The sequence below is a fragment of the Eulemur rufifrons genome, chromosome 2, assembly GCF_041146395.1.
Source record: "Eulemur rufifrons isolate Redbay chromosome 2, OSU_ERuf_1, whole genome shotgun sequence".
Classification (NCBI taxonomy): Eukaryota; Metazoa; Chordata; class Mammalia; order Primates; family Lemuridae; genus Eulemur; species Eulemur rufifrons.
Genome location: NC_090984.1, coordinates 58,673,861 through 58,737,628, shown reverse-complemented (window position 1 = coordinate 58,737,628; position 63,768 = coordinate 58,673,861). Strand labels below are relative to the sequence as shown.

Sequence of the window (63,768 nt, the reverse complement as noted above, 5' to 3'; positions counted from 1 at the left end):
TAAACTATCCAGCTTCCAAGATCTGCTTCACTTTGCACTTGGCAGGATAATTTTGCTCTTTTACCTTCACTGCATTCATGGAGCAACAGGAAAAGATGGAGGAAGGGGGACAAGGTTAGGGAGAACAAAAGGAGTTAGGCATCAGGCCAGGGAGTCTTGCAGAGGGAAGAAGAGAAACTTAGCAGAAGACAAAATGGTGGGCGAGAAGGTGGGAGGGAAGAAAACCTCTCACACCAGCAACCCCTATTCCAGCCTCCTTCTCATTCTATGGCCATAGTCACTGCTGCTGGCCCAACCTCTCCCTAGGCTGCTGTCGTGTGTGTGTGTGTGTGTGTGTGTGTGTGTGTGCTTAAGTTGGGGCGGGTGTTGTGAAAATCCCAACAGTGCCAGGTGGACTTCTGCCTGTCTTCCCCACAGGACAACAGCTGCTGCTTCCTCTGGCCTGTGTTGGGAGGGAGGGAGGGAGGGAGGGGGTTGGGAAGGGAGGCGGGCCGGGCCTGGATTAGTGCCCACCCTTCAGAGCCGAGCCTCTCCCTCTCTCTTCCGGAGTTCCACACAGCCTCTGGATACCAATGGGAAGCCCATGAGAGTTTTGCTCCAAGCAGGAGCAGATCCAAGTTCTGGTATCCTAATTTGGTTGATCCTTGGATAAATAAAGGTAATGGGCTCATTTTTGTTGACTGAGAAAGTGAAACATGCAGCAAGTTGGGGTTAGATGTGGAACTGGCTTCAGGTCTCTGAATTCCCATGACCTTTCCTGGAACAGCTGTGGGTCTGGAGGAGGCCACACTTACAGAAGATTGGGGACCGTGGCTCCCACACCAATGCCTTTAGACAAGCCAGGATGCAGGAGACAGGGACCTGCTCTGGGAGTGAGCCCTTGCCAGCTCCCCTTTTATATACAGAATAAAGTAAAATGTCCTTAGCCTGATAGTCAGGGTCTGCCACAATCAGACAAACCTGTCTTTCTAACTTCATCTCTGACTTTTCTCCCACTGAGTGCCTAGCCAGACTGGTTTTCTCCCATTTGTCAAACGTATCTTGTATAATCCTTTTTATCTCTACTGAACTTCTAACTACCCCATGAGATCCATCCCAAGGCCCCAGGATGACAGCCCCCCCCCCGCCCCCGCCCCGCCGAAAATTTTTCTGACCCTCCCAATTCATAGACATCTTTCTCACCTCTAAATTCCTACAGCATTTACTGTCTTCAAGATGTATAATTTTCTGCCTTGAAGCATTGGTCATTTCTTCATGTATATTTATTGTTTTCCTCCAACTTAGACTGTCAATTCCCAGAAGACTAGGCCCACCTGTTACACTTCTTTTACATCTTTCATAGGACATAGCATAGTGCCTTGCATGTGACCCTAACTGATTCAACTTTTAGAAGGCATTCACTCTGCTCCTGAATGATCCCAGTCCCAAGTAGGATCACCACCAAACCACCGAGATGGTTATCAGATCGAGAAACCGACAATGCAGCTCCCGACTTCAGCCCTGGGGTTGAAGGTTGATATGGCTGAAGCAATCCTTTGGGTTCAAGGACAACCCAGGCACTGTCCATGAAACAGTACACTGTTTGAGCAACTTGAAATGGACAGGGCAAAAAGTAATGCCATTGAGAGCATGGCGAGCCCACTCAGGGTAAAATCTTAGGGTTCTCCTCAATCACATGGAGTCACTCCTGCACCTGCCACCCTGGCCAGTTGTTCTACAAATGCTTACCCTTGGGGAGGGAAGGGAGAGAACGTGTAGATGTTTACATGCAGAGGGTCATCTTTACAGGAAAAATAACTCAAATGTATCATTTCAATGGTGAACTATTAATACTCCTTTTGCTGGTAGAAGAACCAGCACTATTACAATCAAAATCTGTTTAACAAAAATATTTCTAAGCCTTAAATGTTTACCAATTCTTTTTACTACATAAAGTATAAGTAAGTCTGCTCTTTTTAGGAAGTTTGATTATCTCATCATTTAGACCAGGGCTTCTCAACCTCAGCGCTATTTACATCTTGGCCTGGATAATGCTTTGTTATAGGAACTGTCTTATGAAATGTAGGCTGTAGGATGTTTAGGAATATCCCCAGCCTTGGGCCAGTAGCAACTCCCAGTTGTGGCAGACAACCAAAAATGTCTCCAGACATTATCAAATTGCCCCTGGTTGAGAATCACTGAATTAGACATATCACCTTGAACAAGCTATTGTCCCTCTAGAATTTAATGTTTTTCATATCTAGGGTAATTCTTGTATATGTAAAGTTGAGTGCAATGGGGGAATAACCCCACAAATCTCAGGCTTAGAGAGCTCATGAAACCATGATGTGGATGTCATAGTACATGGAGCAATCCTGTGGATCAGCACCTCTAGGACAGGATTTTAGAGAACAGACCATCAGGATTTCAGTTGGGGATGCGAAGGCCTGTCACTCAGTCCCTTCTCACCATGTTTCCTGGCCCTGTACTTATGCCTTGGTTACATATGTTTATACGTGTTCCTTTTCTTTGGAATTATAAATTTAATGTGGACTGGAACAGTCTTATTTACCTGTATATTTTCCATGACATTTGTCCTAGTGCTTTTCTTTCTTTCTTTTTCTCCTGGGCTCAAGCGATACTCCTGCCTCAGTCTCCCAAGTAGCTGAATTATAGATGTGAGCCACTGTGCCTGGCCCCTAGTGCTTTCCAGATACTGACAATAATTTTTTAAAAATTATTTTAAAGTAATCATAAAACCTTCATGGAGATGATTTCTAAGTCAGGAGTTAGAGGGGGCTCTAGATTGGCAGAGCAGGCATGGGGGGTGGATGGGGGTGCTGTCGCAAGACTTACTTAGGGAATAAAAGGCTCTGCAGATGTCAAAAGTGACTCAGTGTAGAACCAAGAAGGCCATATCTGGTGATCCATGTATATGTTATTTAATGATGAAAAAGCACTTGCATGCTTGCTGTCTCATTTTATTCTTATAGCCTAATGAGGTAAGGAAGGTATTATCCCATTTTATAGAAGAGGAAACAGAAGCTCAGTAGGTCAATTAATATTAAGTCCTGAACTCTTTACTGATGTGCTGTTCAGTTTCAGCAATCATGTGTGAAGGGGTGAGTGGTGGTGGGTAGGGGAGTGGAGAGTGATGATGGGTGGGTGGGGAATGAAGGAAGAGGAGGATCAAGAGGCATCAAAAGCCCCTTTCTCTTCTCAGGGAAGCTGCAGCCTTGAAGGACCAGGGAAGAGGCAGCATGATTTAAGGCTGGGACCACAATGTGGCTGGCTTCCTCAAAGCAGAGACTTGAGTCAGCCAGGCTCAGGCACCACCCTGCATGGATGCCCACTCAGTGGTGTCTTGTTGAGCAGGCTGAAGGACGCAAATGAGCCACCTGCCTGTGTGGGCTCTATCCACACTTGTTTGGCTGTGCACACTTCCCTGGGGAGGTCTGCCAAGCAGGAGCTTCGTAAGTGGGACCTCTGGGTTGAGTATTCATATGAGCTAGCTGAGGTCACAGGTGAGGGGTGTCGGTGTGGCAGGAGTGAGGCTGATGACAGGGACTGTGGGGAGTCCACATGGAGGTCTTTGATTCTCAGGTTGGCACTTTGGTGGGAGGCCCCTGTGTACATGGCCTCCTGGGGCTCCCGTGCATAGGATGAGAGTGGTGGACGCTCTGTTCTCCAAGGGTCATTGGGCCTGATGGAGTAGGAGGGAAAGGAGAGGGAGCAGCAGCATTCCAGGTAGAAGAGACAGCAGAGCAAAGGCACAAAGTAGGGGTGGGGGCACAAGATGGGAAGCAGGGCAGGGAGGCAGATGCAGCTGCAGACCTGGGCAGGAGCGAGATCATGGAAGGTCTTATGTCCTCTGAGACATAGTTTGGACTGTAAGAAGCTACTGCAGAGTTTTTGACAAAAGAACGGACTGCATTTTTCCCTCTGGCAGCTGTGTAAAAGATATATTTGAGTTAGGCCTCACTGGAGTTGGAGTTGGAGAGCATGTGATGTTCAGGAGAGAGGAGAGCCCGAGCAGGAGAAGGAATGGAATGGACGGGCTTGGGAAAAGTTTTAGATAGGACTGTCAGGGCTGCATGATGGCTGGACTCATGCTCATACTGAGTACTCACCATGTGCCAGGCATAGCGCTGAAAGCTCTTAATATACCTCTTAATGAATCCTTACACTGCCATGAGGTATAAAATACTATCCTCATGAACAGATGAAGAAATGGAAGTGTAGTGGTTTAGGAAACTTAGACTGGTAGTATGCAGCACGTGAGCTGCAGAGCCAGGGTCCAATTCCTGGTCTGTTTCACTCAAGAGCCTTGATCTTAACCACCACGTAGGAAGACCTCTAATAGGTGGGGTGAGGGAGGAAGAAGGGTACAGGATCACTCTCAGGTTTCTTGCATAGGTCAATGAGGAAGCTGAGATAGATAACAGAGGAAGAGAAGCAAGTCATTGGGAAGATGGATTCAGTTTGGGACTCTAGTTTGTGCTGTCAAAAAGTGCCAGTCTAGAGGGCTGTGAATGAAGAACACCAGTATGTCTCTCTGTGGCCTCACCGCTTCCTCCTCCTGAGCCATATTGTGGGCCTTGGAGCGCTCAACTCTATGAATCCTAACTCCCCTCTCCTGCCCTCCAGGGCAAGGGTGAAGAGGCTCTCCTAAGAGGAAGCCCCAAATCTGGAAAACACTTTGCAGGGAGACAAGGCTGAGAGGCCTGTGGAAGTCAAGGGCTACGGCTGGCAGGCGCCAGGGAGCGAGCTCCGGGGTTCTGATGAAGGCGCAGATGTTGATAAAAAAGAGAGTTAGGAGCCCAGCCCTAATCTGATCAGGCCAGGCTCTGGGGTCCACATCCCCTCAAGTCTATGTTATGCTGTTGAATCCAACCTGCCAAATTGGAGGCTTCAGAGTCCGCATGCATAGATCTCCAGGAACACTTGCACTCTGACAGGGCCTGAGGTCCCAGGTGAGGGGTATCAGTGTGGCAGGAGTGAGGCTGATGACAGGGACTGTGGTGAGTCCACATGCGGGTCTTTGATTCTCAGGTCGGCACTTTGGTGGGAGGCCCCTCTGCACACGGCCTCGTGGGTTCCCGTGCGTGGGATGAGAGTGGTGCATGCTCTGTTCTCTGAGGGTCAGGAATAAGAAGCACTTTGTTCCTCAGAAACACCACAGTCTTTTCCTTCTCACCTTGCCACAGGAGCAGAGCTTATGGGCCAGAGAAAACATCAAAGAAAGCCCAGGAACTGAGAGACTTCTGGCAAGGAGGTTGGAACTAAGTGTACTGATGACACCAGAGAGGAGGAGACCAGATAGCAATGTCTCTTTCCTCCCACCCATCCAACCCCCTCAGCACAGCAGGTCCTCAAACTCAGGAGACACTGCCTCCTCCCAGACTGGTCTTCACCCAGAAACCTTTCTACCTTCTTCTCACCTCGGGGCTGTCCTTGGCCTCAGGCAGGAAGAATCCCTGAGCCCACCCAGCTCAGCTGTCTTCAGCTTCTGTCCTTCTAGAGAGAATTATCAGGCCAGTCTGTTCCTTCTATCCTCTCTGAATTGTTTACCAGAAAAGGTGCCAGGGCCAAGGATAACTGGAAAAAGCCTCTCACCCAAGGACCAGTGGAGCTCTTATTCTGTAAGTATTGTAGCTCACGGACTGGGTGAGGCTGAAACCCTGTGGTTACCGGGGGAGTGGAGGGATGGCTGAAGGTGGCTGGTCAGCTGGTGGCCTTGGGCAAGCATCACATCTTTTTGGGTCATGAAGACTTGGGTGGGGTGATCTCTGAGGTACTGTCCAGCTCTTAGAGGGAAGGGAATGCACATAGGGAAGTTTGGGGAATGCTACAGGTTCTGGAAGGGGCAGACAGCCACTCTAGGCCCACCCCTACCTCCAACCACCCTAACTCTACCAGCAGGGGGAATGGCACCAGCTGTGGCCCAGCTCCTTTTCCTTCAGCTTCTTTTGGGGCGAACTCTGGTCCTGGATATCAAGCTGCCGATCGCCATCAAGAACTTCCGCAATTTACACATAGACTATCCCAAGGTTAAATACCCGGAGAGTTTCCAGGGCTACTGTAATGGTTTTATGGCCTATGTGCGGGGCAGGATGCAAGACTGGCATTGCCCAAAGATCCATTATGTGATACATACCCCTTGGAAAGACATCAGGAAGTTGTGCAAGCATAGTGAGAACTTCTGTGAGAACTACAATGAATACTGCACACTCACTCAGGATAGCTACCCCTTTACCATCTGCTTCCTGGATCTCAAACAGCCACCCACTAGCTGCCGCTACAATAGCACCCAAACCAACCAAAGGCTCTACCTGCTCTGCTCCCGCAAGTATGACGCTGAACCAATAGGTATCACTGGCTTCTACTAGGGAATTTAATTCCCGAGCCCACGTCCCACCTCTACTACCATAGACCAGCCTGTCCCCATTTCCAAAACTCTGATCCCTGCAACAAGACTTCCTTCCTGACTCTGATGCAGGCAGGGTCCCCTCCCAAGAGACTAGGTAGGTGCGCTTTGATCATTATGCAAAGTTGTATGGTCTTCTAGGCTCTTTCCAACTTGTTTACCATCCCCACCCCCATCCTCCCTCTCCCAGAGACAGTAAAACCCACCCAAGAAGCTGACTGTGTCCACTTGGCAATGACTGTCCACCACTGGGCCAGATCCTAAATCCTGGATGGAGGCCCAGGGCCTCAGCTCACACCATGGCAACAGGCACCAGCCCTACGTCTCACCTCCCATCCCCACCACCATTCTTGGCTCCGTCTTCCCCATTTCCCTCATAATGCCCTCCACTCACCGCTCCCCCAATCCCCCCCGCCCCCGCACAATGGGTGTCTCTAGCTGCAGGAAGCTCCCTGAGGCCCTCAGACTCACTTTGGCTCCACTTCCCCACAGACTCCTCAGCTCCCAGTCTGCTCCACTCTGTGAAATCATAGATTCTCCCTTCATGTAACTATCCTTCCCTCCTTCCTCCTACCATGGAACCCAGTGCTGTTTCTGTCCCAACAGCCTTTAGTCACCCTGCCTTCCTTTTTCCAACCTCTTTTCCTGCCATCCTTCTCACCTTGGCTTGCTTGAATTTCAAGGTATCTTCTCCCCTCCATCCCCTAAAAGTTCCTGCTTCCTCTCTCTTCCAGTAGCTCCTCCCAACCCCCCAGGCTCCAGGGTCTGCTCCTGATCAGGCAGGAGATGAGGCAGCCCCGCTCTGGTCATGTAAAGTTTTTTTGGGAGGGCAGGGACCCTCTAGACACTGATAGTCATGTAAAGTTTTGAAACCACAACTGAGTTACACGAGATATAACCATTGGGGGAAACTGGGTGAAGGGCACAAGAGACCTCTCTGTACTATTTTTTGTAACCTCCTGTGAATCTATATTCATTTCAAAATAAAAAGTTAAAAACACACATCTGACTCCACTCTGATTTAACTCCTTTTTCTCCAGTGCACCAGCACTCCTGCTCTTGGAGTCCTGGTAGCCACCCACCTCTGGCCATCTTCCTGGGCTACCTGTGGTGGTCAGGAAGAGCTGCTGTTCCGTGTGTACCATGCTGGAGGTGAGGTGGGTAAAACTCAGTTCGGGGCTGGATGTTGAAAAGGGATTCTCCCTTCCTCCAGCTTTAGAATGAATTGGTAATAGGAGTCAGGCCACCATAGCTGGCTTCCACTTCTCTCCCAACAAAACCTGGATAGCCATATATGGGAAAAGTGGAGGGACAAGGAAGGATCTAATAAGTGGCATATGGGTCAACGTACATCAAATAAGGAGTTGCTACTCCCTTTTGGGAGGTGGGGGATGTGGTGGACACCAGTAATACTTTTGCCTTCACATCTGGTTCCTCTCTTATCTCCAAATATATCCTTCAGTCCTTTTCTTACTGAGGAGAATGTTAACTTATGGCTGGTAGGCATGAGGCTAAGCAGAGTAAGGGTGTGTGGCTGAAGACTCTGACTCCCTAGACTGTCTCTTCTCCCTCTCTCTGCACCACTGGGCCCATCGTGCCTCACCTTCTTTAGACAGAGCTCATTAGTTGCTGCACACACAGATGTTTATTGTTTCCCCAGCTCCTTGGTGTTAAAGATGCAGGGTCAGGGGGCTACTAGGCTAAGACGAGGCTGCTCGTTACTTCTTCTTATCGTAGGTGCCAGCACCCTTGTAGCCACTCACGTAGCCTGAGTTGTCAGTTGTCTCTTCCCGTCCTGCGATGCCCTTGCCCTTGCCACTCTCATCAAAGCGCTCTTTGTGGCTGCCGGTGTACTTGCTGGTGTCCGTCAGACGGTCCACTGCACCCGCTGTTGTTGCTTTCTACAAGCCAGATAATGGGTTTGAGCCCTCTTCCTCCCCCTGCACTGCCACAGCCCTTCCCCAGAGACGGCCCGAGATATTGGGAACAAGTGTGTGGAGCTCTTGCTCTGCCTCTGGCATGAGACTGCTTCTCTTAGGGCTCAGACGCAGCTGTGGGCCGGAGCTCTGGCAAGAGCCATCCACTCACAAGGGAAGGGGAGTCTGGTGTGGGAGTGTGTGCAGGGTGTGCAGAGGGAGGGTGGGTTTTTCAATTTCCAGAAGAGTTATTCTGACGAGGGTGCTGTGAGAGGACCTCACCTCCAGACCCAACATGAGAGTAGAAAGAGCTTTTAGCACAGAGAAGATAATAAAGGAAGCGGGTAGGTAAAAGGCAAGAGGCCTGAGATTAAACTTTAAATAAGAGCAGGAAGAGGAGTGGGGATTAGGTACCAAGTCCTCTACACTAAAGTCCTCCAAAAGCCACCGAGCCCTAGTTGCCTGACTCAGATACTGGAGACTTGGGAATGAGTCTAAATCTACTATTAAAATGGCTATGAGGCCTGGCTCGGTGGCCCACGCCTGTAATCCTAGCACTCTGGGAGGCTGAGGTGGGAGGATCACTTGAGGTCAAGAGTTTGAGACCAGTTTGAGCAAGAGCAAGACCCTGTCTCTATAAAACATAGAAAAATTAGCTGGGTGTGGTGGCACATGCCAGTAGTTCCAGCTATTCGGGAGGCTGAGGCAGGAGGATCACTTGAGCCCAGGAGTTTGAAGTTGCAGTGAGCTATGACGATGCCACTGCACACTAGCCAGGGTGACAGAGTAAGACTCTGCCTCCAGAAAACAAACAAATAAATAAATAAAATGGCTATGGACTTTGGGCAAGTCACTTCCCCTCTGTGGGCCCCAGTTTCCTTATCTCTGAAATGACTAGATGATCTCTAAAGTCTGTTTCCAACACCAGCAGTGCACCACATGCTTTCTGCCCTGTGTCCCTATGGTCACAACTGTTGGCAGGGTTAGGGACCCTGGTGGGCAGGAGGGGAGACTGGAACAGTAGGGATTCAGGGACATAGGCTCCAGGGGTAGAGGTGAAGACTATCACTCACAGTAACACCAGTGGTGGCTGGGTCCTTGCCCTCCATGAGTTTATAGATGTTCTCCAGGGCTTCGTCTTCACTCTTCACCTTGAACCGCTTCTGGCCAAGTTCCTTCATTGCCTCTTTGAACTGCTGAAATGTGATGGTTCGGGCATTCTTGGCCCTGGTCAGTCAGACAGAAATCCAGGAATTTTGGAGCATGAACTCATTGCCTTTCAAGGCCCAACCCTTCCCTTACTTAGGTTCGGCCTCTTTTGACCCATCACTGTGCGTCTCGAAGACAGAGAATAGTATGGTGCCAGGTAGCCTGTAGGTGTTTTGTAGGCCCACGGCAAATGTTCTGCCCGTGAACCACATGAACCCTTCTATGGCCAGCTACCTTGCTTGTTCTCCTCACCTCCACCCCCGTATCTGTGATTTCTCACTTGACTTTGCTGAATACAATGTCCACATCCGTCGAGGTGACCATCTTGCCATCCATGATGCCACAGTCTTTGCATAGCTTGGAGAAGTTCTTGTTGTTCATTTCAGTGCCACTGCTTGATGATTCTCCAAAGGCAGCAAACCGCTGGAATGTCTTCTCTGCTTCAGATGCCATGGTCAGCTAGAGGTGGGGGAAGGCAGTGGGGGGAGGGGGAGGAGGGAAAGGGAGGACCGATGAGCAATGAGGATGAGGGTTAAGATTAAATCAGCAACGGAGATAATGCCCCTCATCCCTGCTGCTCCCTCCCCTCTACCCCTCACCCCCATTCTACCTACCATAACCATAACACGAGTCTCCCCTTCCCAGCACTGGGGACACTGGGGTGGATCCTATATACTGAATAATCCCCCATTTTCCCCACCAGTTTTATGTACCTAAGAGTGCCCAGATGGTGTCTGACCCCTCCCAGCCTTTGTATGTGTGTGCAGATATGTGCAGGAGCCAACTGGCTGGGGAGACTGGATGGCAATGAGGAGACAGAGGGGAGGATAGGCAAGCTTCTATGACTTCAGCAGTGTTTATGTGATATCACTTCTGGCCCCAACTACAGCCCCTGTCTTTGGGGGAGGGGGAGGGTCTTTGCATGGTGAACAGAGCAAGCTGCCAACCTTCCGACCTTTTCAGATGACCTAACTTCCATCATTTCAGTTCAGTTTAGCAATTTTCTGGGTCCTAGTCAAATTGCTTTCTGCTCTGCCATGCAACAAAAGCTGAGGCAAGCCCAGGGAAGGTGTTGTTAGCTCATTTGGGCTGCCATAACAAAATATCATAAACTAGGTGGCTTATAAACAACAGAAAATTATTTCTTACATTTCTAGAGGCTGGAAAGTCTAAGATCAAGGTGCTGGTACATTCAGTGTCTGGTGAGGGCTGCTTTCTGGTCCATAGGTGGTGCCTTCTTTCTGTGTCCTCACCTGGAGGGGGTGAACGAGCCCCCTTGGGCCTATTTATAAGGGCATTAATCCCATACATCAGGGCTCTGCCCTCATGAAACCTAACCAATTCCCAAAAGGCCCCACCTCCTAATACCATCACATTGGGAGTTAGGATTTTAATATATGAATTTTGGGGGGACACAAACATTCAGATCATAGCAGAAGGGATTAATGAAAACAGGTTGGCATCCTTTCTAGTCTCCAGGCTCAGGTGTAGTGACCAGCATGAAGAATCTCACTGGCTTTAACAGACCAACCCCAATAGAAACTTTAAATGACTTCCAATGTTTGGTCCAATAGGGAAAGAGCACGGGCCTTGGGGAGTAAGGGAGGTGGGCAGGTCAGGGTAAACTGGTCCAGAGTGAGGGTGAGTCTCAGACTCTGAAAACCTAAGTTTCCATGCAGGTCAAAGATGTTTCTAAGGGATTTCTCTCTTTGGCATTTTCTCTGGCCAGAAGCCCTATGAACTTCAGGGATCCTAACACAGGCAACTAGATTGGTGACTTTCCTCCCCTTTCCATCTAATAATCAGTCACCAATTCCTACAAATGTTTTTTCCCTTGTCTTACAAATGCATTCCTTTCTTTCCATTTCTATTCCTTCACCCTTATTCAGGCCCTTATCATCTCCTATCTGGATGACTACCTTGGCTTCCAAATGATCTCTTTCCTAAGTCTAATGTTTTGCTCCCATCTACCTGTAGCCATCTCTATTACACCCTCCTCATCAGATTAATTTTCCCAAAACAGTATTTTCTATCTATTACTCTTGCTTAAGAATATCCTACGGCTCAAGAATATACTATGATCCCTCATTGTCAAATCTTTTTGCCTAGCATTCAAGGACCTGCACAAAGTGGCCCCAATCTACCTTACCAAACATCATCTACCTCTCATCAATGTTATCTTTCAACTGGGGCCATAATGGCCTAATTGCTATACACTGAGAGGCTACCTGGTAATGGAAAGAGCATAGTCCCTGGAGTGGAATGGATCTGGGTGGGGATTTGAATCCTAGAAATATCATTTACTAGATGGGTGGCCTTGGGCAAGTCACTAAACATCTTTAAGTTTCAGTTTCCTCATCTGTAAAGTCAGAACAATATCACTTACCTTACAGTAGTGGGGAATAATATTATGATAAGTGCTTTGCACATAGTAGCTACTATTCAATTCTCCAAAGTGACTTATGTATTTTTGCTTCCAAACTGTCCCTGATGTTCTTTCTTTGCCTGGATAGAATGCCCCTCCCTATCACTCAAATATTCCATGGTTTCACTTCTTGTCTGAGTGGTTCACCATAGGAACAAAACCCTTTCCCTTCTCTGAATTATCATAATATAATGGTCTCTGGACTGTGGGTTGCAGCCTCATGGGGTGAGGATTTCGGAAGTATTGCTAAGGACCCTGGAATCTGTATGTATACAGAAGACTGAGTGTAAATTGAATAAATAATATATGCCTTGCATATTATGGTATTACCTCATTTACAGATGTTGTGGTTATCAGAATACATAATAGAAACTTATTCGAAGTTCTTGTTGCATTCACACCTTGTATTTTCTCCATCAGAGAATACTGAAACCGTCATGTGGGAATGGAAATCTCAGATCTCCCACTTGAGAAGGGTGGGAAACTCCTGCTACAGGACTTATTATCTAAGCAATTAATCTTACATATACATATTTTTTCTTAACTTTTTCTGTGCTTATACCTTCTCTAGACTACTTGATCATAAACTTCTAGAGAGTATGTGACCAGACTTCACACTTCTTTGAATTCCATCTGCACAATGGCTTGCACATAGCCGGTTCCTAAAACTGTTGCTTAGTTGAAGGTATAGTTTGAAGCCTCTTCTGGCCCAAGAGAAGGAAATTAGAGAGAAAGATTGTCTTTGTTGGAACACTTACCCAGGTCCAGCTGCGAGCTGCTCTGACGAGGAAGAACCCTATCTTTGGGCAGAACCAGCCTTACTTCTAACTGCAGCAGGCTGGGTGGGACCCCTAGTCTAGGAAGCAAACAGATCTCAGTGGAAATTTCCCACCTCCTGCCCGCCCCATGCCCCTGCGCAGGCCCCTTATCAGGTTCCCCCTGAGTCATCCTGACCCAGAGACGAATTTAGATGCTGGAACCTTCAGGTCCTTCCCTCCCCCACTCCAAGTAAGACTACTTTAGACACATCAGAGAAGCAAAAAGTTCTTAAGGCAAAAGTTCTCACTCTAGGGTCTCTTTCTTCCTAAATTCCACTAGAGCTGGTGAGATCTCTCTCTCCTGTTCGATCCATCTTTAGCTATGACCCTAATTCCAGCAGGCTTTCCCCTGTCCCGGAGAGTGTTAAACTGGCATCCAGAGGGAAGAGGAGACTAGGCAAGGAGCCAGGGTGTCCAGGTTCTGTGCCAGTTTCTGGGGAAAAAGTTATGAAGGGAGTGGGAGAAGGGAACAGAAGAAAACTTGGGTGCTCCAAATCGGGGGATGTAGGGGGAACCCTTACATTTGGGGTTGTTGAAGGCTGGGTTTGAGCCTGACCAGTTCTCCTACTCTGGGTCACCACCTCCCTCTTGGCCTCTCCTTCTTTCCAATAGACCCTGCCAAGTGGGGATGAAAGGGGCATTGATGCTCCTTGGATGGGAGGGGCGAGGCGGGTGGTGAGGGTGGCGGTGGGAGGGTGGTTCCCAGGCAAGAGGGGGGAGGGCAATTTGGGGGTCTTGGGGGGGCAGTCTGTGCTAGTGTTGCAGTTGGCAGCTCAAGTTCCATTGGCCATTGTTCCCAACTGGCCTGGTGCCCAGCCCCCGAAATGGCAACTCAGGAACCAGGCTGAAGGGGGATGGGGTGGGGATGATCCTGGGATTGGGGGAGCAAGAAGGGGGGCAGGTGGGGAGAAATTCAATCTGGTTTCCTTTTGCTTAAGACAACTTCAAATTCCCTTAGCCACATCGACTATCCCGTTCCAAGGAGCCTTCCTCTGAGGGGCACTGGCAGGGTGCATCTGGTGTGTATGTGTGCCTCTGTGTGAAACCTAGTATAGTAAGCCCACTCAGGAACAGGGAAAGACGGGGCAGTCCCTGAGATCATCGCCTGGGCATTGCTATTCAGCCGGTCTGAGCTGGTCTCTCCCTCCGTTTCTGGGCCGGACTGGGAGGGGTTAGCGCCCGAAGCCACAGGGTCTCTTGGGTCCCAGCCCGGGACACAGTGTCCTCCCCAAGCCCCTACTCCACCCGCGCAGGGTTAACTCCGCCTCTGCGCCTGTTTACCCAGGAGTCAGAGCCTCTGGGGGTCCCGGGCCACTCCCCCGCCCCCCTTGAGGCCTTGACCCGGGAGTCCCCGTTGGCCATCCTCTCCCCCCTCCTGTGATCGCCCTCTATTTATAGCGGCCCCCCACATTCCCCGCCCCCCCTCCCGCCTTGTTGTCCAACTTCTCACCAAGCAGCTGGAGAACAGGCGTCGGGACGCAGCTAAGAGAGGTACCAGGACCCTGGGCACCACGGAGTTGGAACTCCTGCGCCCTAGACGTCCCCCCCTACTCGGTGCTGGCACCCCTGCCCCTCCTAGCCGGCGAGACCCCCGCCTCTTTGGCGGCGATGCTCACCCACCTCCTCCTTCCTTAACCTAGCTCTCTGTTTCCGGGCGGGCGGAGTCGAAGTCGTGGGGTGTCTGGACCCTGGGTTCGTCTTTCCCATATCCGTCCCCACCACTGGGTCTGGGGGCGAAAAAAGGAGCCATAGTGAGACAGGCAGATCCAGGTCATGGGTGGGGGCGCTGTCGAGGGCAGCCGAGGGGATCCCTTTTAGGGTTAAGGGATCTCCGTACACCTCACACCGCCCCGTTGCGGGGGTGTGTTGTGGGGAGCGCGAGCGGAGCCTGGAAGCATCCAGCAGTTTGCTCTTCTTGGAGTCTCCCCACCCCACCCCCGCCCCCAGCACAGCCCCTCCCTGAGCGGCAGTCTGGGGCGGGGTAAAAGGGGGGGCGTGTTTACTGGGGGTCTGGGGCGGATCTGCCGCGAGCTGCCGGCCCGTGGGCGGGCTGAGGCGGGCCGGGGGCGGGTCTGTGGGGAGCCGGAGCCTGGGCGGGCCCGAGTCAAAGGCAAGTGAAGGTGGAAGCGGCCGCGGCGGCAGCAGGTAGGGGGAGGGGCAGGCGAGGGGCTGCGGGGCCTGGAAGGCGCCAGCTGGGCGGGTGGGCGGTTTGATCCCAATCCCCTGGAGCGGACAGCTCCGGGGAAGAGGCCCGCAAGGAGGGGGCGCTCGGCTGCTAAGCACAAAGGGTGAAGCTCTGCAAGCGGCAGGGTGTGTTTGGGGTGTGCGCGAGGTTGCGTCCAGAGTCCAGGGCACACCAAGCGGGCGGCGCAAAGGTGTGGGTCCCCATGCGTACAGACAGCGCAGCTACTCGTAGGGACAGGTTCCGGGTGCTGGGCCCGGCTAGTCCCATCCGTCCTACCTATCCTTTCCCAGCTGGCGCTCGCCCTCGCTAGTCGTCGGGGGGAAGATGGGAGGAGATTGCGGGACAGCCTTCCCCTCCCTTTCTCCACTCGCGGGACCTGCAGAGACTGGGTGGAGGAGAGAAGCGAAGGCACGAAGCTTTTTTTTTTTTTTGGTTTGTTTTTAAGTGGAAGGAAACAGTCATGCTCTGCTATCCTCATTTTACTAGACAGCTGTCAAAAATCTTGGGGATCCCCTAGTCCCCGTTTTCTGGTTTGCAGATAGGAAATTGAGTACAAGAGTACTAACTGACTGGGCCAAGGTCACGCTGGTAGTGGCAGAGCCGGGATTAGGATCCAGAGGTTCTGACACAGCCACGCTCTTTCCTCCACATCAGCACTTCCTTCTCTCCTCCCCCATCCTGGACTGATACCTGTTCTGTGTTGACACGCAGGCCCCTCCAGCCTGTATTGATTCTAGTGCGTGCCTAGAGAGGATGTGTTCTCTGGACTGGGGGGTGGGGGGTGGGTAGCGACTGGGGAGGGTTAGTGACCCTAGGAGGGTTAGTGACCCCAGGAGTCTGGGTCTTGGCTGAGGCTCTCTGTCCCTAAAAGACCCAGGGTCTGTCTTCCATGTCATTCACCTCGTTGCTGTGTTTTCTCAGACCCCAGAGTCAGGAGGAGTGAGAATCCTGACCCCTAATCCCACTACATCCAGCCAATAGGAGCCCAGTAAGTGACCCCACCCCCAGGCTGCAGACTCCTTCCTGTGCAGGTCTGTCCAGGTGCTCTGCTCCTCACGCCCCACTAATGTTGAATGTATGCTAATTTATTCATAGTTGGGAGGGAGAGTGAGGGGGAAAGGGAGGCATTGGATCTGTAGGACATAGATGTCCCTATTTGTTGTTTTCCTCCTCCTCGCATTTGTCATGTTGCTTTGGTCACTTTTAGCCCCTTTTTCTTTGAGTTTCTGACCTTGGGGCTTTAGTTGAAGGTCAGAGTGGATTGTGAAGTTTCATTACTCTGTCCCTTGGTACCTTTAGAGTACCCAGTCACTGAGCTATGAATTTCACCCTCTACCTGAGAGTGTGGGGTGGCCCCTAAATATAGCCTGGGAAATCCGAGCTGCACTGCTGCCCCACCCTGGTATTTCAGTCCAGGAGGGGGGGGGGTCCGGAGGTGTGGGTGTTGAGGGGTGGCAGTGAGGATGGCTAGTCTGAAGAGATGAGGTGTCCTGATTCCTCTTCCACAACCTCTCCTCCCGATCTGCCTGGGAATGGAGCTGGGGCAGGAAAGCCCCTCTGCGTGTGCTGGAGTCGTCTTCAACTCCTGGGTCCCTCTGCACCCTGCGCCATCCTGTGCTGAGAGAGGAAGCCTGGTGTTTGAGGTGTGGGGTAGGGATACAATCTCCCAGTGTTGTTGTTTCCTCACCCTGCCAGGCCACCATGGCGGAGCTGCAGGAGGTGCAGATCACAGAGGAGAAGCCACTGTTGCCAGGACAGACACCTGAGACAGCCAAGGTTCTTAGAGACCCTCTGACTCCCATGCCCGAATTCCAGACCTCTAAGCATCACCCTCGCCTCCTGACTTCCCAAGCCCGCGGATCACTTTCTAACCCACACCCCTGCTTTCTCCACCTCTACCCGAATCTCTCTCCCCATATGCTACAGTTGGGAGTCCAGGTCCTTGTCTTGTCACTACACTAACCTTCATCTTCTCCATGTCTCTTTGTGTCAATCTCATTCTGTCTTTGGTCTCTGTCGGTCTCTCTTTACCTACCTCTTTGTGTCTGTCTCTCCATCTGTGACTCTGTACGGTCATGTGTTTCTGTATTGTCTGTGTGTGTCTCTCTCCAGGAGGCTGAGTTAGCTGCCCGAATCCTCCTGGACCAGGGACAGGTAACAGCTTGGGGGCAGTCCCAGGGTGGGCGGAAGGCCTCTCCTCTCCCCAGTAGAGAGAGGGCCCCTACCTGGGTCTTTCTCCTCTCTTCACTTCCTTTCCTTCTATTCTCGTCCTTTCCCATACCCATCTCTTTCCTCTTCCCTTCTCTCTCTAATCTGTCATTATTCTTTTCCACTCTCAAACTCATCTTCCGCTGTCACCTTTTCCTAAATTCTTGCTGATCCTATTTTTAATTCTTTGTTCTCTTCTCCTCTTTGCCCCTCCCCTCCCAACTCCCTGACTTTAGTGTTGCTCCTTCTCTGGCCCCTTTTCCTTTCAGCCTAAATCCTACCTGACGGTAACCTATTTTCCTGCAGACTCACTCTGTGGAGACACCTTATGGCTCTGTCACTTTTACTGTCTATGGCACCCCTAAACCCAAACGTCCAGCGATACTCACCTACCACGATGTGGGACTCAACTGTAAGGACCTTCATTTCCCCTCCCACTCCTTTCGGGGAAGAGGCTGGGGGAAGGGTAAAAACCCAGTGGAGGGGGAGGGGAGGGTGGGCAGAAGGTCTCTGCTGCTATGAAAGAGGGTGGGTTCTGACTTGTGGACATATTTTCCTGTCTGATTCTATTATTGGGGTGATGTGGATTCTCTTTAGATAAATCTTGCTTCCAGCCACTGTTTCAATTCGGGGATATGCAGGAAATCATTCAGAACTTCGTGCGGGTTCATGTGGATGCCCCTGGAATGGAAGAGGGGGCTCCTGTGTTCCCTTTGGGGTAAGAATTAGCTCTTTACCCCTTCACCAGACTGTGAGGGACTGGGCAGGAGTGGGGAGGATTGGACGGGGGAGGAGGAAAGGGAGGGCAGTGGTGATTCCAGGAGAGGATGAGAAGGACATCCTGGGGTGGGAAGTGTGGGGGCAGGTTGGTATGTTCCTTGACACGCCTCTCTTTCCCAGATATCAGTACCCATCTCTGGACCAGCTTGCAGACATGATCCCTTGCATCCTGCAGTACTTAAAGTGAGAGGCCTGGGGACCCCTCCAAACCAGAATTCTCTTTCCAGCACAAGGAGACCCTTAGAACTGCTGGGTCCACCATGGTTCCTGGGCTAGTTCTGGCCTCTGACCTCGATATATCCTTTCTCTTTCATGCTCCCACCTTGATTGTTGAAAAGAAGGGGAGTGGATTTGGAAAATTGACTACAGTCAGCAGAGTAGCCCATAATGGAGGGAGGAAAGGAAAAGGAAGGGTCTAGGCTTGGCCCTGCCACAGGCTGAGGAGGGGCTTCTCTGATCAGAAAGCCAGGGAGGGAAAGAAGGGGTGACATAATCCCTGGGGAACCCGATAGACCTGTCTCATTCCTTCCCACTCCCCCTCATTCACACCCACACCTGGTGAACCTGGAGCCCTGCGAGGAAGGGAGTGTGGGGGAAGGAAGAAAAGCCAGACCAGGTGTCTTTGGCATTCAGAGGACTCCCGGGTGCTGTTCTCAGCTCGGCTTTTCCTAGGCACCAGTGCTCTCAGCAGCTCTGGTTCACCTCGTCGCCTCTGTTTCCCTCACTCTTCCTGTTTTCAGTAAAGTTGTGTCTGTTTTTACATCTTGCTTTAAGTTCCCTTCTTCTGCTCTAGAGGAACCAGGAACTAAAGCAAAACAAGTTGAACTAGCTCCTGGAAATTGAGAGTGGATAAAGAGCTATCTATATAGGAAAACAGTGCCACTGGTTGGTTGGTTGGTAGATGGGTGTTTCTTTTCAAGACACTAACTCTCCAAGAGGAAGTGGGGTATGGGCTTTAGGGATCTACACTGACTACCAGTGCCAACCTTTAGCTCCTTGCACCTTCTTTTTAGCATCTCCCAAAAGAAGGTCCCTTTCTGTCCTTTGTGCCCCTGGCCTGGGGAAGGAGGGTGAGGAGTTTGAAGAGACTGGGCTGTGGCAGGTTTTGGACACCGGAGCCCATGAGACATACATTTATTTCCCTTTTGCAGTTTCTCTACAATAATTGGAGTTGGTGTTGGTGCTGGAGCCTACGTCCTGTCGCGATATGCTGTAAGAAATAAAACCCCCCAGATGAGGGAAAGGAGGGTGCAGACTGATTAGGAGAGTAACGTTCATTAGCGTGTGTTTGTGGGAGGGTGGGGGTCAGGCCCTATGGAGTCCAAGAGTGAGCAGAGCTCAGTGGGGAGGGGATAAGGCCATGCCCTGTTTCTGATTTCTTTCCTTCTGCTGCCCCTCAGCTTAACCACCCAGACACAGTTGAAGGTCTTGTCCTCATCAACATTGATCCCAATGCGAAGGGTTGGATGGATTGGGCAGCCCACAAGGTTTGGAGAGCCCTGTGTGCTGAGACCTAGGGTGGGGGTTCCCCTTGAGTGGGTCCAGTGAGGCTCCTCCGGCATTTAACTAAATGGACTCTGGACTTCAAGGAGAGGGGGTGATGGGGCAGGAAAGTGAAGCTGGGTCACTTTGCCTGGGCCTCTCCTCCCCATAATGCCCTGAACTTTCTCACCCGCTCTTTCCTCATAGCTAACGGGCCTCACCTCTTCCGTTTCGGAGATGATCCTCGGACATCTTTTCAGCCAGGCAAGTGGTTGTGGAAGAAGGAGGGAGTAGAGGGGACCAGCGGGGACTTGAATGCTTGGGGTGAATTCCTTAGCTGGAAAACAGGGGCTGGGGAGGGAAGAAGGCTTGCCTCTTTTCCTCCGGTAATTGTTGGCTTCTCTTTCCAATCCTAATTTTTCTCCCTGTTCTTTCCTTCAGGAAGAGCTGTCTAGAAATTCTGAGTTGATACAAAAGTATAGAAATATCATTACACATGCACCCAACCTGGAGAACATTGAACTGTATTGGAACAGCTACAACAAGTGGGTGGGCTGTGTGTGTGTGTGTGTGTGTGCGTGCATGTGAAAGAAATGTAGCAGTGACCAGGCATCATGGGGAAGCACAGAGGAGGGGAGGGGAGTCTGGGAAGTAATGCAGTGTGCAAAGAAGTCAGGATTGGGGTCCCACCGGGGCAGCTTCCACACAAAGCCAGTGGGAAGAATTGTGAGGAGCTGTTCCCTTTCTCTTGTTTACCTCCCTTGGATTTTTGGATTCCCAGAAGTAAGATGATCTCTTGTCCTATGCCCTCCCTCCCCCTTTGCTGCCCTCTGACCAGGGATATAGGGCACAGGTGACTACAGGGGTGTGCTTGGGATCTGCCTGCCACCTTCTCCTTCAGTTTCCCCTTTTAATCATCGATGTGTATTTGATCATAATTTTGGGGAGGAAAATAGCTTCCTCATGGGGGAGTTAGCATATATCTGGATGGATAGCATTGCCTATCTAAAATTCCTACTCTTTAACCCCTCTCTAGCCGCCGGGACCTGAACTTTGAGCGTGGAGGTGATATCACCCTCAAGTAAGACTTTCAGAGAGAAAGCTTTGCCCCTCCCCCTGGGTGTCCTCTAGGTGCTTATATCCCTTAGAAGAAGGAGAGTCTTTGGCCAGGGAATTTCCCTGTCACCTCCCACACCATCCTCTTTAGCAAACCACTTCCCTCTAGATCTTCCCCCTTTGAATCCTCTTGGTGGGGCCAGCAGGGGGAAACAGAGGCTGTTCCTCTTTGGAGCCATTTTTCCTGCTGTGCTTCTAGGAAGAGGCAGGTGAGGGAGTGCTAGGGGCTCACTGCCTTCTCCCCTACACAATGCCTCTAGGTGTCCTGTGATGCTGGTGGTAGGAGACCAAGCACCGCACGAAGATGCAGTGGTTAGTAGGGAATTTTGGGTGACAGAAGGAGGCTTGGGGTCCTAGGGTGGTGGTCAGAGGGGTACCTTGCCAAGGGGATAACCTGTTTGGCACAGGGAGATCAACTTTGGGGGATAAGAATTTGATTCCTGGTAAGAAGAACCTGGGTAGGGGGCTGACAGGAAAGGGACTGTGTGGGGCCTGGGTCCCTTGGAGGAGAGGGAGTCACAGGGAATGTGCCCTCATTCATTCTGCCTCATGCTTACTGCAGGTGGAATGTAACTCAAAGCTGGACCCCACCCAGACCTCGTTCCTCAAGGTCAGTACCCTGCTTCCTGGCCCCTGTCCAGAGCCATATGTCTTCTTTAGAGTCAGCTGCTGAGCCTCTAGGGCCCTGCACGGGAGCAAGTGAGGTGAATGAAGGAAAAAGCAAAGGGGCTGGAGTGAAATAGCTAGGGAAGAGAGACCCATTTCTCCCTCTGAAGCTCATTTGATTAATTTGTGTATCACTTTTTCTGGGGGCTCTCTCCTGACAGATGGCTGACTCCGGAGGTCAGCCCCAGCTGACTCAGGTGAGTACCCCTGCCGTCTCTGGGATGGGGCAGTGGGAAAGGAGAGTGGCACTGAACTCTGCTCTTTGCTACGCACCCCGCACCCCGTCCCCACGCTGCCACAGCCTTGGGCTCCAGCTCTGCCGCTAACCTCATCTCTCCGTCTCCTTCTCCTCACTGTACTTCCACAGCCAGGCAAGCTGACCGAGGCCTTCAAGTACTTCCTGCAAGGCATGGGCTACAGTGAGTATGGGGACAGAGGCTATCGTGAGGACAAGGGATTGCTGCACAAGAGGAGGGAGGGGCACTGAGGGGGTGGAACCATCCTGGACTCACCGCCACATGCCAGATCAAGCTCGTTGGCTGTGTCTCCATCCAAGCCCACTGAATTGCCAGCCTCCCTTCCCCACCTCTTCTCTCTGACTACGTACGTATCCTTCTGCCTCCACAGTGGCCTCATCCTGCATGACCCGCCTGTCCCGGTCTCGCACAGCCTCTCTGACCAGTGCAGCATCCATCGATGGCAACCGGTCCCGCTCTCGAACCCTGTCCCAGAGCAGCGAGTCTGGGACTCTTTCTTCAGGGCCCCCGGGGCACACCATGGAGGTCTCCTGTTGAATGACCCTTGTTGCCCCAGTGTGGAACCCAGCCCTCACCTCCCCCAGAACTAACCTGGGAGGTGCATAAGGGCATTGGGCCAGAGGAAGCAAGGGAAAATGGGCAGATCATATGGGGAGACGATCTTCATCTTTGCTACCCTAACTTTGACCTTTAACCTGTGATTCTCTCTAGCTCCTGGGAGAGATGTCCTAATATCTCTTAGGGACCTAGACCCCTAAATTATCCTCCTCCCCCATTTTGGTGTTAAGGTGGAGAGGGCATGTGTCCTCTCTCTCTGATTTAGGTGTCTGTAGATGAGGGATAAGAGGTTGGTGCGGTTGTCATGGTGCCTCCATCAGATTCTCCCTACTTATCCCATATTTGCAAGGGGAGGGGATTTGGGGCTGGGGCTCCATTCACCAAAGCTGATATGGCTTCTCAGTAACGCTGCAGGCTGCCGAAAGGTATAGGCCTAAATGAATGTGTGTCAAGGGGAGACTTCTGGTGGGTTAGAGGTCCTCAGGATGTGATAGCAACATCCCGTGTGTAAAAAGGAAGTTGGAATGGGAGGTGGTGGGCAATGAAGGTGTCTGGGGGAAGGATTGGCTCTAGGTGGGCAATAGGAGGGGCCTGGGGCCATTTGGCTGCACTAACTTTGGTAGCTGTAGGTGTGCATCTAGAGTGGGACGGGGAGGGAGCTAAGCTTGGGCTGGGCTGCTTGGGGCTCGGCATAGGGGTGGAAAGGGCCACCCCAGGGCTCTGACCACACTGCATTATGTGTGGAAGGTGCCCTCCTGTCTCCCACAACTTCTGCTGTAACAATAAACTGTAGAGGAATCTGAGCACCATTATTCTTCTTTGGGTATGCCTACATCCTGCCCCTTTTCCTATCCTCTCCCTGCCCAGCTGTCACATTCTCTTCTCAAAGGGACATAAACCATGGTAGAGGGTGTATGTGGCATAGACACTTCACAAAATATGACCACATAGAAACCGGCCCCATTCCAATAGAGTGGTGTTGTCTCTGATACTGATAGTGTTTTCAAGCTTGGGAGAGAGGAGCTGCTTAGATCTTAGAAGCCTTCCTTATCAGTTATGGATCATTGAGAAAGGCCATAGGATTTCGGAGATGCCACGCACATCATGGTCTCTGAGAAAGAATAAAGAAATCTGACTGAAGTGCCCAAGGATGTCTTGCGACCCACTCTCCGGCAGGATCCTCCCTAGGGGTCACCAAGTGTCTGTTCTAGATGGGTCAGCACAACCAGTAGACCAGGGCTCATGAAGTTACTATAGGGGTTGGGTTGCTCATAGTTCATCCCGATCTGAAGACTCTTTCAGGAAGGTCACAGCAAAAAATGATTTCTTCTAGGGAATTCCTCCTCTCCCATGGAATTCAAGGGATCTGGGAGCTAATTAGACAATGTTAGTGGTTCTCTAAGAAGCTATTTAACAAATATGAATAACAATCATCAAGAGGAATTCATATATTTTGCAGCTCTTGAGGCACAAGACATAAAAATGGGAAGGCACTTTGTAGCATTATTGGCAAGAGCACTGTGGATGGAATATCACAAGGTCATTTGCCACACTGCTTTATAGAAACCCCACGAGCAATTATACCCTTTCCTCAATGAAACTGAGCTGAGGACTAATGCAGTTTGATGTCTAGTGCTGACACACTGATTGACGTGGAAGTGGGGCATGGAATACGTTCTTTATTCTCGAGCATTTCATCAGTCTCTCCGATAGGACTGAGTCTATATTTTAAATGCAGTAGGCCAGGGTAAGTAGCAGGGTTAAGGAGTTAGGTCTTGACTGGTGACGGTGTTGGGTGACCACATGCAGGGCAGGCAGCAGAGTGCTGAGATGCCACACTGAAGAAAAGAAATGGAATTGGAATCATTGGGGCCATCTAGCTCCTAGGCAAAACATGAGGAAAAGACAAAAAACTACAACCAGCATCAGCCTTTACTGGCTATAGCTGCTGCTGTGCATCATGGAAGGGAAGGCAGGTGTTTTCTGCACATCTGCCTATATAGAAATACTGTCAGCAGGGCAATCTCCAGGAATGGGAGCAAATTACCTTTACGTGTACGTATGCAAGCGTGTGTGTGTATATCTGTCACGTAGGTAGGTGTGTGAAATGGGTGGTGACTGTATGTGTCTCTCCCGTAGATGTGTCTGTATAAGAAACCTAGCAGGTAGGTAGAGGGAAAGATGCTCTCTGCTGGGAGCCAGTGGGGGTGGAGTGGGGTTTGCTGTCCTTGACCGACCTCCCTCCTTTGTTGGTCCTAATGTTCTAGTCCAGCCCATGGCAACACAGTGCCCCCCTGTGGCCGGCATGGTGCTTAATAACTTTCCCCAGTTCTCGGGTCCCTTCCTAAGATTCCCCAGTCCTACAACCCGGTTGTCCTTTGTGGTTCTATGCAGTGGCTGTATGGGGAGGTCCCGATAGCGTTGCCGGCTGCTCCTGTCCATTCTCAAGACCAGACCTCAGAGGCTCTGAGGAGAGGTGTGGTGATTTTATAGAAGCCGAACCACAAACTCCCTACTTTTTGTCTCTGTTTTAGGCTTAGGACTCCTGTTTCTCTCTTCCCCTCACTCTCAAGGAATGTATTTCCCAGACTTTGGGGACAGAAGCCCAAGATAGTTAAGAGAAGATTCAATGGGAAAGAGAATAAAACTAGAAGAACAGAGTGAAAAGAGCCTTATGGTTTCAGCTTGAAAATTCTGGATCTCATGAAGAGATTTTAAAGGGCAAGTCTCTGAAGGTACACACAAAACAGGGAAACTGCAGCAGGAGGGATAGGTGTTAGACATTAGAGAATACTTCAATGGTTAGGGAAAATGCCGGAGTGGGAGATTTCTAGAGTTTTTAGGATTAACTAGAAAGTGAGAGTCAGTTCTGAGTAGAGGCCAGAGGCGTGGTGAGGGTAAATGGTGCCTAGAGCAATGGGATTTGTTTATACCCTCTCTCCTCACTAACATCAGAATTTCCCCCAAATTGGATAAGTATACACTAAAAGTAGAATGCATTCTGTATTTGATATCCAGCAAATCTTAAGACAGTAACTCAGAACACAATCAAAATTTCAAAACTATCTACAACTGGCATTTTGTAAGCATTCCCACAGACTGAGGGATGGTGCCTGGGGGCCGCATTCCTCTCTGCACCCCTCTCGCTTCACCTTTGCTAGTGGCAACGGACTCCCCCTCAGGGCAGTGGAGGACCACACTCACACATGCCAACCCGCTCAAACTCTGGCAGCTATTCCTTGTATCCTATCAGACCAGAGCCCGGAGCAAGGGACTGTTTCCTGTGGTGAAGGTGGCAAGGCACTCCAAAATTGGCCTTCAGGGACAGGGTTTTGTTCCTGGATGTGTCTTGTTCCTTACTGACCTCCCACCCCGCTCCTGCATGTTCCCTGAATTCTGGTATCTCATCTTTCTTTCTTCACAAATTGTCATCCTGTAACTGCAATATCCAAATCAAACCCTCAGCTTGAAAGTGAAAGAAAGGTGAGGGAATTCCAAAGGGATATTTCGGAGAAAAATTTATTGGTGGCAGAAATGGAAAGCTGGCTATAGGAAGGAGGGTGGTTCGAGGCCTCGTTCTTGTTTTCCTCCTGTTTATGTGTATACAAAATACATGGGGTATTTTGGGGTGGAAAATGAGGAGTGTGGAAGAGGGACAGGGACTGGGGAGACTTGAAAATTGTCCCACAAGACTTCTCTCCTTACTATTCCAGCTAGCTTCCCCTCATCCCTTCTCTCATCCTGCACATCTTCCCTCCTATTTTTATTTTTCAGCTCTCTTCTTTCCAGCTATCATCTGTTACAGCCTATCTCTTAGGGCTGAGTGAACCAAGGCTTACTCCTGGATCTGGTTTCTAGTCGTCATGCCGCAACTATCTCAGCTCTCCCTCCTGTCCTGTGGTTCTTATTGTGGCCTTCTTGTCTCAATCCCCTTCAGAAATCACATTCATCTTCTGCTGCCTTATAGTCTTTTCTGGCTCTTTGCTGGGAATTTATATCTGTTGAAAATGATCAGAGATTATCTCCTTTTCCTGGTCCTGATCTTCTCCCCTGATATTATCTATATGGAGCAATTCTCTAGCTTTATTCCAGCTCTTGATACAATATGGTTCAAACTAAAGATGGTTTTGGTCCTGGTTGGTAAGAATTTTGGGAAAAGGAAAGGAAATGGCCTGGGGAAGGAAAGAAAGCCTTGATGGCTGAATGCAGAGGAGGCTAAAGGGGAATGCAAGGGCTCCTGGGATAGTAAAAGGCAGAAGTGCATGACTTACCCATGCTGCAAATATCCCAGCCTCTGCCTCATTTACCTCAAATGCTGACAGCATCAGTGGCCCAGAACATGGTCAAGAGCCCTGACAGTCTAACATACGTCTCCTTAAGTCTCCTTTCTATAGCCATACAGATTCTGTGTACTAGAAATAGGCTCTCTAGCTTCTCTACAATCGTGTCCCTTCCAAACTTCTGGCAAAATCACTTCAGTTGAAAATAGTAGAGAATGGATGGTATATGGGGCATCTTCTGCTTGCCCCTCTAGATCTGTTTGTTATGCTTTGTGCCCCATGAGGATGATCTCCCTGCGATGCACCAACAGACATTTTTATGTTCTGCCTTCTGTTTGGGTTCCCCCATTATGAGACATTGGCAGTACATCAAATAGTAGGAGAGCGAGTTTTTCCCCTGGTCCTTCCTTATTGGGTCCCTGCAGGTTGGTTGCATCCCTCTACCAAAGGCCACAGCTCTTATTGGATGGCCCTCTCTCGTTTCTGATAGTGCTGATTTCTTTTCAGCCTAGGTAACAGCGTTGTTGTTACTCAGCCCCAGGGTATTCCACCATCATTTATTTCTCTGTTCAAATCCCACCCACATCTTACTAAATACTCCCTTTATTAATCTTGCCTCAATTATCCAATGTACTATCTGCTTTCTTCTGGGATCCTAACATATAGGTTGGGGAGATGGGAGGGGCTGGTCAGGTAAAGGTAAGGAAAGAGAAGAGAATCTATATATTGAGCTTTTCTTAAAGTCATAGAAACATGGGCTTGAAGCCCAGCTAGCTATGTGACCAAATTATTTAACTTTTCTGAATGCCAGTTTCCCTAGACTTACTAGGGGGATAATATCTTACCCGTCAAGGTTGTGAAGGTACAATAATGTATGTGAAGGCAGTAGCACAGTACCTGGCATGTAGCAGGTGCTCAATGTAGAAACTGTATTATTACTACAACTAAACACTGTTCTGAGTATATTACATTACTGTATTTAATACCGAACGGAAAACACAACAGGATGGTGCTTCAAACAAATTATTTCCTGTGTTAGACATGTCTATATATCTATCTATCCATCATTTTGGCCTAAACTTGCCTTCTCACTGATTCCTGGGTGTGTAAACTGGGCTTGTGAGGAGGCTAGTATTTCTTACTTTGTAGGGAGGGGAACAGCATGGACAGGAGACAAAGACAAGAATGAAATGCAGGAGATCTTGTCTGTCTGTGTTAAGGCTACTTGGGCTTCCACACTGAAAATACTAGAAGGGGCAAACTGGTGAGGGTCATAGAGCTCACAGGGCACACTTTCTCTTCCTCCATTTCTCCACTAAGTCTGAGATATTCCTTGATCTCATGGCTTGGGGGCCAGGCAACAGTCATCCTGTTCCTCCTCAATTCCAGATAACCTGCTTTTGTATTTGTCCTTAGCAGTTTTTAAGAGAAGCAACACACTATAAGGGTTACTCAAACTGAAAGACAATTTGTAGGGCAGGCAGAAGGAAAGCTACTAAGTCCTGGCAGAGCCAAATAATCACCCCAGGCATTTATCTGGCACCTTTCTCCCTGTCCAAACACACAGCTTTTTAATCCCTCAGCACAAGGCACCCGGAAGGAGGTAGAGGGCTCAAAGAAGAGCAATAGTATCCCCAAAGCTACACAGGGCTCAGTATGAAAAACAGGAACGTGATGGAAATAGGCTCCATTTAGGTTATCTCAAGAGCCTGTTGGGTATGTTGTGGGTGGCTTACCATAGGTACTGGGAGTAGGGTGGGTGGTTAGTGTAGGAAAATGACCAATCTTCAAGGTTTCTGTTTTTAAACTTCTTTCTCTTTAAATGCTGGGAACTCTGGCTCATTTTCCTAACTTCTGGGGCTAAGGTGGGAGGGGTTTGCTGGAATTTCAGCAAAGCTCCCATGTCTGGGGATGTGGTTGGCAACTGACAGAATGGCTAGAAGCCCTAATTCCAGAAGAAAATACTACATCCAATATTCATTCTTCCCATTCCCCACTCCACTACTTCCTGCACCAGGCAGCTTCTAGGCAACCAGGAGCAATGAAATAGAATATAGCTAAAGAGGAAAGGCAAAATGAACATTTTATTACACACAGTAGTATAAATGGGACAAGAATCAACTTTGGAGTGGTCTCTATACCAATTCTCCAATTAATAGGCACTCAACCAAAACATTCCTTTTCCGCTTCTGGGTGAGAAATGGGATCTCATGTAAGGAACAGCTGGGATCCAGTCCATGGAGATGGTGCCTAGTCAATGACATTTAGTCTCAGTGAAGAAATGTCCAAGGGCCAAAGCCAGTTGGGAGGTCTCTCCTAGGGGTAGGGAGATCATCCTGAATAGGCCCATCAGAAAAGCCAGGAGTCTCTCAGGCCCACAAGGCAATAGTAGCCATAAAGGCAAAACCAGCAGCTACACAGCCCCATTTGGCCAGAGGGGCCGCAGGACCAGCTAGCTCCCGGGGCAGAATTTCTAGGAAGGTGACATACAGGAAGGTGCCAGCTGCCACACCCTCTAACATGGCCTGGGCTAAGCCCTGCCCCCCTTCCGGGTCCCCTCCAACCACAGCCAGCCCAAAGGCTAGGCCCACAGGAGACATGAGAGCTAAGGACAATATGGAGATCACCGCCCATCGTGATCCAGTGCCTATCTGTACCAGCCGCAGTCCTACACCAAACACTACGAGCACCTTATGAGCCAGGACAGCAAGACAGAGCTGCAGGGTGGCTGCTACTGTTGGCTGCAGCCCTACAGCTAGACCTTCAAACACTGAGTGAAAGGAGAGTGACAGCAAGAGGATGAGGGCTCGGAGGGGACTCCGTGAAGGCGAGGGGAGAGGGCCATGGCTGTGGAGTTCCAAGACATGAGTCCCACTCCATTGTTCCTCCTGCACCGTTGATCCTCCAGCAGCCCCAGGGCAGCACTGCAATGCCAGTGACTCCAAAAAGAAGACAACGAAGAATCCCAGGGAGATGATGAGCTCTCCATAGGGATACTCCATCTAGGAACAGAAAGAGGGGCTGTGAAATGGGAAGGGAAGGGAAGACAGTACGCTGGACGGATGAGGGGTTGAGAGATTGAAGAGAATGGGAAAACGTGGCAGCAGAACTTTAAAAAGGGTGGGTGAATGAAGCCAAGAGATGTGCACATGCAACAACAAGAATGCCAGAGGGACTAAAGGATACAATACCAAAAGAGTTAGAAATACGAGGAAACAGCCGGGCGTGGTGGCTCATCCCTGTAATCTTAGCACTCTGGAAGGCCGAGGCGGGTGGATCGTTTGAGGTCAGGAGTTCGAGACCAGCCTGAGCAAGAGCGAGACCCCCGTCTCTACTAAAAATAGAAAGAAATTATCTGGACAACTAAAAATATATAGAAAATATTAGCTGGGCATGGTGGCACCTGTAGTCCCAGCTACTCGGGAGGCTGAGGCAGGAGGATCACTTGAGCATAGGAGTTTGAGGTTGCTGTGTGCTAGGTTGACGCCATGGTACTCTAGCCTGGGCAGCAGACTAAGACTCTGTCTCAGAAATAAATAAATAAATAAATAAATACGGGGAAATGATGTGAAGCACATCAGAGGGTCTAGGGAAACGAAAGAGTAAAGCGAGAGTTTTTTCTGGGGTTTCATAAACCCAAAAGGATTGGGTTGGCTCCTCTTTTCCTCTACAATGTCTGAGCTGGGGAGAAGAGATTCTTGGTATTCCTCACATACTCCTCTCAAAAGGCCCTGGGGATAAAAGGACTCTGGATCTCCTCACCTTCCAGATAGGGGCTGGTGGGAGATACTTACATAAGCTGAGTCAACATCAGAAGAATTTCCCTCACTTTCTGTCCTGTTCTAGGGAGAAAGAAGCAGAAATTAGATGGGGAATGGAGCAGCTCAGCTTCCTGTCTTCTTAGCAATACCACTTTCCTTAAAGCCCAATGTGACTTGCTTTCATCATTCCACAAAGAGATGTTGCCTTCTGTCCTTTCCACCCACATCCTTTGCTCCATCATTTCCCCCACTTTCTTTCCTGGTTCTGTTTATCCTTCTGGGCTCACAGCCCTGCAGCTCAGCATCTATGCCGCTCACCTGCACCATAAACTTCTGGAACTCTGATTCAATTTCCTCCAGGGCTTCAGCGGTCATGTGCATGAGCCCTGCTCCCAGGAAAACACCAGCAGAAGTGCAGCCCAGGAGGCTGAGGACCCGGCGGTGACGACCTAATAAAAAGCATAAGTTACAACCCAGTTGGCAATGAGGAGATAGACAAAGGTGAGTAAAGAGTAATACGCAGCAACCATTATCCTGATCTTGGTGATGATGCAAGGTATAAGGAATCAGAGCAAGGTATAAGGATAGGGTTGAGGTGAGACTCAGGTTACGGAACAAAGATGGGGCAGGTCTATCTGTACCTGTGGCTGCTTCAATCCGGAACCATTTGAAGCAGATGGGAACAAGGCCACTGCCTAAAGTGACAGTCAGCAGAGCAAACAGGCAGCCAATTTTTACTCCTAGTAGTGGCTCCATCTCTCGGATGCAGGATAAGCAGGGGCCTCACAATGGCAAATGGACTTAGAATCTTTGGAGCAGGAGTGGTATCTAAGGTGGTCAAAGCTGGAGTATCCGCTCTCGAGTTTCAGGAGACTGCTGGTATCCTTTTTCTGTTCTGTGTTGCCTCCACTTGCGCAGTGCAGCATTGCATAGCTGACTTGGGCCCTGCCCCAGCTTCCCGTCCTCCCCTTACATGGAGGCCCCTCCCCTGGCTCACGCCTTCTTGAGCTTGGAAACCAGAAACTCCAGACTCCCTGCCAGGCACAGCTCAGTGCTGTATTCTCTTCAATGTGATGACTAATCTAAGGACTATGGAATATAGTCTTAGTTCATGCCTGGGGTTGGTCTAATCCAAAATAGGAGTTTATGGTAGCTACTTCCCAGCTATTTTGTGTTGGGGACAATCTGGTCCTGCCTCACTCAGGACATTTGATCTAAGCCTTCCATACCCTCTCCAGCCCACCCCAAGTCTTATAGGTTGCAATGCTGATACCCGAACCAGGCCCTTTCACAGAGCATTTGGGGCCACCTGGAGGTAAAGAGGTGGGGCTGAGAGTGGCGCTGCTGCCACTCTGAGAACTAGTAGGAGAGGGGATTCCCCTTTCCTGTAATCCCAGAAAAATAGCTCCAGGCATGGAAATGTCTAGTGGGGAGCTGAGACTTCTGGTATTACAACACTGATACTGTCACAACTCTGACGGTGCTTGTTTCCTGATAAGAACTATGGGAGAGGCATTTTTAAGACAGTTGCTCTGGCCCTTTAAACAGCAGGGCCTAGGGGAAATCAGAGATGAACCCAGTAAATGGAAGGATCCTACCTGAATATATAGGAGTGGAGATGGAAGATTTGGTCCTAATGGGGATCAACTCTCAAGGGAAATGTATGGGGCAAACTCCAGGGTAGCTGAGGGACCCTGGGAAAGATGGAAGGGAAGTAGAGAGAAAAAAACAGGGGCGAGGCAGCTGCTGGTTCTCCTATTCAGGTGGCCCATATAACAATCCAGAGACCTGTTGAGCCAGTTCTCAGACAGCTGGGGCCGGCTTTCCCCACTATCCAATTATCTTCCTGGGGATGTCCTGGTCTCTGGTAGAAGCAATAGTCTTATAGGAGAGGGTGAGCTTGAGATTTATTTGGGAAGCTTGACATTGAAAATCTGAGGATTTTCTTCTTTACAGGACAATAGGCCAGGAAAACTGACCCCCTAGACCTTTTAAGAATCACAAAATCCACTTCCATTCTTTTAAAAATGTTTTATTAAGAGCTCAAAAAAACACAGACATTTGGGGGTACAACCATTCCCATCCTGGATACCAGGTAGCTTCAGCCTTGGCAGGCTTCGTAGACGAAATACTTATTTACATATCCTTGTCAGTTCTCAGGGGGATCTTGAGCAGGGCACGGAGGAAACTCAGACGGAGTGATCACGGGTAAAAGATCTCCCCAGGAGCTGGCACGGGCACAGCGATACAAATCCCTACAGAAAAGAGATGTCAATGTGGGCTGCAGGTTCTCACCACCGCCCACTAATTCTGGTCACATCCCCTGTACCTGCCATGCCGGCGGGCTGTGATCACAGCATGCTGCATATGCCCGTCTGGACAGCACAGGTGACAATGCACATGTCTAGGCCGTTTAAGGACAGGTTGAGTGATACGGGGCCAGCGATTAGCTTCCTCTGGAGAACCCCGGGCAAGGATCACCATAGAGAACTTCTCCTCCTTTGGTTTCTTGTTCTAAGATAAGGATATAGAGACCGTTTAGAGGAAAAAAATATGGGAAAAAACTTTTTAACCCTTTCCCCCATTCCTGCAGTTCTTTTTCATACTGTATAAATCATACACATGCAGGTTGTAAAGTCTCCAGGCTATTCTATGAATTCTCCAATTCCTCCCACCTCTGATTCTTTTTCTTCCTGCTTTCCTAAACTATTTCCTCCCGGCTACAACATCCCCAGGTACATACCCAGCTGAAGGGGATGGGATGATACGCCTGGGAGAAGCTACAGGCCAGGGGCTTAGAGGCTGTCAACTGGGGACAAGGAAGTTCATGGGGACACTGTGAACACAAACACATGAGGTGAGACAAAAGAGTCATCACTCGTAAAATTTAAGAACTAAGAATGATAGGGTCAAGTGGGGCCAGAGAGAAGGGAGGACAGGAGTGGGAGGTAGGGAGAGCCAGGGGAATCATTAGGCAGGAACTGGACAGGCACACAAAGGAGTGGAGAGTGGCTCAGCTTTACCCTCTCACTTTTCCTGGCCACACCCGAGTTCAGATGTGTGCTGGGACAGGCAGAAGTAATACTCACTGGGGCAAAGATAAAACCAGGTCGAGGGTCCAAAGGCAACTTCTCTTTTCCCTGAAATCACAGGAAATCAAAGAAATAAAGCTGAGTCTGAGGGGTCTACTTTTATAACTCAGTTGCTACACTCAGTAAATTGAGGACTCCTTTAACATTCAACTCTCATAATGATTAACTATGTCCTTTGAGTTAAGCTGGCTGCATCTTTAATACTCTAAACAAAGAACTTTCTCTTAACAGCAAGAGAAAGGCAGGAACTTGGCACATAGTATGGTACTCTCCCTTGTCAGCAACCTCCACTCTCAAAAAAATCCCACTCCAGGACGATTAAATTTATGATTATACACTGGCTCATATTCTGCCACAGTGACAAGGTTCTTGGCTGAGCAGTGTCCTAGACTGGGGCCAGGAAATTTTCTTTTCAAGGGCCAGAGAGTAGGCAAAATCTGTTTCTGTCCCAACTACTCAACTCTGTAGTGTGAAAGCCGTCACAGACAACAGAGATATGAATAAGCATGGCTGATACAAAAACAGGTGGCAGGTCGGATTTGATCCACAGGCCCTCATTTGCCAACCACTGCCCTATCACAATGACTTTATATGCCTAGTTTCCTGAGAGTCACCCTTCCTAATAATGTCTGATGGTCTCTTTAGTTTTCAAGGGAGTAACAGTAATTGATGACAGATGGGTGGGGGAATGAAGGAAAGAGAAGGAACCTTACCTTAAGGACCAGGTCCCTAGCATCCATCAGAAGGCAGTGCCCAGCTTTTGTTCCATTCTCCACCAATACCTGTTCACAAAAGGGGGAAATAAGCAGAAACCCTGAATTACATGAAAACATAAATGTCAGTAGCTCTGTAACGGCATTCACAGATGGAATACGGGGCCCAAAAGGAAATGGGCATTATAGATATGATGGGGATGGAGACCCTCAAAGAGGGATAAAGAGAACCATAAATGACAAAAATGTTCACGAATGAAGACAATGAGAGAAAAAAAAGACATGAAATCCATGAAGCTGCTTGAAGAATTGAAATGTGGGAAAAAGGGATTTCAACTCACCAGGAAATGACCTGTCTTACGCCACAAGGTTTGAACTACCTCAGTGCGGGCGGCCTTGCTGGGCAGTTCACTTAAGGAAAAGGCTGATACCACCACATCAAATTGTACCTGGGGACCAAGACAAGGGACACGACAGACTCAACATCTCCCCATTCCAAGAGTACAACAAAGTCCTAGCCCCTAAATTTCTTCTATGGCTTTTCTTTATCTTCTAGTACTCAATGCTGGGTTACAAGGCTGAGGCCACAGTTTTCCATCTGCTACATCTCACATTTAGAATACTCTAAACACTGCCACTTGCCTTGGGTGATACAGGTAGAAACTGCCTGAGAAAGACACCTGGAACATAAGGCTCCCCAGATTCTGAACCACCTGTGGAGGAAAGAAATGTGGTAGCTATGAGTGTATAGGAAGTTAACAGCCACAGGTATGAATTGACAAGATATCCAAGTAAGAAACATGGCCCCAAGAATACAGAAGAACACTAGGTAAGAGTGAGATCCAAGAGCGTAAGTAAATATTAAAAAGGGCAGGGAGAATATTGGGTCTCCAGTCCTGTTAACCTTACACAACCCCTCCACTACCTAGCAAAGGCCTCTAACACCTTCTGCTTTACCAAAACATTGGAAGCAGACCAGACTCTTATTAATTTTTAGCCCTTTCCTCTATTTTCCAATAAAACAGCCTTTCTAGTATTGCTTTAACTTCCTCAACTTTAGAAGTGCTCTTCCTTATAGCTTGTCCTCACCTTTCAGTAGCTTTTCTGCCAAACCCAACATGGCAGTTGAGCTGTCCACACACACATATTCACGTAGGCTCTGGCCCCAAGTACTGTGAGCAGCCCTAAGATGGAAAATATAAATCGACCAATTCTCATGACAGAGAGTCATCTCTATAAGAGACTTACCTACTCCCAACCCCATTCCTGGGAAAACACGAGTGTTATGTTAAAATAGAATACTAACAATGTTATTTTCTTACTTCACTTACAACTTCTAAAAAAAAAAAAAAAGGCAGACTCAAAAAACTATCTGTAGGCAAAAAAATTCTGATTGATATGCAAAACCTATCCCCTATACTAAATTCCTTTCCTTTTTAACCTTTCTAAACATTGGCCTTTTTTCACTTGACATTTAAGTTCTGGCCCCAATCCATATACTTCCTTCTGTCTTCCCTAATCTGAGGAAGAAACATTCTAGGTTCCCAATTTTCCTATTCTCCCTCTGGTTTCCTAGTCTCTTGATATTGGAGTGGTACAAGTATGGCTCTCTAGAGCTAGAATTGACAAAGGCAAGGATGAAGAAAGTTACTTACCAGGTGACAGAACCAGTGCCAGAGCCAAAGTCCATCAATGTTTGTGGCTGGAACTCTGGAATTCGAGTCCGGATCTGAAGAAACACACAACACCCCACAGTAGGGTAAGTGGATATTTATTTAGGGCCTTGGTAAATATGAATTAGGGGACTATGACAGAAAAGGTGAGATGTGAATGTCTTTTGAGAATAGGAAGCTCCTAAAACAATGATTCTATTAATAAACTTTTCTTGGTCATAGAATCCTTTCAGAGTATGAAGATAGCCTCTTTAAAAATATGCATATGCAATGTCCTAAGAATCCCGACCCCAGAAGATTACTTTATGAATAAGGGAACTGATGGTAAAAGGGTTCAGGTTGGAAACTGAGGGACTTTCACCTCATGGAATGCTCTGGAGACTGCTGCAAAGCCACCATCCAGTCTTGCTGCCATATACACCAGGCTCAGTCCCTCACTGTAGCTGCCATAGAAATCATAGTGTCAGACCTACTGGGAAATAACCATAATCCCATAATTACCTTCTAGATTTTCAGGAAATGACATCTTTGGAAAGGGCTCTTCTAGCCCAGGCCTCACCCTCCAATACAGAAGGGTCTTGGGTAGCCTTAACAACCCAGGTAGCTTTTTAAAACACTACATTGACTGTGTAATTGTACTCTCCCAACTCTCTTTCTGCAGTCCAATTTTTCTTTCTTTTGCATCCTTTCTAGTCCCCCTTACCTCAGTTCTTGCCAATGGTAGGTAGTTTTACGCAGGGCATGTAGCACTGCTTCATGAAGTTTCTCCTCTGTCTGAGATAAGTCTGGGGTGAGAATAAGGACTGGAAGTGAGGACCTAGGGAGAACAGGGCTCACATCCAATATTTGAATATACTGCCCACCCAGTCCTCCCCTACTCCTACCGGAGAAATGGCAAACATAGAGAAAAACTTCAGGTAAGAGTAACAGTAACACCTACCATTACCAGAGTGTATCAGATAGTATTTTGTCTCTAACAGCAGTTTATTCAACTTAACCAACCCTAACCCACAGGTTTTGTTTTATATTGAAGGGAAGTGTGATAAAAATTTAAAAAAAAGGATAGAGTATTTTGTGCATTCCTCACTTAAACAGCATTTAAGATTGTGACAATTGCCAATATTCCTGTGGGGAGGAGAAGAGCTTGAAATCTAAGTCTGATGACTGTGTTTAGTTCAGTACTATCGAGCAAGTATCTACTGATCACCTACTCTGAGCTAGGAATTCCCCGCTGTGGAATATGTGGGGAATACAAGAAGAATAAAAGGCAGGTCTACAATATGAAGGAGCTCACAATCATGAAAATAAATCGATGAGTTATGCTTATCTCCTATCGCTGAAGAGGGTTTTCAGTACTGAACAGGGGGCCATACAGGGACTTTATTTCATCTGAATAAAAACCTAGAAGGTCCTAATCCAGTGGACTCGCAGGAAAACAAAATAAAACAAAGATCTGGATTTCAACAGCATACTGGGGCACTCTCTGACCTTTATCTAAACTCCAAAGGCAATCTCGGGAATAATCTACCTTTTCTCAGTAAGGCATCATTGTAACAAGTAATCTTATAAGAAAATTGAATAAACTGCAGTATCTATTTGAGAGCCTGTAAACTATTTCCTACTCTTCATTTCCCACTGATACTCAATCTGGCTTACTCTTTAGTTACTCTTAAGTCCAACCTGGGTTGTCCAGAAATTTTTTCTCAAGCTGCACAGCTCGTCTTTGCAGCTCCTCTGGCTCTACAGGCAAATGTCGGCTCCAGAGATAATTGGTCAGTGCTTGCACGTGTTTCTCCACATCCGGCATTGTTGCGCTCTCTAGGAGCCAAAGATGAAAAGCGGAATCACTTGTGTGCAGAATCCCATTTTTCCTCCCCCCGCCCCCCTCTCCCACCCCGGCCTCCTTTTCCCGCCGTTACTCACCAAGCAGCAGTAACTGCGCAGCGTCAGCCAGTGCCTGCGGCAGTCGCACGTGCGGTAGCTGCAAGATGCCAGGGTGCTTGCGATGGCGCCTCTTCTCCAGAAAATCGGATTTGTTATCTACCTGGGTCACGCCAGGCACAAGGGAGGCGAGTGTCTGCAGGCCAGGAAAGAAAAGCTGATTGCCGGGCAGAAAGGAAGGTTGCAGGCACTCGCTAGGGGCAAGGGCTGTCAAGAGCGCTCATCTTCGGAGTAGAGCTGTCCCTGGACATCCAGGGTCTCTCCGAAAGCAGGGAAAGTAGGCACTCACCCGGGACTGGGGAGCTACTCGAAGGCCGCGGCACCATCGGCCTAGTATCAGTAAGTGCCCAAGTCCACGCGCGGTCTCCATGGTTCCGGAGGCGAACCGGAAACGGAAATGTACATGCCTGTGTCGCTCAGTCACAACGCCGCGGCGAGCGTCCGTCACGGGACTTCGCACGACAGTATCAGCCACTGAGAAGAGCGAGTGTTTGCTAGCAGCCAATAAGCAATTGATATGGAAATCTCCTTGAGGCGGAAACCGTACGAGGGCGGGACTTGGGAGGCCTTTCGGACGTATTCAGCGGGATGCGAAGTGGCCTAAAGGTTGTGTTCGACCTGGTCGCCGGAAATCTAGGGGTGGGGCGGAGCGGCGTGGGATGTGGAACTGTTTCTTTGGATGTACTGATTACCTGTGTTTCCTGCTTTTCTCTCTGGAGAACTCTGAGCCTTGAATTGTTTCTTTGTGTGAAAAGGGGAGAATGCAGTAACGCTAAGATGGGATGAGAAAAACTAGATTTAAAGGACCGAAGATAACAGAAATTAATAGTTAATAGTCTAATAAATATTGAACCTAGGTTTCAATAATAGGTTTAATTTCTTTTTTTACATTTGTTAGTTTCTCTTCAAGTTAAACTGGTCCCCTTAGTAAGTTACTATAACACTGTCAGATACTGTGCCAAGAACTTGTACATAATATTGTCAACCTTAAATAACAAGATTCAGGAAATATGGTAAAATGAGTTTATTCGAGCACAAAGCTTGAGTATGGCCACTTAGGAACACAGAGTCCAAAGAATGGAAACCAGTGCTCCAAATGTAGATGAAGTTTGGGAAGCGTAACAGGGTTTCAACACATTCTACACAAGGCTAGCACTTACTTCTAATCTAGTTGAGGTGGGGTTCTTTTGGGGAAAGGTGTTTTTAACATTCTACACTGAAGATCTAATAGTCATGGGATCTTTTGCGCCATCTGGTCTGAGCTATGTATAGCAATAAAGAAGGCAGTTAATCTATAACAAAGGTCAGTGATTAGAAGGGGAGGAGCTCTGGTCTCTGGGAGTCACTTACAGAACAGGAACAATGAGGAAAAGAGTTAATCTATAAGCAGAAGTTGCAACTACATGCTATGTGGCAGATCCCAATCACATCTCTGTCAAGGCTTAGTGTATTTGGTGTTCCAACAGTTTTTAAGTTTTATTTTCACAATATTACCTCATTTGGTCCCCACAATCCTATGAGGCAGATTCTGTTGTTAACCCTATTTTGCAGTTGAGGAAAGTGAGGCTTCAAGGTGGTTAAGTATGCCCAAGATCACAAAACTTGATAGGTAATGGATTTAAATATAGGGAGTCTAAGTCTCTGCTTCACCTCTAAACAATATACTGTACCACATATTGTTGGTACCTGGAAGGCAGGTTAACTAAGAATATTATGCTAAGTGTTTAAAAGTGTTAAATTAACATGTAACATTAAAAAGAACTCACTGTGCAGTAATCTCTTGATTCCTATAGCAAACACTTTAGTCAACTATGGTATATCTTTAACCTCTTGGGATAGAAATCTGGTGACAGGATGGATAGAAGTACTGCCTTTACTGTAATTTTAAGAGTCCCAATATGATAATTATGGGATAAAATATGGGGAACAAATCAGTTGGAGAGCTAGATGTCTGGTCTGCATTTAGGTCATTAAGCTTTGATTCTCATAAAGAAGATCTTTTATAATCTGAATATTCTATAAGGAGACTTGAGGAGGTGTGTAGGACATTTCTGTCACTGTTCTCCCCCTTTGTAGGATTACCTTCTTTTTGGTTTGCTTTCCCCACCCCCTTCATTTTGATTCATACTGCCACACTTAGCTTCATCTCTTGTGGTACTTTACTTTTCCTTTAAATTACTGGCTCAAGTTTTAGCAAAATAAAAATATCCCTGCCACTATAGGTCAGCTGTAGCATAAGATTGATGGTGCTATTTTTTTTTTTTTGTTGTTGTTGTTACAGGGAGGTAGCAGAACATAGGGATAAAGTGCTTGGCCTCTGGAGTCTGGCAGTCTGAAGTTGAATTCTAGAGCAGCGAGATAATAATAGTTGTTGCCTTACTTGTTGGAGTGAGGATTAAATGAGATAATGTCTGGCCCAAAGCAAATGCTGAATTAATTTATGCTATTATTCTCATCATATGTGTTTTGGAATTTGAAAAGACATGATGACATTTTTATTTTTATTCTGAATTCATGTCTTACTTCCAAAACAGACTTGAAACTGAGGATAGTTTGAGGCCAATTAAGACTAAGCCCTGGAGAGTGAGAAGTAAAGAGCAGGAGAATCTGGTGGTGCCTGTGAATGTCCCTCCTGTTTTTCTTATCAAACTGCCAACATAGATGTGGCTTCCTCTATTCTGACACTGGACTAATTGAGATTATCTCTTTCCTTCAGTAATGTAACAACAGCTCAAAAGCTGACTTGGACCTAAATTGTGTGGCTTTGTTCTTAATCCAAAGCATTGTTCACCAGAACAAAACTAAAACCTCCACACTACCCTCCCTATGGATGAAGAATGTACAATTCTTTGTACATTGAAAATGCTTAATAAATGTTTGTTGATGATCTTGATAAAGTGACCACTCTTTGTTTCCATGCGTGGAAAAATTCAGCAGTATAGACTGGGTTGAGGACCTGGGCCTAATCATTTGACCAGGTCACAACCCCACCAAAAGCATAAATGAGCCCATTTCTTACTTAATCTATGAATTCTGCCATTTTAACACTGGTCATACCTTGACCTGGAATTTCCAATTAGTGGCTCTACATTTTAAGTACAGATATAAGTGTGGAGAAACTAGACAATATTAAAGAGAAATAACCCTACCTTCCAAAGTAAGTAAAGAAAAATAAACATCTCTGAGTAAGGTTGGATGATTTGGTTGGAGATGGATAATGACCAACTGTTCTTTTCTATTGAGTCCATGAAAAAGGGAAATAGGTGATAATTGGATTATATTTAGAGACACTCTCAACAATGAAGGTATGAAGCAACTGGAACAAGTTCTATGGAAAGCCAAAGAAATTCTGCCACCAAAGATCCCAAATAGTATTGACTTGTAATGAGCAGAGGCAATCCTGCCAGGGGGCAGAAGTCAAAGTTAGTGGGCCTCAAGAGATCTCTGCCAGCCCCAGAGTCTGATGGCTATTTTATGATCCTTAACACCTTTAAGAGATCCCCTGACTCCAGCCAAATTTAATTCTAGTCAAGATAATTTAAGTGACCCATTCTGATAAATATGTATTCCTCCCCTTTTTTGTGTATTGTTCTAAGCCAGAAAATCTCTTATGTCTTCCTGGAGTCATGGAGACCTGTGAGAATCTTGAAGTCAACCACAACTTCTCTTTTTCTCTCATAACTTACATCCAAGCCAATGGTAAATATTATTAGCTCTAAAGATAGAGCCAAAAACCCCAATCCATAAAGTAATTGCTCCTTACCACCTTCAGTGTTAGCACTTTGGTCCAAGCCACCATGATCTCACAGTGATTATTGTATCTGCTTCTTAACTAGTCCCTCCACTTCTGCCTTTACCTTCTGCAGCCAGTTTTCCACAGAGCAGCTGAGTGATCCTTTTAATATAAATGAAATCATGTCCCTACTCTGCCTAAAGCCTTTCACTAGGTTTCCATGTCACTGGCCCTACATGATCTGATCCTTTAGACCTTATTTACTGTCCCATTCTCTGGATTCTCACACCTCCAAGCACACTGGCCTTCTTGCTAGTCTTCAAACATTGCAAACATGCTCCTACTTTTGGCCTTTGTACTTGATATTCTTTTTGCCTGGACTGCTTTCCCCTGTCATCTTCATGGCAAGCCCCTCTTATTTCCCTCAGGCCTCTGTTCAAGTGTCGTCTTATTAGAGAGGCCTTTCCTGGCTACCCCCATCCTCACCCCTTGCATCCCTTTCCTCAGTTTTCCTGCTTTATTCTCAAAAATCCATATTATTGTCAAATGTATTATATATCTTGTTGTTAGTATAATACCTTTTCTTTTGGAGTGGTGGTGTGGTTTCTTTTCTTACCAGAGTGTAAATTCCATAAGGGCTACGTATTTCTTTCTGTTTTGTTCATTGCTCTATCCCCAGGACCTAGAACAGTGCCTGGCACATTGTAGTCACTCAATGTTTCTTTTCTTTTTTTTTTTTTTTTTTTGAGACAGAGTCTCACTCTGTTGCCTGGGCTAGAGTGCCGTGGCATCAGCCTAGCTCACAGCAACCTCAAACTCCTGGGCTCAGGCGATCCTCCTGCCTCAGCCTCCCAGGTAGCTGGGACTACAGGCACGTGCCACCATGCTTGGCTAATTTTTTTTCTGTTTTTAGTTGTTTGGCTAATTTCTTTCTACTTTTAGTAGAGACGGGGTCTTGCTCTTGCACAGGCTGGTCTCTAACTTCTGAGCTCAAACAATCCAACCGCCTCGGCCTCCCAGAATGCTAGGATTACAGGTGTGAGCCACCGCGCCCAGCCGGCCACACTCAGTGTTTCTTGAATGAGGGAATGAGCAAGTCTTTAGCACAATGCTTGGTATAGGAAAGGAACCTAAAACACCCCTCAGTAAGTTAGATTCTTCTGTTCTATCTTCCCAAGTTCCTGGTACTTTCTATTTTATAACATGAATATGAAGCTCATTACATAAACTCAGGTACACAAGAAATATCACTTTGAAATTTTTTCTATAAATCAATTTAATTTGTGTCTTTAGTGAGAAACTCAATCTCAGTTATCTTTGCTGCCCTACCTTCACACCACAGGGTTGTGCCAAGGTTTCAGGGCATAGGTATAGGAAAGCAGTTCCATTCCATCAGAGGTCTGACAACATTGGCTGCCACAGAGATGTTTACTGCTCTAGGCTTCTATGCCACTCTGAGGGTACATGGATCTTTTATAAGGCAGGACGCCAGGAAAGAAATTGTGTTGCAGGTTTCTTCTGCTTTCCATCCTGAAATCCACTCTAAGGAAAGAAAACAGAGCCTACTACTTGATTGATGGAGGGAAAAGAAAAGGGGAAAGAAACCGGAGAAAAACTTAATAGCTGAAAAATTATCCTGCACCTTTTTGTTACTACCAGAGGCCTGTTTGCCATTCTGTGGAGAGAGTATCTTGCTCTTACTCTGTAAACCTGTATCTTGCTCTTGCCCTGTAAACCTATCTTGTCCTTCCTCAATAAACTTTGTTTTACGCTTAAAAAAATTATCTTGCTATTTACACATCCAACTTGAAATTACTGGTTAAATGTCTTTCTTCTTTTTTAGACCGTAAGCTCCATAAGGGCAGGGACCATTTCTCTCTTGTTGGCAGGTGTAGGTAGATCTGCCTCTAATGTTCGCCAGGCTCAAGGACAGATATAAATGAGGCCCTCATAATGCGTGTATGAATATTTAAAAGTTATAAGTCAAATTAACAATTTGTTAAATATGTTTCATCCTTGTATCTTAACAGATATATCTTTATGAAAAAATAAACAAATGTGCTGAGTTATGTTTTTTATGTGACAAAAAGCTGGCCAAATTTCAAAGATGACTGAATTTGTTTTTGTGCATGTCAAGTGTCTGCTGGTAGGCCATCATTATTTGAAAAAATATATATAATTCATAAATTATATATTTTTCTTTCTTCTTTTTTGTTTTGGAGACAAGGTCTTGCTCTGTCACCCAGGCTGGAGTGCAGCAGCGCAATCATAGCTCACTGTAACCTCGAACTCCTGGGCTCAACTGATGCTTCTACCTTAGCCTCCTGAGTAGCTGGAACTACAGGCTATGCCACCACACCTGACTAATTTAAAATTTTTTTTGTAGAACCCCCTGGGGTCCCACTATGTTACCCAGGCAGGTCTCAAACTCCTCCTGACCTCAAGCAATCTTCCCACCAAAGCACTGGGATTACAGGTGTGAGCCACCAAGCCCAGCCAAATTTTTATAAAATTTATTTTCTTGCCTTCATTTCTGCAAAATCACTATGTTGTTACAGGCTAGATATTCACAAAATTTATGTTCTTTTGACATGACAGTAATAAATATCAAATTAGGTAATCTTTCTAGAATCATTGTAGTTATTAGTTTTTAAAATTAATTTTAGTTTGAAGAAATTTTGCTCTGCTAAGGTCACAGCAAGCAGTATTGTTAGTAAAATTCTTAAAACAATACTTAGATTTGGAAATGAATTGTGATTTCACATGTCATGTTCTAACATTGTGATGGGGTTGCATATGATAAATTAACGTAGGGCAGTAAGTATTATGGATTATTTTAATTTTATCATATAAGTTTCTACAACTTATATTGCAGTTTTTACCACTTCTTAAAGCAATGTCTAGATATATAGAGTTTGTAGAGTATTGTAAAGAATAAGTATTCAATTTCTCACGTTGCCCCAATTTACATATACATAGATTTCAGAGTAAAGAATAAAGAAATTGTTTAATATTGCAAAATTGGGTGAGTGCAGAGGCTCACACCTGTAATCCCAGCATTTTGGGAGGCTGAGGTGGGAGGATCACTTGAGGCCAGGACAAGTCTGGGCAACGTAGCAAGACCCCATCTTTACAAAAAGTTAAAAATTTAGCTAGGTATGGTGTGTGCCTGTAGTCCCAGCTACTCAGGAGGCTGAGGTGGGAGGATTACATGAGCCCAGGAGTTTGAGGCTGCAGTGAACTGTGATCACACCACTGCACTCTATCCTGGGTGACAGAGTGAGACCCTGTCTCAAAAAAAAAAAGAAAACCAAAAAAAAAAAAGAAAAAAAAAACCCTGCAAAATGCACCTCAGCTGCCATGTACAACTTTTGGGAGTCTTGTGCTAATTTGTGAGCACCTTTGAAACTGCATTGGGACACAAAGAGAAGCAAGAAAATACATGCTTGACACCAATGATACATCATTATCTATTGCAGTCATGCTATCTGCGAAGAAGACATTGACAAGTTGGTCTTTTCTTTTACCTAAATGCTTCTGCTGCCCAAATCTTTTCAGCACTTGGAAGCAGTATCTGACACCTGTGTTGGCAGAGGCACAACATACAATTGTCATGTCACTTGGAGGCAATCATCTTTTGAGGATGTAGCACAAGAGATGTAGAGAAGTGTTTGCCTTGGATTAGAGCCATGTTTGTCATAAAAGTCGAAGTTTAGGATTAAGGGTTGTACTGGATCCCAAGTGACAAGAGGCATCTCTTTGTTCTTTAACAAATTTACCATTTTGTATGTTTGTTTTAGTTACATGTGGAGCCTTCTTAAGTGTGAGGCCCAGTGGGGAGGCCCCTGTTACTTGGGTCTAAGAGTAGTTCTGGCTGTATCCTCAGCACTTAGGCAAAGTCTGGTAAGTTTTCTTAGTAGATTCCTAATAAATACCTGATCAAATATTTTTTGAGTGAATGGGATGAGTGCCTAGAAAGGATGTGTTGCTGGCTTTCTGGATGCCCTGGGGTTGGTGAATTTTAAAAAAAGAAGAGTTTCTTTTTAGAGTCACAAAAAGGGCAGCTTTCAGGGCAGGAGAAATTTAGAATTGTTGGCCATGGGGGGACTATCTTAGAAATGTTCTCTGAACAAAACATAGATAATCTCTTGTGTTGGCTTTGTATGGATGTATGGAGGGTAGCTTCTACTTGAGCCATGAAGGCTGGGCCCAGAGTTTAGACTGAAAGAACCCTCTTCTTCAGAGATCAAGGGATAAATAGCTCTGGCCTAAAACAAGGACTGGCAGTACATGGGAACTTTGAAATGCAGCTGGAGCCGGCTTTAAAACCTGAATAGCGAGTGAGTCTGTGCCAAGTTGAATTGTGTGACATGAGATAGTTTCTATAAATTTTCCCTAATTCTATCTAGTACATACTATGAAAAGTCATGGTCACCATGGTAAAATAATATGTGTTGTTTAAATAACTGTCCATCATAGGAAATGAGGGAGGCCCAGACCAGGGAGGTATAGGGATTTGAATTGGATTTCAGATCACACTTTTTGGAGAAGACAACTTTGGCCTTCGATGTCACAATGACAACTTAGCCAACTGGCAGCAAAGTTGGCCAAGGAGTCCTTGAGCTATGTGCTCTGTCAATACCTTGCTTCCTACTCCTGTTTTCCCTCTTCATCTGGAGGTTTAAAAGGAGAAGATCTAGAGAACAGATTTGGAAAATTTAAAGGGATAGGAGGGAAGGGTCATTTTTATAGACTTGCACTTTTCCAGAAATTTTAGACATGTGCTAAAAATTGTCAGATTGTATTTCTTATCTGTGGCTCCTGAAAAGAAATTGAGTCTGTAATGTGGAGAATCTTAACTGCCTTAGGCCTGTAGCAAATTTAGGTTGTAAGCTGCCTAAGCTGCATACCAAGAGTCTTAGGGATGTTTGTGCCCTTTGGTCAATTGATCCCAATTTTGTTACTCTATAAACATTTATAGAGTTCCTTCCATAGGACAGATAACATTCTAGGCAGAGACAACACTGACTGATGTTGTATACTGTGCCCTTTAGAAACTGACAGTCTACTGGGGAAAACACACCTATAGTCAGGTAATTATAATATGAAGGTGAGCAGGGAAGATGGAGGCCTAACTGCAGGTCTGGGGAGCATGTGGCAGAGGACAGAGAAGGTTTCCTGCAGGGGATGATACCAAACTGAATCTGGAAGGATGAATAATAATTTCCCCAGAAGACCAAGTGGGGAAGTATGGTCCAGGCAAAGACAGAACAAGGCCTAAAGATGGCTGTCCATAATTCAGCATAGGGAATAGGCCTGGAAGGGATTTCAGGAAGTTATTCAACCATTTTCCAGGTTGACTTTAGAAAAAGAAAGTTTTTATATATTGAGTTTCTTTCCCTTGGCTCTGGTTTTTGTTTTCTGAAGACAGATGCATATCTCCTCACTTCCTGGGGATAGATACAGGCAAATCAAGCCACCGTGGCCACAAACTTCTCTGGGGTAGTGACTGGCAAGCATGAGCTATGCTCCCTGAGTCCCTTTAGCACCATGCAGGACCGCAGTGACCCCTGAGCCCCTAATAGGGAGCAGAGATGGCTTCTTGGGTAAGAGAGATTGGTGGCCAGAGCCACAGGGCACAGGGCAGGCAATAGCTGCATGACCCCTTCCCTTTCCCCAGGCATCTCTAGCTGGCAACGAGCCCCTGAAGAAGTGATGGGGACAGACCCTAATTGTTTCCTGAGAGGAATAGACTTATCCTTGCTTATCACCACTACCAAAAGTGAGGTGGGAGGACCTTTCAGAGGAGCCAGAGAAGGTCAATAGACATGACTGGTAGCTTGAGAATTATAAACCTAAAGGGAAAGTTAAAAGAGAGTGCTTCATGAATGAAAGGTTTTGCCATACTAAGAGTCAACATACACTTTGTTCTTATACTCCATCTCTCCTGAAATGGGACAAGTAGAATGGGATCACAATTGCAGTGACCCTATTGGTCCCTAAGATATTCAGATAGGAGTAGCATGTGAGAAAGCACTCCCTTATGCAGACGGTAAGCAGGGATCTGGGAGACTCTGGAGAGCTTCACAACAGGAGAAGGCCTGTCATCACCCTGCCATGTTGCCAAGGGCCACATGAATGAGATGCCTGGTTTAGGGACTGAGGCAGCCTTTTTTCACTAGGGCACACCTGTTTCATTCAGTAAAGATTTACTTAGCATGTGCTATGGGCCATCCATCATAAGTGAATATGTATCTTTTTGCATCAATTTTGCAGATTAGTAATAATGATTCCTGTCTGTGGACCTGTGACAAATCAAGGTGGTGTGTGAATAACAGGAGAAGCTCTGGATCCTGGAGGAAGGAGGCCAGCCAAGATGAGTGGGCAGGCTGAAAGAACCAACCAACAGCAAAACGAAGACTGGCCTGGTCTGGGAGGGTGACTCAGGCTGCAGTGCATAGGCTGGCAAGGCCTTTGGAGAGCTGTTCCAGGGTGCAGACTGTGGCAAAAAAATCTTAAGACCAAAGCTCTGGCTCTGGAGGTGAGGAGGGGGAGTGTAGGGTCAGGGCTTTTCCCCTTTGTGGAAACTGAGCCAGGATTAAAGAGAAAGGTGGGTACCCACATAATCAACACAGGTTTTTTTTTTTCCAGACCTCTCCCCATCTAAGGGTCTCTCAGGCCCTCTTCCCTTCCTTCTAGCTGTAGGGCTTAGACAATTAAAAAAAAAAAAAACTGGCTGGGCTTGGTGTGTATACCTATAGTCTTCCTCTCTCCTCCACCCCCCTTTTTTCTGAGACAGAGTCTCACTCTGTTGACTGGGCTAGAGTGCAATGGTGTCATCCTAGTTCACAGCAACCTCAAACTCCTGAGCTTAAGTGATTCTCCTGCCTCAGCTTCTGAGTAGCTGGGACCATAGGCACATGCCACAATGCCTGGCTAATTTTTTTTTATTTTTAGTAGAGACTGGGTCTCACTCTTGCTCAGGCTGATCTTGAACTCCTGAGCTCAAGTGATCCTCCCGCCTTGGCCTCCCAGAGTGCTAGGATTACAGGAGTGAGCCACTATGCCCTGCCTCTTCCTCCCTTTTAGGGACCTCATCCTCGCTTAAAAACTATGAATATTATTTCTCCCAGGCCCTTTGGTTTCCCAGCTTCAGATCAGAGATTCCCAGGGAGGGAGCAGGGCGTAAGGAGAGCAGAGGCAGGGTGGAGGCTGGCTTGTTGCTCAGGCTGGTTTGCATTTGGCCAAGGGATTTATGCGTCCTAGTTAGACTCTGTTCCTCCGTAGCTACTGATCTTATGGATAAAAGGCAACAATCACACCCCTTTCTCATATGACCTGTGGGGAAAAAAGTAGGCTTGAGAGTAGAGATAGTTATCTGGGGAGCCCAGGAGTCAGGGTTGCCTTCCATGACTCAAGCCAGGCCATGCTTGAGTCTGGTTTCCCTAAGGACTGCTGGGCTCCTGCTGTGCAGTCTCCATGTCTGGACTGAAGGTCTCAGCTTTCCTTCCTGGAAGATAATGGGGCAGTACCCAAGCTACTCAGCTCCACCTGGTCCTGCCCCTCCTTACAGCTGGGCTCTATAACAATACATCTTGGGAGGGGAGAGGTGCAGCACCTCTCCAGCTGTGGGATTGCCCAGTCTCCCCTGCAGGATCCTTAGCCCAGGCTGAGTAAAGGAGGGTACACGTGCGATCAGGACTGTGAATGTGAGATTCTCACTGCAAGGGGTAGAGGTAGCTGTGGTGACCTGGCTGTGGTCCTGGGGAGAAGAGTGGGAAGGCAGAGGTGGGCAAGGGGCTGAGTGCGGTAGTTATGAATAAGGCAGAGTGAGTGTGAGAGGAAGAGAAGGCTGGGAAGGCAGGTTTCTAATGGTGGGGGACTGTTTTTAGGGGCAATTTGAAGGGCTCGCCATTATTCTAGGCTGACTCTTACCTAATAGCTGTCTGACTTTGGGCAGCTCACTGAAACTTCCTGAGAGCCAGTTATCTCTTTATGAAATGGGATTGTAAAAACACTTGCCTTAATTCACAAGGTTGTGGAGAGAAGCAGATTAAAAAAAAGCTTTGAAATCCCTAAAGCACTTTACAAATGTAAGTTATAGCAATTACTGAGGAACAATTAGGTGAGTATGAAAGATCCTTTGGGATAAGATGGGATCTCTTATACTATGTCTAGAAGGTATAAGTAGGTGGGCTGTGGCCTTTTCCTTGAGTGATAGCTCCCTCCACCTCAGTTCCTTTAACAAATCTTCATTTTATTTTTTTTATTTTTATTTTTTGAGACAGGGTCTTCCTCTGTAGCCCAGGCTGGAGTGCAGTGGTGTGTTGTAGCTCACTGCAGCCTTGAACTCCTGAGCTCAGGGTATTCTCCTGCCTCAGCCTCCCAAGTGGCTGAGACTACACGCACACACCACCACACCTGGCTAATTTTTTAAAAAATTGTCCAGGCCCTACCTTTTACAGATGAAGAAAGAACTGTTGGGAGGATCTGCCAAGGTTCTACAATTAGCTAGTTAAAGATCTTGCTTGACTAAATCCCTCAGTTTCTTGTCCTCAGAATTCTATACATGTAGCTGAGATCATGTCATGACCCCAAAAGCCACTCTCCAAATTATGGGCACCCACTAGGCTTTGTAAAATGATTTCTTGTGGGAAATTTGCCCAAGGAAATCATAAGATCTTATGTACTTTCATCAAAGCTCACCATCCATATGTAGGGGCTTCACACAATGTCTGTACTCCAGGATAGGAGAAGGAGAGAAGGACTCAAGTGTTGCCTCAATTGGAAGTGTATGAACAACCCCTTCAAATGTGACCCGTCTGGGATTCTGAGTCATTCTGGTCTCCCTGGAGGAGTAGGAGCCATGTCAACTTTATCCCTGTATTCCCAGTGCTTCACTCTGCGCTTGAGTTGTAGTAGGCGTTCAATGTGTGCTGAAGTGACCCTGTCTGTTCTACACTGTCTGTGAGACTCAGTGCACACTCCCTTCCCTCCACCTGGGCCACTGGGAGGACACATGATGCTGAAGTTTTACTTTTTCTTCTTGGATTTATGTCTCTTACTGATTTCTTTTCTTTTTTCTATTCTATTGTTTTATTTCTCTTTCTCCCTCCCCCTTCTTTTCTTCCTTCCTTCCTTCCTCCCTTCTTTCTTCCTTTTCTTTTACAAGATAACTTCTAATGTAAATTTTATAATTTTTTAATGATTAATTTTAAAAAGAAAAATGAGATGCAAATCAGAAAGAATCAATCACATTTGTTTTTTTTCTTACTTCCTGGGGCTCATTTGACTCTTGGGTGGGAAAGACGCAGATCCCAGGTGAAGCCTTAGCCTCTTGGCTTCAGGTAGGGAGAGGTACAAGTCAGAGCTGCATCATGATTCGTCTGAGCTTCCACTGTGAAGAAACCCATGGATTGGAACAAGGTCCTCTGGTGCAGTAGGCCTCCTCATTTAGTAACTTGGCCAAGGCCCGAACTGTTGGTGCTATTGAAATCAACCCAATTACAGAGCGTCCTGCTTCAGGGCAGAGGTTTGCCAATTGGATCTGGTCTCCTTTGGCAAAAATCTATGTTAAAGAAGGTAAGGAGGTTCTGGAGGGATTATAGATTTCTAAAACTCTGGGATTCCTACAGATATAGGACAGGAGAGCACCACAGAGCAGTGTCAGTTTTGGCATGGGATGGCATGAAAGGATCCCTAATGCCCTCAAGAGTCATGGTCACATGGGAACTTTAGACGTGCTGTGTGGATTTTAACACATGGATAAGGTCTAAGAGGAAAAGCCAAAGATTGGATAGTCACTGGGAATCTCCTATATCTCTCCAAGGGGACTGAGACTCTGACATGGGGACCAGAATGACCATGGCAGTGAGAGGATGTAGAAGCCTTCCTACTCTCAATTCATGCCTCTCTGAAGAAAATCTTAAAATTATCTCATTACAGTGGTGTGGGTCGGGGGCCTCCATTGTTAGACAACTAGGTCAGTGGTTTCCAGTTCAGACTCATGAGAGGAATTCCAAGAAGGAAACTCAGGTTTATCATCTACTTCTCCATGCCTTCTAGAAATACCATTTCTAATGTACTGCCCTACAACAGGGACTGATTCACAAGAGAACTTTCCAGAAGGAAAGAATTGTGGGTATACCATATTATGATATGGTGCAGGTTAATTTAATTGCAATGAATGGAGGGAACTAACTAACTTAGCTCAAAAGACATTTGGTGTACTAACCTCTCCCTGGCTTCTTGGGCTCAGCAAGGTGACCCTAGACCTTCCTTCTTCTTGTGTGGGGCTTTCTACATCCCTCCCCTAAAAGCCACTGAACAATGGCATATACTGGCCTGTTGAGTCAGGTTTCAGGAATGAAATAGGGAAGTTAACAGCAAGGGATGGGTCTGGGGATTAAGAAACAGGCAATGTAGAGTAGCACGAGCTGAGGCTGACTCGGATATCAGGACATTCCAGGCAGGGCAGGGCAGAGCAGGTGACTGAAGGGGTCACCATGGGAAGCTAATCAGTCACATGGCACAGAGGCCAGCCTCGAGGCATTAAGGCCCTGGAACAGCCATGGAGGGACTTGGATGTGATTTACAAGCATGGGCCATGACCCTAAGGAAGGGCCAAGTGGAAACTCGACATGGCTAAGCCAAGGCAGATTTAATGTTCCAGGATGGAGCTGAGTAAAATCAGAAGGTGAATGTAAAAATGCAACTTTATTGATTATAGAGAAATCTGGATACAGGTATATTGGTCAATCATTATAGGGCTGGGGACCAACAAAAATATTTCTTTTATATGTTTTATAGTCTTATAGGCCTGTGCTTCCTAACCTTTTTGGCACCAGCATCCAGTTTCATGGAAAACAATTTTTCCATGAACCAGGGGTGGGGGGATGGTTTTAGGATGATTCAAGTGTGTTACATTTGTTGTGCACTTTATTTCTATTATTATTACATTGTAATATATAATGAAATAATCATACAACTCATCATAATGCGGAATCTAATGCCACCGCTGATCTGACAGGAGGCAGAGCTCAGGCAGTGAAGCCAGTGATGGGGAGCAGCTGTAAATACCGATTGAGGTTCGCTCACCTCCTTCTGTGCAGCCCAGTTCCTAACAGGCCACGGATAGGAACTGGTCGGTGGCCCTGGGACTTGGGGACCAGAGTTATAGACAATTTAAGTGAGTGAGTGGATAAGGAAGACAAGGGAAGAGTTTTGTAAATTTCCCTCCCTTTTTTCAAAAATATTTCAGGTACTCAAGCCATCATTGGGTAAGAATTTCTCTTGACCTTGTAAAATCAAGCATGTAAGAGTTAACTTTTGCTTATATCTCTGTGAATAATTAAATATAGAGACCAGTGGATAAGTGGTATGCTCTGGGTAGAAGTACATCATAGGGGGGCAGGTTGGGTGTGAGGGATATCAGACATAAAGAGACCATCAAAATTGTGGAACTGGATATCTGACGAGATGGGGAAAAGAATTCCTGAGCTGATGGCCTCTCGGGGAATTACAGTGGGATCACATCACCTGCCCGAAGCCACAAACTTTATATACTATTGTGGCAAGCACCACCTGTCAGAACCAGGGATTTATTTCTGCATCAGGACACTTATTACAACATCAGAGGTTTATTCAACTCATGTTTATTAAAAGAACTCTTTCTGGGTGAGCCTAGGTGTCCTCAGACCACAGCTGGGGCAGGGGTGCTAAAGAAGAAGTGTCTCCAATTTGGTTATTGACAAGAAAGAACAAGATCCAGGAAAGATTTGTTAGAACCATTCCTGCCCTCTAACTCGCTGCCTGGAGTCTGCTCGGAAGATGACGCATCTGACGTCGCTTTGAGGAAAGCAGGATCTGGGTAATGGGCAGAGAGGAAAGAACCCTGGTTCTCTCCGCTTCCTCCTTCCAGTCAGCGTTGTCATCTTCCTGCCGCCACTAACAGGCAGATAGCCCACCTCCACTCCGCCAACGGAACCTCTACCTCCGTCTAATGTCGATTCAACTGTAAGCCAATGCTGACATGGACTGTCATTTTGGAGAAAAGCATTAATGTCCTCAATACTGCCTTCTACCAAAGAACGCGGAAAGTCTGTTTACATCTGGGCCACAAGCAGTCCTTTTTTCCCCACCTTAGATGTCATTGAGGAAAGACTGCAGCAAGACATTGGAGGGGATCATTTACTAAGCAGGTCACCCTGCCCCTCAGCACAGACAGGGAAAGTGGGGTGGGTCGGTGGCTGGGCCTCCCTGAGGAAGGCTGTTGCATGGGAGGCCTTGTTAGAGACGTCCCGGGGCTCTCTCTTGCCAGTTTTACGTCATTTAAGAGGGAATGCAAAGGAACTAACTTTACTGTGTTACAGGAACGTTTTGTGTGCTCTGCTAATTTGGTCTCAAAAAACTCTATGATGCTAACTTATCACTGTGTATCACAAGTGCCTGTGAGCGTCCAGTCTTTTAACTGGTGCCCCGGAGGGCACAGTGTCCTATTCACATTTGTATCTCCAGTGCCTAAGGAGGGCCAGGCACATTGTTCAACTTGGAATGTGTTGAGTGAATAAATAGTTGAACATTGTTAGAGTCCCTTAAAAATAAATGAAGACTTAGGAAATCAAATATACACTGCTAGGATGTGAAGATGTTAACATGCAATTTGAGCTATTCCAATTTGATCACATAACGACACAGTAATGGAAAAGTAATTTTACACATATTTTCTTCATATTTCTAGACCAGTTGTTTTTAGTGATTTTGTGGTTTTGAAATTCCTAGAGGTACTTTTGGCAACTGTAATGATTGGGGAGGAGGTCAGTACTGGCATTTAATGGGCGGAGGCAAGTGTGCTCAGAGTATAGCAATGTATAGGAAAGTCTTGCAAAATAAAGAATTAGTGAATATCCTACACAACTCATGACTGTCCTCTTGTATATTGATGTAGGCAAGAAAACAGCTTAGAATCATCTGAGCCTCTAACCTAACTCCTTTTTATTTTATTTTATTTTTTTAGTGATGGGGTCTGGCTATGTTGCCCAGGCTGGGTTCAAGTGATTCTTCTGCCTCAGCCTCCCCAGTAGCTGGCACAACAGGTGTGAGCCACTGCACCTGGCTTATTTTGCATGGTTTTAAAACACAGAAAGTTTGCTGGGAATGTAACTACCATGTAAATTGAGGAAAATTATTCTTTTTTTCTAGGTATTTGCAAGCTTTTTTATAGACTAGGGACAGATAGCAAGCTAAGGTCACAAAACAGGGTTTCATTTCCTTCTTTTTCACCGAGTCCTGCTCTGGTTGACTTGAGATGGGTTAGTCATTGGCCCCTGTTTCTTAGGACCCTTGCTAAATCTGAGACAGAAAGAATCAACTTTTAACATACTACTTCACTCATGGAATCAGAACAAATCACTTCTTTTGTTAACTTCATAAAAAATATGAGGAACTGTCCTAGCAAGCAATTTGGAACATTTTCATAATAAAGACAATATAGAACCTGTCTGGTTTAGCTTGTTTTTTGAACAGAATTGGATAAATATGACCAAATCTTTGACCTTGTGCTTCAAGTTTTTTCTGTCCTTGGGTCCTTTATTCTTCTGTGACAGCATTCTTTCAGGTAGAATTTTTTAAGTTAAAGTTCGAGGTAAAGCTGTATGTGAAAAAGTGAAATATGTACAGTTGGTGGGGAGTGAGATGACTGATGTTAGAAGTACATAGATACACATTTAAAGTGTTCATTGTTACGTGTTTATTGAATGTGAATAAATAATCAAAACATCAAATCTGTGGTTTCATGGGTATTACTGCTTTTATGAAGCTGTGAAAAAATAGTTGATAAAAATATTTATTAATAGTACAGGTGGAATGGAGCTATGATGTAGGATGCCTGATATCTGGGAAACTTGAGTTAAAGAGTAAGCTGAACTGGGTCTACAGCCTAATTGCCTGGATTTCTCAATTTGAGCTATTCCACTGTTTCCCAACAATAGTAATTACTGCTGATATTTTTAGTAATTGGGATTTTCCCGTTGGTGCCTTTCAGAGAGATCCTTGGCTTCCTTACACATCAAGGTATTTTCTTCCTCCAAAACCAGAATATTTCCTGCATGGAGCATCATCCCTTACGCCTCCCATTTTGACTTCTTACTTGCTTTATAGCCTTTCCTTAAGAGAGAGAAGCTTGGTTGTCTGTGCAAAGTGCCTGGACTTTTTAAAAAGATCAGAGTTTCACTCACGGCTCTGCTATTCACCGACCATGTGATCTCAGACAAGGTGCTTGACTTCTCTTTTCCACCAGGAAAACATTACAGTCTTTTATGATTCATAGACATGAGTCTAACCGTGAGTCACCCTAGATCACGAGCAGAGATGAAAGCCTGTATCAGCTCTAGAAAAGTATGTAGAGAGTTTTACCTACTGAAAGCATTGTTGTGAGGCTTAATCCCAATTACCCTACATGAAACAGGTGCACCAAACAGGCGGTGGCTTCCTTGTTTATTTCCAACACTCCTTGCACAACCATAAGTCACAAAAATTTTGAATAATGCTGAAATATTTTAGGCTGTAAAGCACTCATCAAACCCTCCCCTAAGTTTAATGAGTTTTACTCTTATTTTCCTATTAGATCAGAGGCAGGTGAAACAAAAACAGCTAAAGATGGGAACTACTACATTAAGGTTTGCAAACTGACTGACAGGCCCCAGTGTATGAAGCAGTCCTCAAACCCAGTCTCTGAGGTGGAAGATCATCCCATAGTCTTCTGTGCTGATCTTTTTCTCTCACACAATTGAACAAGAGAAAAGAGAGAGGGATTTGCGTGCTGACTGCAATATAACAGTTTTTCTTGGTAGTCTTAAGATAGCAACAACAACAAACATACATACATACATGTGTGTGTGTGTATATATATATATATGACAATAACTTTATTTCAGGGAATCAGGCTATTTCTTCTGGATTTAGGCACGATATTTTAAGAAAATCAGATTTACGTAGTAAAAAATTTCAGAAACATAAATTGCATTTTCTGTAGGCATTTCTCTACGCATACAGACACACACATACACACACTCCTTAATCAGAGCTTCAGAGATCCACAAGAGTCTGAGTAGAAGGAATTTGTGAGGCATTTTATTCTAAGTCCTTCATTTCATAGCTGAGGACCAGAATGGTGATCCTCATAGAAAATTAGTGCTAGAACTGGGAATTAAACATATCACTCCTTGATATGAGGATTCCATTAGTACTATGTGGCAAATTAAAAAAAATGAGGTGAGTCTATGTATAACTCGTGGAGAATGTGCAGAGTCAGGGTAGTAGGATGCAGGCACCAGAGCTGGAAGTTTCGGAGGAAGGAGGATATGACTAAGTGAGTTCCTCAGGTGAGTACTTAGAGGAGTGAGGAGAGATGGAGAGAATGTGAAGTACTGAGGGTCTGGGGTCTGGGAAGGAGGGACTAGTAAATCAGGGGAGGTGAGATTTATTTTTTATTTATTTATTTTATTTTATTTTTTGAGACAGAGTCTCACTCTGTTGCCTGGGCTAGAGCGCTGTGGCGTCAGCCTAGCTCACAGCAACCTCAAACTCCTGGGCTCAAGCAATCCTCCTGCCTCAGCCTCCCGAGTAGCTGGGACTACAGGCATGCGCCACCATGCCCGGCTAAGTTTTCTATATATTTTTAGCTGTCCATATAATTTCTTTCTATTTTTTTTTTTTTTTTTTTTTAGTAGAGATGGGGTCTCACTCTTGCTCAGGCTGGACTTGAATTCCTTAGCTCAAAGAATCTACCCGCCTTGGCCTCCCAGAGTGCTAGGATTACAGGCGTGAGCCACCGCGTCCAGCCGGAGGTGAGATTTAGATGCCCTAGTCTCCATCTCTTCATTCCTTCCTCTAGGACAGAAAACACGACTCAGATATGGACTCTCTTTCTAGTCATCTTCCCACCAGGATTACTATGAAAGCCTTGCACCAGGACTCCACACACAGCAGCCTAAGTAATCTTTTCGAAACATAACTCAGATCGGGTAACTCTGCTCAGAACCTCTAGCGCTGCTTCATTTCACCTCCGAGTAAAAGCCCTATGAAAGTCTGTATGCTCTTAAGTGATCAGTCCTCCCACACCTTTACCTTTCAGAACAAATCCCCTGCTCTTCTCCCTCCCACTCACTCTCTCTGTTATCTGCCTGTTTGCTGTTCCTGAAAGACCCCAGGCACATTCTTGCTTTAACTCCCCACACCTCCTCCAAGTCATTGCTTAAATGTCAACCTATCAAGGAGGCTTACCTTGACTACCCTAGTTGAAAACGCTACCCATTGCTTGCCCATTCTTCTTCCTGTTATATGTTTTTCACAGAGCTTATCACCTGACAATCTGTATAATTTACATATGTATTATATTTACCGTCTGTCAGCCTTCACTGGAATGTAACCGCCATAAAAGCTGGAATATTTTTTTTTGGTCCCCTGTATTCCCTGATGACTCCCACATACCTCCAGCAGTGCCTGGCACGTAGGTACTCAAGAAATGTTTGCTGAATAAGACTCCTCATATCAAGAGCCCCAGTAGGCCCTATAAGCGCAGCAAAATGTTTGTATTACAACATTACAGGAACTCATTTTTAGGAATAATCACATCTAAAACCCCTTAATTAAGAAGGATCTAAATACCACAACACATTTCTGCATAACTCTCGGCAGCAACTTCACAGAGACAATTGCCACTACACAATATTCCTGAGATGTCAGCGTGATTTGGGCTCCAGGCCGGCCTTACCAGCTGCTGGTGTGACTGCGTCTCCACGTGGCCATCCAAGGATCCTAATGGGGACTGGCAGGTTCACTAAAGATGTGCAGATACCCCTACTTCTCATATGACAAGTTGCTGGTGATCCAGCTCCTCTTTATCTGTGGGAACTTCAGTCCTTCCTGCTAATGCTTCCTCTCTGGAATCCGCACCCCTCGCTGACCTTAGCCGGCCGCCTCTCTCACAGCCTCTGCAATACCAGGGGGCCTTGGCAGCTGAGCCGAAAGGGACAAGCCGCCCTCGGCGACCCTCGATGACCGCTATGTGTAAATGCACCTTTCAGCCAGCAGAGGGCAGGAGAGACTGCGAAATCCTTTGCTGGGTCCAGCTTCCCACCGCCTCCCGGGGCAGGAATGAAGGTAGAGAGGCGGGGTTGGGGACCGAGTGCGTGCGTGCATGTGTGTGTGTGTGTGTGGTGGTGGGGTAGGAAAGCTTCTACTTCGGGAAAGCTTTCCCGGGATGATACCCTCGGGCCTCACGGGGCCGGTTTGCCCACGGGCCGCTCTGATGTCATTCCCGATGGCGGCACAGGCTTCTGGGAAGGGGGTCTGGAGCCACTACACCGAAAGCATCCCGCATCCTTTATACAGACTATCCCCAGACTTGCCCGCACTGCCCTGGAAACAGCTGCCTAAAAGGGAGGGAGGCGCAGGAGGGGCTACTCCGCCCCCGCGTGAGGGGGCAGGTTCCCGCGGCCGCCGCCACCATGGCCGGCAGGGGGCGCCGCACCGCCTGGACCCCGCGGGCCAACAGGGACCAGAAAGACCCTTTCCTCCAGGTGTCTCTGAGGGATGGCCTCGACCTTTCAAATCTCTTTCCCTACAACTAATGAGAACCGTAGGGGACAAACACGGAAGATTTAATTGGCATAGACCAATCCGGCTAGCATGTCCCCTCACCTACCTCTTAAAGGGTTTTACTCGCTTGCAGGGAAAAGGGAAGGGCAGGGCAGGCACACATCTATAGAACACCTACTGTGTGCCACGGAGTCTTCATACAGAGAGCTGACCTGGCGTGGCGAAGGAGGGAAAGGCAGACGGGGCACGCAGGACCCCTTGCCGCTCCACGTGCTAGCATAAATTGTCACCACCATCGGAAGAACAATTCAGTTTTCTCCTGGTAATGGCAGCTCATAAATAAACTTGCATACGGAAATAGCATCATCTTATTATATCAATCTCTGGTCCTCACTGAGAAGGGTGAAAAGTAATTCTTTTTACATATCTTAGAAAAACTTAGTCATTGGGAAGGAGGTAGTAACTTAGCTTCGTGTTCACACTGAGGAAAATTCTAAAGTAGATTGCAAGTTATCATTTTTTTAAAAACTACAGGGCAGAGCTTGTCATGAGGGGCCCTGTATTTTCCTGAACCTACAGCTCCGGGATGCAGATTTCCTCATGGAACTTCGGGGTCCTTCTCAGAGGTGTCCATTCTATGTTCAGAGGAGTAGAAGTCTTGGGGGGAAAGCAGTTCCAGAATCATCTCACCTTGTGTTCACTCAACACCCCAGGTCCCATTCCTATTGTTCTCAAACACCGCGGTCTTACCTGTGTCAGCTGGTGACACACAGAGAGATCTGGAACTAAGTATAGATACACTGGCCATCCCTGAATATTTCTCTATACCTCAACCCCGTTAGCAGCTAGAAGAAAAAAATCTACAGAGAGAAAGAAAGAAGAGTGAGGGAAATGGATGGCTGGTGAGAGAGGAGCAGGAAAGGAGACTGGATGGTGGGGGAGAGGGTGAGAGATAGGTATGATGGGGATGGGGACACTGCATGTTCTGTGTCTGTTCATCTGTTTAAATAATAGTAATTAAATGACTGCAACGTATCAGTCATTGGCGCCTGGGGCTGCGGTTGGGCTTCCTAAGCTCCCTAAGCTGAAAGAGAGAGAGAAAGTAAAGATGAGTGTATCCATCACTCCCCCAGGGAAGCCTCAGGCCTAGGAGCTACGTTCCCAGAACCACTTTCCTTCCCCTTGTAGTCCATATCCTTGTGTATTTATATGCTTATTTTGTGATTGTTTTATGAATGTATGTATTCTCTGCTGGACTTGTGCCTATATTTGTTCACTGGTGTTCATAGTGCTTGGATATACTAAGTGCCCCAAAATAATTGTTGAACGAATGAATAAAATGCTTGCTGCCTGATTAACTGTTGCATATTATATATGTAAATTGTATGTATTAATAATAATTGAATGCTTTCACAGATTCCAAGAGGAAGCCAAAATTATCTTCTCCTTAAAGACATAGAAACCATCTCTGAGAGATGAAGTCATTTGTCCAGGTTCACCTGATTTAAGTGGCAAAGCTGGGATTCAAGTGTAATCTCTTTCTGATCCTTTATGCGGTGGCACCCAGAGGAGCTTAATAATTATAAGGATAGTGTTTTTCAAACTCCATTTGTATTCCATATTTCCTTTGTTCATTTCTAATTTTGAACTAAAATTTTGCGTAATTTACAAACAAATTGTGATAATTTACACAATTTATAGCAAAACTAGAACTGAATTAGTCAGCAGCAATTCAAAAGGGATCATGATGAGGTAGGCAGTTCTGGCCACCAGAAAGATGGAAGAGTATCTATTTGTTAAGAGGAATCCACATTTTAAAAGCAAGTGGTATCTTGCTTTTAGACACATTACTCTTAATATGCAATGTAATAATCCATCTATGCATTCGTTGACTCACTAATTCATTTGAACCTTCATTAGCAAGTAGTTATCAAATATATACCATGGGCTAAGCCTTGGTTTGGCAAAATACAGTCTCTGCTCTTAATGAGATTTACAGAGTAGTGGGAGAAACAGACATTATTCAAATAATTGTATAAATTACTGTTTTATCACCCACAGTAACAAATAACATGAAAGAGGGCTACTCGTTACATAATAGAATAAAACAAGAGGAGCTGACCCAGTTTAGGGCATCAGAGAAGACTTTCTTTGGTCTGGAATTCAAGGCTCATAGAGCTCAAATTTCTCACATTACAAAGCTTCGATTTCACTGCAGATCTGCCTGACTGTAAAGCCCAGTCCCCTTCCTTGTGGACATAGGGCTACCTCATGACAGCCAAAGTCCTTCCTGATCCTACAGTTTTCCCCATGAGTTCCTGCACAAGTGGACATTGAGTTAGTGGCATAGTCAACTTTCACTAAAACAATTTTCTTTCTTTTTTTTTTTTTTTTAAAGACTGGGTCTCTCTATGTTGCCCAGACTAGAGTGCAGTGGCTATTCACAGGTGCCATCATCAGACATTACAGCCTGAAGCTCCTGTCCTTAAGTGATCTTTCCACCTCAGCCTCCAGAGTAGTTGTGACTACAGGTGCATGACACTGCTCCTGGCTTTCAAAACAATTTTTTTTAAGAACCCACAAGTGCAGAAGTGCTCTTCCTGTGTCTGACTTTTATAAGATTTCTCAGTTACTGTCAATGGCAAAGCCTCAGCCCAGAGCCCTCTGGGTCAGAAAGGGTGTTCTTCAGGGTTACTAAGGTGTAGAATACCCTGGTGTGCCACTGATGGGGTGCTGAGGTGACTGAGGTAATGGGAGGAGCCTGCCAAGAGAGCAGAATCACGCCGAGAATCTAGTGTGACTTCATTAATATTGATTTGTGTTCCACCTCCGCTTCACTAATATGAATGCTCAACTTCAGGTCTTTCATGTCAGACTAGATCACGTGGATTTTCTTCCTAGACAATGGAGAACATTTAAAAATAGTATAGAGAGAACCTACCGAGGAAATAATTGAAGTGTATGCAGAACCCAATTTAGAGGGAGGAGGAATGTTGGGAATTGGGCAGGGTATGGTCTAGATTTCTCCCAGGAGAGGGTTCCTATTCCCTAGGGACCACGAAATCCAATGTCTGCAGGACCAAGGCAGACATCAGAAGGAATAAACACGTATGAGACAACAGGCAGTGCTTGGTGACCTGGAGAGTTCTAACCCGGTTTAAAAGAGCAGCTGCTTCTGACTCTACAGAGTGTTGCCTTGAGGAAATGCAGGTCCGGGTTTGCCAGTCTTTCTGATTTTTAGAAAGAAGACAGAAATCTGGATTTTTAGGTTGAAAAGTCAAAATGTTTACAGCTTGGCAACTAATTTCACATACTACAATAACATAGTGTGGGGTAATCAGAAGGTGGCTGTAGGTGCCAGAATCAGCCTTCTGGTCTCAGATTGTGAACTTAACCTTTGCTTTATAGTCTTGTTACTGTGGCCATATTTTCCCCCTCCTCAAAGTGACTGTAAGCTTCCAGAGAAAATAGTCTATGACTAGGTACTCAAGGGACAGATATCTTTAAAATAAAATAAAATGTGACCAGTTTACATTCCCACCAAAAGTGTGCAAGAGTTCTCTTTTCTCCACACTTGCCAGCACTTGTTATCTCTTTTCTTTTTGGTAATAGTCATTCTAACAGGAGTGAGATACTATCTCTCTGTGGTTTTAATTTGCATTTCTCTGATGATTAGTGATGTTGAGCATTTTTTCATATCCTTGTTGGCCATTTGTATGTCTTCCTTTGAGTAAGACATTACTGTCTTTCTGAAGACCTAAATAGACATTTCTCAAAGAATGATAACTATGTGAGGTAATGCATTTGTGAATTAGCTAGATTTAACCATTCCACAATGTATATATACTTTAAAACATCACGCTGTGCACAGTAAACACATATAATTTTTTTTTTTTTGAGACAGAGTCTTGCTCTGTTGCCCGGGCTAGAGTGCCGTGGCGTCAGCCTAGCTCACAGCAACCTCAAACTCCTGGGCTTAAGCGATCCTACTGCCTCAGCCTCCTGAGTAGCTGGGACTACAGGCATGCGCCACCATGCCTGGCTAATTTTTCTATATATATATTTTAGCTGTCCATATTTCTTTCTATTTTTGGTAGAGACGGGGTCTCGCTCTTGCTCAGGCTGGTCTCGAACTCCTTAGCTCAAACAATCCGCCCACCTTATCCTCCCAGAGTGCTAGGAACACATATAATTTTATATGTACATTTAAATAAGTAAATTTATTTGAAAAAAAGCTGCCAAATACTTAAAAAAGTGGGACCAGACATTCACACAAAAGACAATCAACAGAGTTTGTTAAACATACTAAACAATTAATGAATTTTGGACAGGAGGACAGCAAAGGTCTCTATTGTAGGCTCTGCTCTCAGCCATGTCCAAGTCAACATTTTTGCCAAGAATTTTGTTGAGGATATTGATGTATCACTGAGAACAACCTCACGTGCCTGGTGTGTGGAAGGATGATGAAGTATGATGCTAGAATAATTTTGTCAGGTGATGGTAAGAAGTCACCCAACAGTGACTCATGAGTCACTGCAACATGGATGAGCCTGGACGTCATCTTGGTAACTGAAATAAGCCAAGCACAGAAGACAAGTATCGCATGTTCTCACTCATATGTGGGAGCCAAAATAGTTGATCTCATGGAGGTAGAGAACAGAGTGGCGGTTACCAGAGGATGGGAAGGGAAGGGGATGAAGAGAGGTTGATTAATAGGTACAAAAATACAGATAGAAGGAATAAGTTCTAGTGATTGACAGGACAAAAGGGGGACTATCATTAACAATAATTTATTGTATATTTCAAAATAGGTAGAAGAGAAGATTTGGGATGCTCCCAACAAAAAGAAATGATAAATGTTTGAAGTGATGGATATTTTGATTACCCTGAATCAATCATTACACATTGTATGCATGTATCAATATATCACATGTACTCTATAAATATGTAC

General features: G+C 46.5%; 5 protein-coding genes across 25 annotated transcripts; 2 read left to right on the top strand and 3 right to left on the bottom strand.

Annotated features, from left to right (window-relative positions):
* The first annotated feature begins 5,906 nt into the window (after positions 1-5,906).
* On the top strand, positions 5,907-6,729 carry RNASE13 (ribonuclease A family member 13 (inactive)). Its single transcript, XM_069463000.1, has one exon. The coding sequence runs from the start codon at positions 5,907-5,909 to the stop codon at positions 6,366-6,368; it is 462 nt and encodes a 153-aa protein (XP_069319101.1). The 3' UTR covers positions 6,369-6,729.
* Positions 6,730-8,044: 1,315 nt separating this feature from the next.
* Positions 8,045-14,481, bottom strand: TPPP2 (tubulin polymerization promoting protein family member 2). Of its 5 annotated transcripts, none has more exons than XM_069485125.1 (5): positions 14,395-14,460; positions 12,715-12,812; positions 9,812-9,990; positions 9,396-9,549; positions 8,045-8,307 (listed from the first exon to the last, which is right to left on the bottom strand). In XM_069485125.1, the coding sequence occupies exons 3-5, from the start codon at positions 9,982-9,984 to the stop codon at positions 8,125-8,127; spliced, it is 510 nt and encodes a 169-aa protein (XP_069341226.1). In that variant the 5' UTR covers positions 9,985-9,990; positions 12,715-12,812; positions 14,395-14,460; the 3' UTR covers positions 8,045-8,124. The 5 variants fall into 5 exon arrangements, with proteins under 5 accessions (XP_069341226.1, XP_069341233.1, XP_069341216.1 ...); XM_069485132.1 differs by lacking the exon at positions 14,395-14,460 and adding an exon at positions 14,225-14,270; XM_069485115.1 differs by lacking the exon at positions 12,715-12,812 and having other exon boundaries at positions 14,395-14,481.
* On the top strand, positions 8,904-22,829 carry NDRG2 (NDRG family member 2). Of its 16 annotated transcripts, none has more exons than XM_069484989.1 (17): positions 14,200-14,466; positions 15,881-15,947; positions 16,655-16,735; positions 17,072-17,113; positions 17,474-17,579; positions 17,765-17,885; positions 18,068-18,130; positions 19,099-19,159; positions 19,348-19,434; positions 19,637-19,693; positions 19,871-19,974; positions 20,466-20,510; positions 20,806-20,857; positions 21,108-21,155; positions 21,373-21,408; positions 21,579-21,630; positions 21,839-22,829. In XM_069484989.1, the coding sequence occupies exons 3-17, from the start codon at positions 16,661-16,663 to the stop codon at positions 22,003-22,005; spliced, it is 1,116 nt and encodes a 371-aa protein (XP_069341090.1). In that variant the 5' UTR covers positions 14,200-14,466; positions 15,881-15,947; positions 16,655-16,660; the 3' UTR covers positions 22,006-22,829. The 16 variants fall into 16 exon arrangements, with proteins under 16 accessions (XP_069341193.1, XP_069341090.1, XP_069341101.1 ...); XM_069485000.1 differs by having other exon boundaries at positions 14,200-14,544; positions 15,881-15,990; XM_069484971.1 differs by lacking the exon at positions 14,200-14,466 and adding an exon at positions 14,856-14,919.
* A 5,846-nt stretch (positions 22,830-28,675) lies between these two features.
* On the bottom strand, positions 28,676-30,823 carry SLC39A2 (solute carrier family 39 member 2). Its single transcript, XM_069462985.1, has 4 exons — positions 30,709-30,823; positions 30,386-30,516; positions 30,101-30,148; positions 28,676-29,308 (listed from the first exon to the last, which is right to left on the bottom strand). Exons 1-4 carry the CDS (start codon positions 30,821-30,823, stop codon positions 28,676-28,678), a joined length of 927 nt encoding a protein of 308 aa, XP_069319086.1.
* Positions 30,824-32,078: 1,255 nt separating this feature from the next.
* METTL17 (methyltransferase like 17) lies at positions 32,079-37,858 on the bottom strand. Of its 2 annotated transcripts, none has more exons than XM_069462963.1 (14): positions 37,776-37,858; positions 37,469-37,622; positions 37,226-37,363; positions 36,249-36,330; positions 35,907-35,988; positions 35,528-35,601; positions 34,962-35,056; positions 34,515-34,585; positions 34,214-34,321; positions 33,873-33,941; positions 33,157-33,207; positions 32,811-32,903; positions 32,397-32,581; positions 32,079-32,322 (listed from the first exon to the last, which is right to left on the bottom strand). In XM_069462963.1, exons 1-14 carry the CDS (start codon positions 37,854-37,856, stop codon positions 32,217-32,219), a joined length of 1,389 nt encoding a protein of 462 aa, XP_069319064.1. In that variant the 5' UTR covers positions 37,857-37,858; the 3' UTR covers positions 32,079-32,216. The 2 variants fall into 2 exon arrangements, with proteins under 2 accessions (XP_069319064.1, XP_069319072.1); XM_069462971.1 differs by having other exon boundaries at positions 32,110-32,322; positions 37,226-37,359; positions 37,465-37,622.
* Between the last annotated feature and the right edge of the window lie 25,910 nt (positions 37,859-63,768).

Coding starts and splice junctions, on each gene's coding strand:
- RNASE13 (XM_069463000.1), top strand. CDS start 5,907: ATGGCACCAGCTGTGGCCCAGCTCCTTTTCCTTCAGCTTCTTTTGGGG.
- TPPP2 (XM_069485105.1), bottom strand. CDS start 10,953: ATGTTTGTGTCCCCCCAAAATTCATATATTAAAATCCTAACTCCCAAT. Junction 9,550..9,811: donor ATTGTATTCAGCAAAGTCAA/GTGAGAAATCAC, acceptor CTGACTGACCAG/GGCCAAGAATGCCCGAACCA. Junction 8,308..9,395: donor CAGCCACCACTGGTGTTACT/GTGAGTGATAGT, acceptor TCTGGCTTGTAG/AAAGCAACAACAGCGGGTGC.
- NDRG2 (XM_069484989.1), top strand. CDS start 16,661: ATGGCGGAGCTGCAGGAGGTGCAGATCACAGAGGAGAAGCCACTGTTG. Junction 17,114..17,473: donor TCCTCCTGGACCAGGGACAG/GTAACAGCTTGG, acceptor ATTTTCCTGCAG/ACTCACTCTGTGGAGACACC. Junction 21,156..21,372: donor CCCAGACCTCGTTCCTCAAG/GTCAGTACCCTG, acceptor CTCTCCTGACAG/ATGGCTGACTCCGGAGGTCA.
- SLC39A2 (XM_069462985.1), bottom strand. CDS start 30,823: ATGGAGCCACTACTAGGAGTAAAAATTGGCTGCCTGTTTGCTCTGCTG. Junction 30,517..30,708: donor CCGGATTGAAGCAGCCACAG/GTACAGATAGAC, acceptor GCTTTTTATTAG/GTCGTCACCGCCGGGTCCTC. Junction 30,149..30,385: donor TCCAGAAGTTTATGGTGCAG/GTGAGCGGCATA, acceptor CTTTCTCCCTAG/AACAGGACAGAAAGTGAGGG.
- METTL17 (XM_069462963.1), bottom strand. CDS start 37,856: ATGGAGACCGCGCGTGGACTTGGGCACTTACTGATACTAGGCCGATGG. Junction 35,602..35,906: donor TCTCCAGAGCATTCCATGAG/GTGAAAGTCCCT, acceptor GTGTTTCTTCAG/ATCCGGACTCGAATTCCAGA. Junction 32,904..33,156: donor CTGGTTTTATCTTTGCCCCA/GTGAGTATTACT, acceptor TTGTGTTCACAG/TGTCCCCATGAACTTCCTTG.